General features: G+C 40.5%; 3 protein-coding genes and 3 pseudogenes across 3 annotated transcripts; all 6 read right to left on the minus strand.

Moving 5' to 3' along the window:
* Window positions 1-34: 34 nt before the first annotated feature.
* Window positions 35-1,002, minus strand: LOC148755248 (olfactory receptor 7A17-like; annotated as a pseudogene).
* A 9,880-nt stretch (window positions 1,003-10,882) lies between these two features.
* On the minus strand, window positions 10,883-11,830 carry LOC109439073 (olfactory receptor 7A17-like). The gene has a single exon (XM_019719264.3). The coding sequence runs from the start codon at window positions 11,828-11,830 to the stop codon at window positions 10,883-10,885; it is 948 nt and encodes a 315-aa protein (XP_019574823.3).
* A 12,287-nt stretch (window positions 11,831-24,117) lies between these two features.
* LOC148755249 (olfactory receptor 7A17-like) lies at window positions 24,118-25,047 on the minus strand. Its single transcript, XM_088791718.1, has one exon. It carries the CDS (start codon window positions 25,045-25,047, stop codon window positions 24,118-24,120), a length of 930 nt encoding a protein of 309 aa, XP_088647844.1.
* A 15,010-nt stretch (window positions 25,048-40,057) lies between these two features.
* LOC148755250 (olfactory receptor 7A17-like) lies at window positions 40,058-40,988 on the minus strand. The gene is given in 2 exon segments (XM_088791719.1): window positions 40,058-40,078; window positions 40,080-40,988. Coding segments are annotated over 2 exon segments (930 nt in total).
* Window positions 40,989-51,957: 10,969 nt separating this feature from the next.
* LOC148755251 (olfactory receptor 7A17-like) lies at window positions 51,958-52,925 on the minus strand (annotated as a pseudogene).
* Window positions 52,926-67,248: 14,323 nt separating this feature from the next.
* On the minus strand, window positions 67,249-68,216 carry LOC109439785 (olfactory receptor 7A17-like; annotated as a pseudogene).
* Window positions 68,217-72,089: the final 3,873 nt, after the last annotated feature.

Consider the following 72,089-nt stretch of genomic DNA (forward strand, 5'->3'; position numbering starts at 1 on the left):
CACAATGTCTGGTTTTAGACTTGGAGCCATGAAATCAAGGGCACTTTTTCAGTGTCAGGACAATTGTCCCTTTTGTACTGTCATCACAAAGGATCTTTGCAGAGCCCCCTTTATATCTTTATTCCTGAGACTGTAGATGAAGGGGTTCAGCATGGGTGTGACCACTGTGTACAGGACCGAGGCTGTAGCACTAGAGTGCGCATTGTGAGCAGCAGGAGAGCTGAGGTACACTCCTAGGCTTGTTAAATAAAATAAGGAGACAACCGAGAGGTGAGACGCACAGGTAGAAAATGCTTTATACTTCCCCTGAGCAGAGGGCATTGCACGTATGCAGGAAATGATCTTGGAGTAAGAGTAAAGGATTCCAGCCAGAGGACCACCACCCAGCAGCACAGCTACAAAATACATCACCATGTTGTTAATAAAGGTGTCAGAACAGGCAAGTTGGACCATCTGGTTGAGTTCACAGAAAAAGTGGGGGATTTGCAAGTCTGCACAGAAGGACAGCCTCAGCACCATTAGGCTATATAACAAGGAAATCAGGACACTCATGATCCAGGACACCAGAACCAACCATCCACAGAGACGGGGGTGCATGATGACTGTGTAGTGCAGGGGGTGACAGATGGCCACAAAGCGGTCATAGGCCATCACGGTCAGGAGGTTGACATCCAACATGCCAAAGACTAGGAAAAAGTACATCTGCGTGATGCAGCCTCCATAGGTTATGACTTTGCTCTGCGTCAGGATGTTCACCAGCATCTTAGGGACGGTGGTGGAGGTGAAACAGATGTCCACAAAGGACAGGTTGGAGAGGAAGAAGTACATGGGCGTGTGCAGATGGGAGTCTGAGCTGACGGCCAGGACGATGAGCAGGTTTCCTAACACAGTGATCAGGTACATGGAGAGGAAAAGCCCAAAGAGGAGGGGCTGCAGGTCTGGCTCCTCTGAAAGTCCCAGGAGAACAAATTCTGAAACTCTTGTAAGATTCTCCGGTTCCATGAGGAAGACGTGACTTCCAAGACAGGAGAATCACATGAGTAATTTTCATACAAACAGACTTTACTCAGATATTTCTAATGCTACAATTTATATTTTGCAGCCAAGTGATTAATTTCAATACTTTTGTATGGATCTTGTTCCTTCTAGGGGTTTCCTGTGCCATCTCAGATTAGGAATCTTTGTCCCAATCTGCTTCTTTCCAAAGGTGTCATGTATTGTACAGTTTTCATGAGAAATTCTTCATGTATTTCACGAATATAAATTGAGTGCTCACCATGTTCTAGGTACTGTCTAGTCTGTGAGTACTAGAGTGCTGTAAACAGAAGCACACACAAATCAGTGAAGGGAAAAAATAGGCAAGCTAATAATAAAAATATGTAACATTTCATATGGTGACAGATCAAATGAAGAAAGGAAAGCAAGTGTAAAACAAGATACTCACTAGTGTGTTTGTTTTTTTCCCAGGATATTTAGTCAAGTCCTGCAAACAAGGTGACATTTGAACAGAGACTTTATTGAAGAAAGTGAGGGAGAGGCAAGGTAATGTGGGCGTGTGTTCTTGGAAGAAGCAAAGGCACTGGGTTGGAGCAGAAGGGCTTTAGTGATCTGTCAAAGTGAATTTTGGAGTATCTGATGAACCTTGATTATAATATTTTCAGGTTGCTTCCCAGCAGTGTTTCTCACCCAGAAGTGATTTTGTGCCTGGGGTACCTGGCATTGCCTGAAGGAATCCTGATAACACCTACAATCCCCAGGAAAGCACCCACACCCAACCATCATTCAGCCCCCAAGTCAACAGAGAGAAGGTGAGCAAACCCAGTCAAGACCAGCACTTCAACCTGTGTGTGCCTACGATCAACAGCATCCTACCAGACATGGAATCTGAGTCAGCAGGGCCTGGGGGCTCAGAGAGTCTGCATTTCTAACTGGCTCCCGGGGCTGTTGATGCTGCAGCTCCTGGTGTGTGGCCCCCGCTCTGAGGAGCAGGTGAGGTCCTGTGTCAGAGTCAGGGGCAGGCAGTTTCAGGTTTTCTGAATCAATTATTTCTTTGCATGTATTATTAAAGCAATTAGTGTGCTCACACATTCCCGAAACAGTAATAAATTCTGGGCTCATTTCTCTTACATAAGGGCCCTTGAGTGACACATATTAATACACATTATTCTATTTTTAGCAACGAGGGTGCAGCGGAGATCGAACTGGACATCTTAGTATTATTAGCACAATATTCTAACTAACTGAGACATCCGGCCACCCCAATAATACACCTTTAAGAGACTTTGTAGTGAGCAGAATAAGGGCCTCCATAATATGTCCACACGCTATCCCTGTGCCTTTGCATTTGATATTTTTCTAGCAAGGAAGGATTAGGGTGGAAGATGGGACAGGCTTGCTAACCAGCTGACATTAAGAATATGACCCAGTGTCATCCAGGTGGGAGGAACGTACCCACAATGGTCCTCTAGGTAGAAGCGAGAGACAAGATGAAGAAGCTAAACTGCTGGCTTTGAAGGCGGAGGAATGGCCATGAGCCAGGAAAGGCTGTGGCCAGAATACAGACTGAAATAGGAAGGGAAACAGCATTTAACCTGAGTCTCTAGGAAGACCACAGCTCTGCAGACATCTTGATATTAGCCCATGACACTCATTTCGGGCTTCTGACATTTAGAACTTAACTGCAAATATTTGTTTCTGTTAATCAACTAATGCGGGATTATTTTACAGCATCTAAAGACTCTGATACAGACATTTATTCAATAAAATTTGTTGAAGGAACTAACTTGAAGCCTCTCCATTCATTTCTTAGCTTGCCTTGGGTGAGGGCATTTTACTTTCAAAACCCACATGAAGTGGAAAAGAACTTTAAATCAAATTGGAGATTTTCCACCCCATTAGCAGGTGCACTGAAGTCCTCATTGCATAAATGTAATCGTGGTGTGAGATGCCTTTGTGGCATTAGATTTAAGGTACAACGGGTGCCCTTCATTTCTCGTTCACCGAAGTGTCTTGTTCTCAGAACTGTGTCCTCTTTGCCTAAAATTTGGTCAATCCTTAATTTATACTCCCAACTGTATGACAGAATTTCTCATTAGAAATATAGAAGACAATGACCACCAGGGGGAAAAAGCTCAGTGTGGGATAGAAATTCTGACTAACTGTTCCAAAATCAAAGTAAACAAGTAACAAACCAAAATATATGCAGCCTCACGAGGAATGAAATAATTCAAAGTAAAACAACTTGGTATTCCTGTTTGTATTAAATAACTTCTTCATGTGAATACCCAGCATGAGAGAAGATACTGCAATGTATGTCTCATGAACAGCTGTTGCAAGGTAGTTCCTACCTCCACTGGCCTGGATCTTTCCAGTGAACACAAAACATGCTCGAGTGCACCCCATTTTAGAAATTTCACTTCAGTGCACTGGCTTCCACACCTAACAGTATTTTCCTATTCCCTGAACAGCAAAAATCCTCATGTATTTTTTCATTCTGTGCAACCATTTTCTGCATCTCACTCATTCTACAGTGTCACCTAAGGGTACATCAACGCATATCACTTAATTGTTGTTATGGTCCTTGTACGGAAGATGCAAGGATCCATATTAATGTATTAAATGATTAGTTATAAACCTATGTCATGCAGGATGTCATGCGGGGTCTCTACTCTCGCTCCCTGCACAAGAACACAGGACATGGTGAGGCCAAAAAGAAACACCCATGGAGCCACAGATAGGGGAGCCGTACCACTATATTCTCGCTGGCAGCTGGGATGGAGAGACAGGGAGTAGGAGCCACATGATCTGCAACCTGCCGTCTGCTCTGCCAACCACCCAACCCCACTTGCTGGCTGCAATCCACCGTACTAACCGCAATCCGCACTTGCTAGCTCAGCCGCTATCTGCTGCTAGTGTAGCCACAGCAGTTATATTAGTGGCCAATGCCTCACTGGTTACAGGTGACTGCCAACTAGCCACAGCTGATGGCCATCCAATCACAGTTATGGCCATTTACTACGGGAGCCAGCACCTTTCCAAGCGAGGACGAGAGCCTGGAAACTGCACTCCTGTCTCTGTCCCCACAATCAATTAATAAGCCAAGAACAGACACGGTAATCTCTAGTCTCCTGACTAGGCTGTTAGGGTCGCAGTGACTCAGGTAAGTGTTCTCAGCTTCTGACCTCTCTGACCCTTTCCTTCAGTACCTGCTGGGCTCTCAGACTCACCTGGATGGGGTCTCTGAGAGGGAGGACTCTGTGTGGAAGTCAGAATTACTCCCTGGATGGTTCATGATGAGACTGAAGCTCTGTCCCCACACGAGACAGCAGGAAGGAGTGAAGCATCAGTTCACAGCCAGCTCAGGAGTCAAACGCAACACCCAGGTCCTGTCCACCAACGTGGTACAAGCTGAGGGACCACACAGAGGAGCGTTACAGCGCTCTGTGTATCTGCTCATCAGGCACAGTTCCCTCTTCTTATTCCCACTGCTGAGCATCCGATTTCCCCCGGGGCCTCTGGACTAAACAGAAAGGAAATTTTTCCTAATGAATCTCTGATCCCAGGAGACCTGGTTAGAAGACAAGTGAATTTGGGTTTTATTTCTTCATGTGCTTGATCTCCCTGTTTTAAAAGGACATTAGTCCGAGTATCCTGAGTCTCGACCACATTTATTAGAATTACACAATATGAATATTAGAAGCCTTAAAATGTGGTTGATCTTCGTTTTGATTTTCTTAAATTCAACATACAAAGAACTAGCCTCATGAAAAGAAAAATTAATTAGGAAAGTGATTCTCCGCAGAAGGTGAAGATTTCATCTGTTCACCATTTCCTTAAAACAGCTTTCATAATTTTGTCCATGAGCATTGGTAGAGAAGAGGCACATCTTTAAAACAGAATTTGTATTAGAAAAATATACTCAGGGATGGACAGAAGGTGAACCGCATTGGGCCTTATGGTCCCCATTTGTACTGACGGTCTGGTGAACACTGTGAGTCTTGCTGAAATCCTCTTGGATTTCAATGGCCTGAGGGACATTTGTGTTGGGAACTAAGAGCTGTGCTATATAACACAGTAGCCACAAGATATGTGTGACTACTTATAAATTGTAATTAAAATTAAATAACATTTAAAATTCAGTTCCCAGTCATACCAGCCTCAAGTGTTCAATACAGCAGCTACCATATTAGACAGTGCAGACATAGAATATGTCCTTCGCAGAAAGTTCTGTTGGACAGCCTTGCCTTAATGTTCTTTCTAAAATCCCAGATGTTGCTGGGCTGTTTCTCCACCACCCTACCCTACGTCACTGAGCCCTCTCCTCCAATTTTATTACTGTTTCAGGAACATTCTTGCTCTCCCCGCAGCTCCACATTGACCTTTGTGAAAATGGAGGCTGTGTTTAAATCACCATTTACTAAGTGCCATGCAAAGGAACGTGAGGCACATATCACTCAAGTCTGACTGTGACTCCATGTTTGCTGGCGCCACCCATTCTGCCTATTGAGTCCCAAAGGCCGTCTCGCTGATGATGCAGGAAGACACGGAGAGCCGCACGCAGACCCGCTGCTAATGAAGCTCTACGTTGGGCTTGCCCTCCATGGAGGCCAGTTTCTCATCTCGGGGTCGCACACGGGTGTTTTTGCCCCATCAGTGCTCCTTCCAGCAACTTGAGGGCAGGAACCCCGTGTATTTCTTCAGTACTTTTCACTAGACAAGTATCTGTTAAGATCCTTAGTGATAATTGCTTTCATATAATATGAAATAATACCAACGCGGGGACAGAACTTTGTCTCAAAACTTTCCCCAGGGAAAATTTGAATGTGAATTAAATATTAAATATCAGGAAGTGCTTGCTGATGTTCCCAAGTCCAACAGTGCTGACAGAGGAAAGTTGACATGAAACTGACACGTGGGTAGTATTTCAATAAAGTGTCCTACCCTGTGCTTTGAAATGCTTCCTCGCAGAAATGTGATGCAGATAAAGCAAATATTACAAATGTTATATGTTAAATGTAGGTCATGAGAACATCAGTGATCAATATATTAGTCTTTTTCTTTTTCTCTATGTTTAAAATTGTCATAATAAAATGTTGAAAAAATATGTCATGCCACTGGCAAATCCTGTGGGCTTTGGTAGGTTTTTTTTTTGGTTTGTTTTCAGTAGTTCATTTTTTAAAATTATTTTTTATTGCTAAGTCATATTCGACTGCATGTATATGTCACATTTTATTTATCAACTCACCACTTTGTGGACATACAGAGGGTGCCAAAAACAAAAAGGTATACCCATTTTAAGAAAGGAGAATACTGTATTAAAGTAATAATACAATGAATTATGCTGGCATTCATTTGATTAATGCCATCTTTTGAGCAAATGCCATACTACATGTTGCTACTGTAATTAAATTCAATTTTGAAATGTGATACATAGATAACATCTCATAAAATATGTACATTTTTTCACACCCCCTCAGTATGTATCTTTGGAGCTACATGAATAATGCTGCCTCGATTAATCACATAATAGTCTAGACGGCTTTAATGGTTTTATAAATCAGCTTAAAACATTAATTATGTGTGTGTTTTTAAGACTTGTGCTCTAACTGTATGCTGTAATGTTATTGTTCAGCTACATGTTTAACAAATTTCAATAAAACCAAGAACACTACCATTTTCAGAAAAAGTTCTTCTGGTTAATTTAGCTTTCTGGGAAGTGAGGTTTTGATGACATGGTATTTTTTTGTTTTGTGTCAATGTGTCCCCAAATTCTGCTTTTGCAAGAATAGTACAATAAGCCTAACAATGTTTCACACAAAATTGAAGGTTTTGCAGGGTCTCCTGATGGGGAAACAGGGAGCTCAGTCCAGGACTGCAGAGAACAATGACCAGCAGAATGCGATCTCTGGGCTTTGAATCTAGAACACAGCATGAGGTTGCTTTCCAAGTAATTCCTTATATGAGGTATTTTTGTAAAATCTGCTCGTAATGATCTCAGAACCATTTCTTTGTGCCTGACTACATGCGAGGCACTTTCCATATGTTCATACTCTCCTAGGCTCACAGACTCCTGGCGGACAGGTGTCACACCAGTGAAGATGGTGGCCCTGCACTGCTCTGGCCACACAGCACACGCTCCTGCATTGTAATCAGGTCTGTCTTCCATGTCTGTTCCTTCTATTCTACTGCTTGGTGCCAACCTGCACATGTAATGGCCTCTCTGAACAGATAATTCTGCAGACTCAGGAGTAAGTGATTTGGTTTGTTTTCACAGTCTCCTTCCAGGGCCAGTTGACATGCTACAAATTCCTGCACTAATTTCTGGGAAGCAAGCTGATTGCCACCTATGTACACTTGTTCACCTCCTGAGCAGAATAATAATTGCAGCATTTATTGGGACATAATGTATGACAGACACGAATAGGCTATTTTTAATGCTTTTCTCATTCAATATTCTCAAATATCTATGGAAAAGGTACTTTTATTATCCACATTTCACAACTGAGAAAACTGAAGAGTCTCAAAGATGTGAAGTTGTCCACAGATGAAAAGGTTATTTCTTTCATGTATTTTTAAATTGAGGAATAATTGTCATTGCCTTTAAATATCGATCAAGAACACTGGTGACTTAGAATTTGTTCTTTTAGCTGCTCTAATGAATTCTCCATTGCATAAAATAAGTGTGGTTCTGACTTTGAGGACTTTTGCATTAATATACGAAATGAATTCATTACTAAAATTAAGGTACCATTCTTTTTAACTCCATATGTCTAAAGTTCTAAGTCTTCTAGTTTCACGTTAATTTAACCATTCATTCTTTTAAATTCTATTCTCTCCAAATTTCTTTCCTGTTTCCTTTCACATGAAAGTGACATTATTAATGAGTCTGTGTGATGGTGTGTGTGTGTGTGTGTGTGTGTGTGTGTGTGTGTGTGTGTGTTTCCTGAAATAGAGTCAGGTACACCTGAAATGTACATATACGTATGTGTACATACACTCCTTACCTCAGTAAGAGTTCTCAGACTTTCCAAATATTTCCAAACAGTTTATTTATTCTAACAGCGTCCACCTGATTTAGCTTCACCATCCCATATCACCATCAGAAATGCGTAAATAAGATCAGGGTGATTATATTTTTTTACAATCACATAACAAAGCAATTAATTATATGGTGATTACATATATATTAATTATAAATATTTGTATAATTTATATATGTAATTATCTATTAATATATTTATACATAAATATATATATTCATGCAAAATGTATTCTTAATTTTTGTATGGCTCCTTTAATTCAGCCATGGATGCATTTGAAAGGAGATCAAATATGGAAATGTATACTCCATTATTGGAAGAATTAATATTGTTAAAGTGTCCATACTACAGTTAAAAAGAAAATCACAGACATAAAATGGCATCACTGCTGCTAAAAAGCCATGAGGCCAAACTTTGATTTCATATGGGACCTCTCGGCAGTTTCAACCTCTATTAGAAATGTAATCTTAATCAACCAGTCCTGAATTTTCTGTGAAAGCACTTGTCACATGGACCCTCTCCATTCCCCATGGAAGGAATAGGGAATCTATAGGATAAAACCATTGCTGTTCCCTTTCTCCCCCCAACCCAGGTGTAAAATTCATGTTGTCTTTTTTTTTTTCTTAATAACTCTTCTCCCCACCCTTCTTCAATTAAAACCTTCCATTTTATACAACCACTGGCTGTTCCCTTCTGGTTGCTGGAAGGGACGCTGCCTTATTCATGAATCACTGAATAAAGCCAATTACATCTCCAAATGTACTTGGTTGATTTTTGGTGTTTTGATAGGGATTGCATTAAGTCAATAGATTGCTTTGGGTAGTGAGGACATTTTAACGATGTTAATTTCTCCTGTCCGATACCACAATATAAGCTTCCATTTATTGTACATTCTACAATTTCTTTCTTCAGCGTCATGTACTTTTCTGAGTATAGATCTATTCCCTTCTTAGTCCAATTTATTCTTAGGGATTTTTTTGATGCAATTATAAATGAGATTGTTTTCTTTATTTCTCTTTCTGATAGTTCAGTATTACTCTATAAATATTCAACTGATTTCTAAATATTAACTATGCATTTTTCACAAGACTAGAACAAATGATCTTAAAATTGATAAATTAAAAACAAAAGACCATGAATAACCACTTGAACTCTTGAGAAACAGCAAAGTTGGACATATCATGTTACCTGATGTGAAGCTACACTACAAGGTTACAGTGATGAAAACAGCACAGTACGGGCATGAAAACAGACGCTTAGTTCGATGGAATAGAAAAAAGAGACCGGAAATAACCCACACTTACATGGTCCTTTGTCTATGACAACGAGACAAGAATATACAGTGAGGTAAAGAGAGTCTCTTCAATAAATGGTGTTGGGAAAACTTACATATATGGGAAAATATGAAATTGCAACACTGTCTTACACCATATACAAGAATAAACTCAAAATGGATGAAAGACTTAAATGTAAGTCTTGGAACCATAAAACTCTAAGAAGAAAACACAGGCAGTAATTTCTCTGACATTCCTTTTAGTAAAATTTATTTGCTGACATATCTCTTTGGGCTGAGAAACAAAACAAAAAATAAACAAATGGAACTACATCCAACTAAGAGTTTTTGCACAGGAATAAAAACTATCAACAAAAAGAAAAGACAACCTACTGATTGGGAGAAGACATTCGCCAATAATACATCGGATAAGGGTTAGACACCAAATTTGTAAAGAATACATACAACACTCAACCTCAAAACAACAAAAAATCCCATTTAAAAAAGGGCAGAGGACCTGAGTAGACGTTTCTCCAAAGAGGACATACCGATGGCCAATAAGTATATAACAAGATGGTCAAGGTCACTAATCATCAAATTAAAACCAAAATGAGATATTAAGTCATCCGTGTCACAATGGCTGTTGTAAATCAACAAGCAACAAGTGCTGGTGAGGATGTGAAGAAAAAAAGAACTCTCATGTACTGCTGGTGGGATTATTATTGGTGCTGCCAATGTGGAACACAGCCTGGAGTGTCCTCAAAAAACTAAAAATAGGACTACTGTATGAGCCAGCAATTCCCCTTCTGAGTAGTTATCCAAAGAAATCCAAAACACTAATTAGGAACAATATATACACCCCTGTGTTCACTGCAACAGTATGTACAAGAGCCAAATATATAAGCAACCTAAGTGTTCATCAATTGATGACTGTATAAAGAAGATGTGGTACATATATACAATTGATTATTGTATAAAATGAATGAAATATTACCATTTGTGACAACATAGGTAGATCTGGAGGGTATTATGGTAAGTAAAACAAGTCAGACAGAGAAAGACAAATACCATATGATTTCACTTATACGTGGAATGTAAAGACAAAAATAAACAAAACAGAAACAGACTCATATTACAGAGAACGAATTCATGGTTGCCAGAGAGGTGAGGGTTGTGGGGCTGGGTAAAAAAAGTGAAAAGATTAAGAAATACAAGTTGGTAGTTACAAAATAGTCACAGGGATGTAAAGTACAGCATACAGAATATAGTAAATAACATTGCAACAACTACGCATAGTGCCAGGAAGTACAGACTAATGGAGGATCACTACATAAATTATATAAATGTCTAACTAGTATAGTGTACACCTGAAACAAATAATAAATAATATTGAATGTCAACTGAATGGAAAAGTAAACAATTTTTAAAAATTATGTAGAAAGTTGAACACAAACAAATGGAAATTCCAGAATATAAATAAAAGAAGGAAATTCTACAAAAACAATCTGATTAAAGAATCACAATGTCTGGTGTTAGAATTGGAGCCATGAAACCAAGGGCACTTTTTCAGTCAGGACGATCCTCCCTTTAGCACTGTCATCTCAAATAATCTTTTCAGGGCCCCCTTTATATCGTTATTCCTGAGACTGTAGATGAAGGGGTTCAGCATGGGTGTGACCACTGTGTACAGGACCGAGGCTGTAGCACTAGAGTGTGCATTGTGGGTAGCAGGAGAGCTGAGGTACACTCCTAGGCTTGTTAAATAAAATAAGGAGACAACCGAGAGGTGAGACGCACAGGTAGAAAATGCTTTATACTTCCCCTGAGTAGATGAAATCGCACGTATGCAGCAAATGATCCTATAGTAAGAGCAAAGGATCCCAGTCAGGGAACCAAAACCCACCAGCACAGCTACAAAATATAACACCACGTTGTTTAGAAAGGTGTCAGAGCAGGCAAGTTGGACCATCTGGTTGAGTTCACAGAAAAAGTGGGGGATTTGCAAGTCTGCACAGAAGGACAGTCTCAGCACCATTAGGCTATATAACAAGGAAATCAGGACACTCATGATCCAGGACACCAGAACCAACTGTCCACAGAGCCGGGGGTGCATGATGACTGTGTAGTGCAGAGGGTGACAGATGGCCACAAAGCGGTCATAGGCCATCACGGTTACAAGAAAGACATCCAACCCTGTAAAGAGTAGGAAAAAGTACATCTGCGCGATGCAGCCTCCATAGGTTATGACTTTGCTCTGCGTCTGGATGTTCACCAGCATCTTAGGGACGGTGGTGGAGGTGAAACAGATGTCCACAAAGGACAGGTTGGAGAGGAAGAAGTACATGGGCGTGTGCAGGTGGGAGTCTGAGCTGACGGCCAGGACGATGAGTAGGTTTCCTAACACAGTGATCAGGTACATGGAGAGGAAAAGCCCAAAGAGGAGGGGCTGCAGGTCTGGCTCCTCTGAAAGTCCCAGGAGAACAAATTCTGAAACTCTTGTAAGATTGTCTGGTTCCATGAGGAAGACGTGACTTCCAAGACAGGAAAATCACATGAGTAATTTTCATACAAAGAGACTTTACTCAGATAGTTCTAATGCTACAATTTATGTTTGTAGCCACGTGATTAATTTCAGTATTTTTGTATGGATCTTGTTCCTTCTACGGTTTCCTGTGTCATCTCAGATTAGGAATTTTTATCCCCTTCTGCTTCTTTCCAAAGGTGTCATATATTCCACAGTTTTCATGAGAAATTTTTGTGTATTTCAGGAATAATAATTGAGTCCTCACCATGTTTTAGGTACTGTCTAGTCTGTGAGTATTGGAGTGCTGTAAAACAACAGTACATACAGGTAAGTGAAAGAAAAAATATGCAAGCTAATAATAAAAATATATAACATTTCATATGGTGACACGTCATATAAAGAAGGAAAACAAGTGTAAAACAAGATGGCAACTAGTGTTTTTATTTTTTTTCCCAGCGGCATTTAGTTAAATCCAGCAAACAAGGTGACATATAAACAGAGACCTCAGTGAAGAAAGTGCGGAAGACACAAGGTAATGTGGACACGTGTGTATCTAGAAGAAAGAATAGCCAGTAAAGGTCCTGGGGTGGAGCAGAAGGAGTTTAGAGATCTGTCCAAAATGAATATCACAATATCTGATGGGCCTTGATTGTAATTCTTTGCAGGTGGCTTCCCATCAGTGTTTCTCACCCAGAAATGATTTTGCGCCTGGGGTACCTGGCATTGCCTGAAGGAATCCTGATAACACCTACAATCCCCAGGAAAGCACTCACACCCAACCATTATTCAGCCCCCAAGTCAAGAGAGAGAGGTGAGCAAACCTATCAAGACCAGCATTCAACCTGTATGTACCTACGGTCAACAGCATCCTACCAGACGCGGAATCTGAGTCAGCAGGGCCTGGGGGCTCAGAGAGTCTGCATTTCTAACCGGCTCCCGGGGCTGTTGATGCTGCAGCTCCTGGTGTGTGGCCCCTGCTCTGAGAAGCAGGTGAGGTCCTGTGTCAGAGTCAGGGGCAGGCAGTTTCAGGTTTTCTGAATCAAATATCTCCTTCCATGTATTAATATTTAAAGCAAGTGTGTAGTCACTCATTCCAGAAACTATGATAAATTCTGCATTCATTTCTCTTATATAAGGGCCCCTGAGTGTATAATAATATAATTTTAAGAGACTTTGTAGTGAGCAGAATAAGGGCCTTCAAAATATATCCACACTCTATAGCTGGGGCCTTTGCATTTGATATTTTATAGCAAGGGGGGATTAGGGTAGGAGATGGGACAGGCTTGCTAACCGGCTGACATTAAGAAGATGACCCAGTGTCATCCAGGTGGGAGGAACGTAACCACAATGGTCCTCTAGGTAGAAGCAAGAGACAAGATGAAGAAGCTAAACTGCTGGCTTTGAAGGCAGAGCAATGTCTTTGAGCCAGGAAAGGCATGTGGCCAGAATACAAACTGAAATAGGAAGGAAAACAGAATTTCACCTGAGCCTCTAGAAGGAACCCAGCTCTGCAGACATCTTGATATTAGCCCATGAGACTCATTTCGGGCTCCTCACATCCAGAACAGTGAGAGCATATATTTGTTTGTTTTAATCAACTAATGTGGGACTATTTTACAGCAGCGATAGAATCTAATACAGACATTCATTCAATAAAATTAGCCTAGGAAACTGAGTTGAAGCCTCACCATTCATTCATTAGCTTCCCCTGGGTGAGGGCATTTTACTTTAAAAACACACATGAAGTGAAAAAGAACTTTAAATCAAACTGGAGACATCCCACCCCATTAGCAGGTGCACTGAAGTCCTCATGGCACAAATGTAAACGTGGTGTGAGATGCCTTTGTGGCATTAGATTTAAGGTACAACGGTTCCCTTCATTTCTCCTTCACCGAAGTGTTTTGTTCTCAGCACTGTGTCCTCTTTGCCTAAAATTTGGTCAATCTTCAATTTACATTCCAAAGCGTATGACAGAATTTCATTTAAAATGTAGACGACAATGACCATCAGGGGAAAAGAGCTCAGTGTGGGATAGAAATTCTGACTAACTGTTCCAAAATCAAAGTAAACAAGTTACAAACAGAAATATATGCAGCCTCACCAGGAATGAAATAATTCAAACTATTTGGTATTCCTCTATTTATTAAATAACTTCTTCATGTGAATACCCAGCATGAAAGAAGATACTGCAATGCATTTCTCACAAATGTGTGTTGCAAGGTATTTCCTACCTCCACCGGCCTGGATCTTGTCAGTGAACACAAAACATGCTCAAATATACCCCATCTTAGAAATTTCACTTCATTGCACCAGCCTCCACACCTAACACTATTTTCCTATTCCCCGAACAGCAAAAATCTTCAGATATGGTTTAGTCGTACTGCAACCATTTTATGCATCTCACTCATTTTACAGGGTCACATAAGGGCACATCCACGCATATCACTCAATTTTAAATATGGTCCCTGTACGGAAGATTCAAGGATCCATATTAATGTATTAAAGGATTAGTTATAAATCTATGTCATGCAGGATGTCATGCGGGGTCTCTACTCTCACTCCCTGCACAAGAACGAAGGACATGGTGAGGCCAATAAAGAACACCCATGGAGCCACAGATAGGGAAGCCGTACCACTATATTCTCGCTGGCGGCTGGGATGGAGAGACAGGGAGTAGGAGCCACGTGATCTGCAACCTGCCCTCTGCTTCTCTGCGAAACAAACAACCCCATTTGCTAGCTGCAATCCACCATACTAAACACATCTCACGCTTCCTAGCTCAGCCACCATCCGCTGCAAGCATAGCCACAGCAGTTATATTAGTGGCCAATGGCTCACTGGTTACAGGTGACGACCAACTAGCCACAGCTGATGGCCATCCAATCACAGTTAATGGCCATTTACGACAGGAGCCAGTACCTTTCCAAGTGAGGCCGAGGACCTGGAAACTGCACTCCTGGCTCTGTCCCCACAATCAATTAATAACCCAAGAACACTGACCCGCTGATCTCTAGTCTCCTGGCTGGGCTGTTAGGGTTGCAGTGACTCAGGTAAGTGTTCTCAGCTTCTGACCTCTCTGACCCTTTCCTTCAGTACCTGCTGGGCTCTCAGACTCACCTGGATGGGGTCTCTGAGAGCGAGGACTCTGTGTGGAAGTCAGAATTACTCCTTGGAAGGTTCATGATGGAGACTGAAGCTCTGTCCCCACACGAGACAGCAGGAAGGAGTGAAGCATCAGTTCACAGCCAGCTCAGGAGTCAAACGCAACACCCAGGTCCTGTCCACCAACGTGGTACAAGCTGAGGGACCGCACAGAGGAGCGTTACAGCGCTCTGTGTATCTGCTCATCAGGCACAGTTCCCTCTTCTTATTCCCTCTGCTGAGCATCCGATTTCCCCCGGGGCCTCTGGAATAAACAGAAAGGAAAATTTTTCCTAATGAATCTCTGTTCCCCGGGGACTGGGTTTGAAGTCAAATGAATTTGGGTTTTATTTCTTCATGTCTTGATCTCCCTGTTTTAAAAGTACATTAGTCTGAGTATCCTGTGCCTTAACCACATTTATTAGAATTACACGATATGAATACTGGAAGCCTTCAAAGGTGATAGGTCTTGGTTCTGTTTTTTTTAAATTCAACATACAAGGCTCCAGCCTCCTGAAAAAGCAAAATCAATTAGGAAAGTGGTTCTCCCCAAAAGATGACATTTTCATCTGTTCAGATTTTCTTAAAACAGCTCTCATAATTTTGTCTACAAGTGTTAGTAGAGAGGAGGCACATCTTTAAAAACAGAACTTGTATTAGAAAAATGGGCTCAGGGATGGACAGAAGGTGAACCACATTGGGCCTTATGGTCCCTGTTATTACTGCTGGTCTGGTGAACACTGTGAGTCTTGCTGAAATCCTCTTGGATTTCAATGGCCTAAGGGACATTAGTCTTGGGAGTTAAGAGCTGTGCTGTACAACACAGTAGCCACTAGGTACGTGAGACTATTTCAAAGTTTTAATTAAAATTAAATTTAAAATTCAGTTCCCCAGTCATACCAGCCTCAAACAGCAGCTACCACATTAGACAGGACAGACATAGAATATGTCCCTCGCGGAAAGTTCTTGTCATGCGGGGCGGCCTGCGGGGTCTCTGCTCCCACTTCCCACACAAGAACGCAGGATATGGTGAGGCCAAAAAGGAACACCCACGGAGCCATAGGTAGGGGAGTCATACCACTATAATCTCTCTGGCGGCACTATACTCTCACTGGAGGCTGGATTCACACTGTCCGCAAACCGCCATCCACACTTGCCAGCCCAGCCACCATCTTCTTGCTAGCCCCCATTCTTTCTCTCTTCTCTGCTAGCGTAGCCACAGCACTTATATTAGTGGCCAATGGCTCACTGGTTACAGCTGACAGCCAACTAGCCACAGCTGATGGCCATCCCATCACAGTTGATGGCCATTTACTACCTGAGCCAGCACCTGTCTATGTGAGGCCGAGAGCCTGGAAACTACTTTCTGGGGCTCTGCCCCCACATTCTATTGGACGCTTTGCTTTAAGTGTTTTTCAAAATCCCCAGATGTTGCTGGGCTGTTTCTCCACCACCCTAACCCTACGTCACTGAGCCCTCTCCTCCAATGTTGTTACTATTTCAGGAACATACTTGCTCTCCCCGCAGCTCCACATTGACCTTTGTGAAAACGGGGGCTGTGTTTTAAATCACCATTTACTAAGTGCCATGCACAGGAACGTGAGGCACATATCACTCAAGTCTGACTGTGACTCCATGTTTGCTGGCACCACCCGTTCTGCCTATTGAGCCTCAAAGGCCCTCTCGCTGATGATGCAGGAAGACACGGAGCCGCACGCAGACCCGCTGCTAATGAAGCTCTACGTTGGGCTTGCCCTCCATGGAGGCCCGTTTCTCATCTCGGGGTCGCACACGGGTGTTTTTGCCCCATCAGTGCTCCTTCCAGCAACTTGAGGGCAGGAACCCATGTATTTCTTCAGTACTTTTCACGAGTAAAGTGGTGGTTTAGATCCTTTTTGATAACTGCTTTTATATAATAAGAAAGTATACCAACACAGGGAAAGGGCTGTGGCTCAAAACTTTAAGCAGGAGAAATTTGAATGTGAATTAAATATTAAATATCAGGTAGTTTTGCCAATGTTCCCAAGTCCAATAGTGCTGACAGAGGAAAGTTGATATGAAACAAGGCATGCGTAGTTTTTCAATGAAGAGTCCTACTGTGTGCTTTCAAATGCTTCCCAGCTGAAATAGAATGCACATAAAGCAATAATGCAAATGTTATGTGTTAAACGAAGGTGATGAACTGTATTAGTCTTTCAGTTTTCCTCTGTTTTAAATATTTTTTAATTAATTTTTTAAATTTATTGGGGTGACAATTGTTAGTAAAATTACATAGATTTCAGGTGTACAATTCTGTATTATATCATCTATAAATCCCATGTTTTAAATTTATCATTATAAAAAGTTGAAAAATGTGTCACGACACTGGCATAATCTGTGGACTTCATTGTTTGTTTTTCTTTTATTTTTTTTTAGTAGTTTGTTCCTTTTTATTCTTCATTGCTAAAGAGTATTCAACTGCATGGATATATCACATTGTTTATCTACTCACCAGTTTGTGGACATATAGAGGGTGCCGTAAAGGTATATACATTTTAAGAAAGGAGAAAACAGTATTAAAATAGTAACACGATGAATGAAGCTAGCATTCATTTGATTAATACCATCCTTTGAGCAAACATCATACTACACGTTCCGACTGTAATTCAATTCAACTTCGAAAAGTGATACATAAATAACATCTCTTCAAATATTTACTCTTTTTGGGCACCCCCCTCGGTATGTATTCTTTGGGGTTAATTGAATAATGCTGCCTTAATTATTCACATACCAGTTTATGCGACTTCAATGGTTTCATAAATAAGCTTAAAACATTAATAATGTTTTAAAAAATGATGTGTGTTCCAGCTGCGTGCAGTAATGTTATTGTTCAGCCTCGTGTTTAATAAATTTCAATAAATCAGAATCACTAGAATTTTCAGAAATAATTCTTCTGGGTAATTTAGCTTTCAGGTAAACGGAGGGGTTGATGACACGGTATTTTTTTGTTTGTTTCAATGTGTCCCCAAAATCTGCTTTTGCACGCATAGTACAATAAGCCTAACAATGTTTCAAACAAAATCAAAGTTTTGCAGGATCTCCTGATGACCAAACAGGGAGCTCAGTCCAGGACTGCAGAGAACAATGTCCAGCAAAATGCGATCTCTGGGCTTTGAATCTAGAACACAGCATGAGGTTGCTTTTCAAGTAATTCCTTATGTGAGTTATTTTTGTAAAACCTGCTCCTAATGTTCTCAGAACCATTTTTTTGTGCCTAACTACATGCGAGGCACTTTACAAACATTCCTACTCCGTAGGCTCACAGACTCCTGGCGGACAGGTGTCACACCAGTGAAGATGGTGGCCCTGCACTGCTCTGGCCACACAGCACACGCACCTGCATTGTAATCAGGTCTGTCTTCCAGGTCTGTTCCTTCTATTCTGCTGCTTGGTGCCAACTTGCACATGTAACGGCCTCTCTGAGCAGATAATTCTGCAGACTCAGGGAGTAAGTGATTTGATTTGTTTTCATAGTCTCCTTCCAGGGCCAGTTGATATGCTACCAAATTCCTGCACTAATTTCTGGGAAGCAAGCTGATTACCACCTATGTATTCTTGCTCATCTCCTGGGCAGAATAATTATTGCAGCATTTATTGGGTCATTATATATGTCAAATACCATTAGGCTATTTTTAATGATTTTCTCATTCAATCTTCTCCAATATCTATGGAAAAGATACTTGAATTATCCACATTTCACAACTGAGAAAACTGAAGAGTCTCAAAGAAGTGAAGTTGTCCATAGATGCAAAGGTTATTTCTTTCATCTATATTTTAATTGAAGAATAATTGTCATTTCCTTTAAATATTGATCAAGAACACTGGTGGCTAAGAAACCAGGTCATTCCAGATATTGAAAGAATTTACAATAGTAACATAATTTTTAAACATTTTTTTAATATTTCATTTTTACCTTAGCCAGCAGCTGACATGAAACTATCTTGCCCTTGAAAGCCAGTGTTGTCCTTTCCTCAGTCTCTTCCTTGGCTCATGAATTCATTTGGAGCCAAGTCTTCCAAGAAAAATCCCCAAATTGTGAAGAAAACAAATACACTTCTGTTGAGAAAAATCAAAGCTAGAATGTTTAGCCATTAAAGTGTTTCCCCCAAGTCGCCTCAGCTCAAGTGACGTCACTGCAGTGACTCAGGAAGGGGCAGGCTCCCTTCTTCCGTATCACCCATCGCAGGACACCTGTTGCCAAACAGCCAGCCAGGGGCTTGGACGGGACACCACATAGAGGGAGACTTCACTGTGTTCTGAGTTCACGTCTGCCTAATGAAGTAAAAAATATCTTAATTCACGAGTGACAAAGTAAACACTTTGGGATCACATCCTCCAAATCTATACTCTGCCGCAGTCCAAGAAAACACACAAAGTCCCCTTCTACCTGAAGGCTGTGGGCCCCCCCAATACTTGTCACTGTTATCCTCGGGTGTAAGTGCTTCTCATGGTTAACTTCTTCCCTGTCTCTGCATGAAGCACAGTGATGCCGTCTCTCTCACAGTCACAAATTCATACTATCATCCTTTCTTTAAGAATTTCATCCATCATATGGGTCTGCATTAATTCTTATTTTTGCAAAGAGAACTGGCATTTTAAGGAAACTGATCAGGCTGCGAGGTCTAAATGTGGAGATAAGTTCGTGGAAGTTATGAGCCCACCTGGTAAAAATCTATGGTCCTAACTTTCTTTTCGAAAAAACTCTGTGGTTCCTGTCTCCCTTATACATATATATAATCTACCATTTTAGAGCACGTGCCTCACTGGGTCTCCATGTGCAGGTCAGGGTGGCAGCCATCTTTTTCCTGGTTCTTTCCTTTTCCCAAATAAAACCTTTTTGACGATGAACTACCGACTCAATATTATTTGTCAGCCAACAGCATTGAGATAAGTCAATTTGGGGAATTTGTTCCCTTAAATGCCCTAATAAATTTTCCATTGCATAAAATAAATGTGGTTCTGACTCAGGCCTTTGGACATAAAGAAAGGAAATGTATTCATTACTAAAATTAAGGTCAAACATTCTACATTAAATCCATATGCCTAAAGTTCTAATTCTTCTAATTTCATGTTAATTTAACCATTCATTCTTTAAATGCTATTCTCTCCAAATTTCCAGTTTCTTTTCACATGAAAGGTGACATTAATGAGTCTGTGTGATGGGGTGTGTGTGTGAGTGTGTGTGTGTGTGTTACCTGAAATAGAGTCAGGTAAAAATGTACATATATGTATGTGTACATACACTCCTTACCTGTGAAAGAGTTCTTAGACTCACCACCTATTTCCAAACATTTTATTTTTTCTAACAGCATCCACCTGAATTAGCTTCACCATCTCATACCAGCATCAGAAACGCGTAAATAAGATCAGGGTGATTACATTATTTACAATCACATAACAAAGTAATTAATTATGTATTGATTACATGTATAAATTATAAATAGTTATATAATTTATAACATAATTATCTATAAATATTTATATATATATTCATGCAATATGTATTCATAATTTTTGGATGGCTCAGCAATGGATGCATTTTAAAGGAGACTCAAATATGGAAAGATATTCTCTGCTCAATTTTTGGAAGAATTCATATTGTTAAAGTGTCCCTACTACAGTTAAAGAGAAAATCACAGGCACAAAATGGCATCACTGGTGGTAAAAACCCATGAGGCCAAACTTAGATTTAATATGGGACGGAATGGTAGTTTCAACCTCTGTTAGAAATGTAATCTTAATCAACAAGTCTGGAATTTCTGTGAAAGCACTGGTCACAGGGTCCCTCTCCATCCCCCATGGAAGGAAGAAGAAATTTGTAGATAAAACACATTGCAATTCCCTTCCTCCTCCCAAAAAAACCCAGGTCTAAACTGAATCTTTTCTTTTCTTTTGTTAATAGCTCCTCGTGCAGCCCTTCTTCACTGAAAACCTTCCATTTGGTACAACCACTGGCTGTTCCCTTCTGGTTGCTGGAAGGGATACTGCTTCATTCACAAATCACTTAATAAAGCTAATTACGTCTCCAAATGTACTTGGATGATTTTTGGTGTTTTGATAGGGATTGCATTAAGTCAATAGATTGTTTTGGGTAGCATGGACTTTTAACGATGTTAATTTCTCGTCTCCGATACCACAGTATAGCCTTCCATTTATTGTATATTCTTCAATTTCTTTTCAGTGTCATGCACTTTTCTGTGTATAGATCTATTCTCTCCTTGGTCAAATTTATTCTGAGGTATTTTTTTAATGATATTATAAATGAGATTGTTTTCTTTATTTCTCGTTCTGATGGTTCAGTATTAGTGTATAAAAATTCAACTGATTTCTAAATATTAACTTTGCATTTTTCAAGGACTAGAACAATCTTAAAATTGATATGGGACCACAAAAGACCATGAAGCACCACAGCACTCTTGACAAAGAACCTAGTTGAAGATATCGTGTCACCTGATATCAAGCTACACTGCAAGGCTACAGTGATGAAAGCAGCACAGTACGGGCATGAAAAAGGACACACAATTCTTTTCTTTAATTAATGTTTATTGGGGTGACAATTGTTAGTTAAGTTACATAGATTTCAGGTGTACAATTCTGTATTACATCATCTGTAAATCCCATTGTGTGTTCACCACCCAGAGTCAGTTCTCCTTCCATCACCATATATTTGATCCCCTTTACCCTCATCTCCCACCCCCCACCCCTCTTAACCTCTGGTAACCACTAAACTATTGTCTGTGTCTATGAGTTTTTGTTTCTCATTTGTTTGTCTTGTTCTTTTGTTGTTTTTGGTTTATATACCACATATCAGTGAAATCACATGGTTCTCTGCTTTTTCTGTCTGACTTATTTCGCTCAGCATTACACTCTCAAGATCCATCCATTTGTCACAAATGTTCCTATATCATCTTTTCTTACCGCCGAATAGTATTCCATTGTGTATATATACCACAACTTCTTTATCCATTCATCTATCGAAGGACATTTTGGTTGTTTCCATGTCTTGGCCACCGTAAACAAAGCTGCAATGAACATTGGAGCACAAGTGTCTTTATGTATAAATGTTTTCAGATTTTCTGGGTAGATACCCAGGAGAGGGATTGCTGGTTCATATGACAATTCTATTCGTAATTTTTTGAGGAACCTCCACACTGCCTTCCATAACGTCTGCACCAGTCTGCATTCCCACCAACAGTGTATGAGGGTTCTTTTTTCTCCACAGCCTCTCCAACACTTGTTACTATTTGTCTTGTTGATGATAGCCATTCTGACTGGGGTGAGGTGATATCTCATTGTGGTTTTTATTTGCATTTCTCTGATGATTAGTGATGTTGAGCATTTTTACATATGTCTATTTGTCATTTGTATGTCCTCTTTGGAGAAATGTCTCTTCTGGTCCTCTGTCAATTTTTCAATTGGGTTGTTAGTTTTTTTGTTGTTGAGTTGCATGAGTTCCTTGTATATTTTGGATATTAGTCCCTTATCAGAGGCACTGTTTGCAAAAATATTCTCCCATTCAAAGGATACATAATTCAATGGAATAGAACAAAGAGGTCAGAAATAAACCCACACTTACGTGGTCGTTTGTCTATGAAAGTGAGGCAACAATATTCAGTGAGGTAAAGACAATCTCTGTAATAAATGGTATTGGAAAACTTACATATATGGGAAAATGTGAAACTGGAACACGTTCTTACACCATACACTAGATAAACTCAAAATGGATGACAGACTTAAATGTAAGACGTACAACCATAAGACTCCTAGAAGAAAACATAGGCAGTAAATTCTCTGAGATTGCTCTGAGTAATATTTGTTTTCTTATATATCTCCTTAGGCAGGGGAAACAAAACAAAAAAATAAACAAGTGGAACTACATCCAACTAAAAGCTTTTTGAACCGCAATGAAAACCATCAACAACAAAAAAAGACAACCTACTGATTGCGACTATACGTTGGCCAAATATACATCACATAAGGGTTATATCCCAAATTTATAAGCAACTCATACAACTCAAACTGAAAACAACAAACCATCTCACTTAAAAAGGGCAGAGGACCTGAATAGACATTTCTCCAAAGAGGACACACCGATGGCCAATAGGTATAAAAAGATGGTCAAGGTCACTAATCATCACATTAAAACCACAATGAGATAGCAACTCACACATGTCACAATGGCTGTTATACATCAATAAGCAACAAGTGCTGCTGAGGACGTGGAGAAAAAAAGAACCCTCATGTACTGTCGGTGAGACTGCAAATTGGTGCAGCCAATATGGACCACAGCAATTCCACTGCTAGTATTGATTCAAAGAAATCCAAAACACTAATTAGGAAAGTTATATGAACCCCTATGTTCACTGTAACACTATTTACAAGAGCCAATATGTAAGCAACCTAAGAGCTAATCTGTTGCGACTGGATATAGAAGATGTGGTACATATGTACAATGGATTATTACGTGGTCATAAAAAAAAAAAAATCTTACCATGTGTGACAACGTGGATGGACCTAGAGGGTATTATGCTAAGTAAAACAGTCAGACAGAGAATCACAAATACCATATGATCTCATTTATGCGTGGAGTGTAAAGAGAAAAATAAACAAAACAAAAACAGACTCAATTTACAGAAAACAAAGTGATGGTTGCCAGAAAGGTGAGGGTTGTGGGGCTGTGTAAAGAAAGTGAAGGGATTAAGAAACACAAATTGATATTTACAAAATAGTCACAGAGATGCAAAGCACAGCATACAGATTATTGTATATATTCACAGAATAAAAATAATATTGCAGCAACTATATATAGTGCCAGGTGGGTACTAGATTAATGGGGGGATCACTACATAAATTATACAAATGTCTAACCACTATGGTGTAAACCTGAAACTAATGTAAAATAATATTGAATGTCAACTATAATGTAAAAAAATAAATAATATGTAAAAGTCATACACAGAAATTGAACTCAAAGAAAAGGAAATTCCAGATTATAAACAAAAGAAGAACAAACACAATCTGATTAAAGAATCACGATGTCTGGTTTTAGACTTGGAGCCATGAAATCAAGGGCACTTTTACAGACAGAACGATCGACCCTTTTATACTGTCATCCCAAAGGATCTTTTCAGAGCCCCCTTTATATCGTTATTCCTGAGACTGTAGATGAAGGGGTTCAGCATGGGTGTGACCACTGTGTACAGGACCGAGGCTGTAGCACTAGAGTGTGCATTGTGGGCAGCAGGAAAGCTGAGGTACACTCCCAGGCCTGTTAAATAAAATAAGGAGACAACGGAGAGGTGAGATGCACAGGTAGAAAATGCTTTATACTTCCCCTGAGCAGAGGGCATTGCACGTATGCAGGAAATAATCTTGGAGTAAGAGTAAAGGATCCCAGCCACGGGACCACCACTCAGTAGCACGGCTACAAAATATATTACTAGGTTATTAACAAAGTTATCAGAACAGGCAAGTTGGATCATCTGGATTAGTTCACAGAAAAAGTGGGGGATTTGCAAGTCTGCACAGAAGGACAGCCTCAGCACCATTAGGCTATTTAACAAAGAAATCAGGACACTCATGATCCAGGACAACAGAACAAACTGTCCACAGAGCTGGGGGTGCATGATGACCGTGTAGTGCAGGGGGTGACAGATGGCCACAAAGCGGTCATAGGCCATCACGGTCAGGAGGAAGTTATCCAACTCTGCAAAGAGTATAAAAAAGTACATCTGTGTGATGCAGCCTCCATAGGTTATGAGTTTGCTCTGCGTCTGGATGTTCACCAGCATCTTAGGGACGGTGGTGGAGGTGAAACAGATGTCCACAAAGGACAGGTTGGAGAGGAAGAAGTACATGGGCGTGTGCAGGTGGGAGTCTGAGCTGACGGCCAGGACGATGAGCAGGTTTCCTAACACAGTGATCAGGTACATGGAGAGGAAAAGCCCAAAGAGGAGGGGCTGCAGGTCTGGCTCCTCTGAAAGTCCCAGGAGAACAAATTCTGAAACTCTTGTAAGATTCTCTGGTTCCATGAGGAAGACGTGACTTCCAAGACAGGAAAAGCACGTGAGCAGTTTTCATACAAACTGACATTACTCAGATGCTCCAATGCTACAATCTATATTTTGCAGCCAAGTGATTAATTTCAATACTTGTATATGGATCTTATTCCTTCTAGAGCTTTCCTGTGCCATCTCAGATTAGGAATTTTTGTCCGTTCTCCTTCTTTCCAAAGGTGTTATGTTTTCTACTGTTTTCATGAGAAATTCTTCATGCATTTCATGAATATAAATTGAGTGTTCACCATGTTTTAGGTACTGTCTAGTCTGTGAGTATTGGAGTGCTGCAAATCAGAAGGTCATACAAGTCAATGAAGGAAAAAACATATGCAAGCTAATAATAAAAATATATAACATTTCATATGGTGACAGATCATATGAAGAAAAGGAAAGCATGTTTAAAACAAGGTAGCGACTAGTTGTTTGATTTTTTTTCAAGGGTATTTAGTCAGGTCCTGCAAACAAGGTGACATTAGAACAGAGACCTCAGTGAAGAAAGTGAGGAAGACGCAAGGAAACGTGGGCGTGTGTACTTGGAAAAAGGAATGGCCAGTGCAAAGGCCATGGGCTGGAACAGAAGGGCTTTAGTGATCTGTCCGAAGCGAATATCGGAGTATCTGATGGGTCTTGATTATAATAACTTCAGGTTATTTCCCGGCAGTGTTTCTCACCCAGAAATGATTTAGTGCCTGGGGTACCTGGCATTCCCTGAATGAATACTGATAACAGCTACAATCTATAGGAAAGCACCCACACCCAACCATTATTCAGCCCCCAAGTCAACAGAGAGAAGGTGAGCAAACCCAGTCAAGACCAGCACTTCAACCTGTAAGTGCCTACAATCAACAGCCTCCTACCAGACGCGAAATCTGAGTCAGCAGGGCCTGGGGGCTCAGAGAGTCTGCATTTCTAACCGGCTCCCGGGGGTGTTGATGCTGCAGCTCCTGGTGTGTGGCCCCCGCTCTGAGGAGCAGGTGAAGTCCTGTGTCAGAGTCAGGGGCAGGCAGTTTCAGGTTTTCTGAATCAATTATTTCTTTGCATGTATTATTAAAGCAATTAGTGTGCTCACATATTCCAGAAACTGTAATAAATTCTGGGCTCATTTCTCTTATGTGTGGGCCCCTGAGTGACACATAATACTACCCTGTTTTTTGTCTTTGTAAGGAGGGTGCACCGGGGATCGAACCGGATATCTTGGTATTATTGCTCTAACTTGGCACAATGCTCTAACTAACTGAGCTAACCGGCCACCCCAATAATACACTATTAACAGAATTTGTATTGAGCAGAATAAGGGCCTCTAAAATACGTCCACACCCCATCTGAAGTGCCTTTGCATTTCATATTTTTATATCAAGGGAGGATTAGGGTAGGAGATGGGACAGGCTTGCTAACCGGCTGACATTAAGAAGATGACCCAGTGTCATCCAGGTGACACTAACATAACCACAATGGTCCTCTAGGTAGAAGCGAGAGACAAGATGAAGAAGCTAAACTGCTGGCTTTGAAGGCGGAGGAATGGCCATGAGCCAGGAAAGGCAGGGGCCAGAATACAAACTGAAATAGGAAGGGAAACAGCATTTCACCTGAGCCTCTAGAAGGAACCCAGCTTTGCAGACACCTTGATATCAGCCCATGAGACTCATTTCGGGTTCTCACATCCAGAACTGTGAGAGCATATATCTGTTTATTTTAATCAACTAGTACAGGAATATTTTACAGCAGCAACAGAATCTAATACAGACATTTATTCAAAAAAATTTGCAGAGGCGACTGAGTTGAAGCCTCTCCACTCATTCATTATCTTCCCCTGGGTGAGGGCATTTTACTTTGAAAATCCACATGAAGTGGAAAAGAACTTTAAACCACAATGGAGACATCCCACCCCATTAGCAGGTGCACTGAAGTCCTCATGGCATAAATGTAAACGTGGTCTGACTACAATGCTTTCGTGGCATCAAGATTTAAGGTACAACGGGTGACGTTTATTTCTCCACCACCAAAGTGTTTTGTTTCAACACTGTGTCCTCTTTGCCTAAAATTTGGTCAATTCTCTATTTATACTCCAATGCATATGACAGAATTTCATTAAAAATGTAGAAGACAATGATCACCAGGGGGGAAAAGTTCAGTGTGGGATAGAAATTCCTACTAACTGTTCCAAAATAAAAGTAAACAAGTAACAAACCAAAATATATGCAGCCTCACCAAGAATGAAATAATGCAATGAAAACAATTTAGTATTCCTCTTCAGACTTTTTAAATAATTTTTTCATGTGACTACCCAGGATGAGAGAAAATACTGCAATGCATGTCTCAAGAACAGCTGTTGCAAGGTAGTTCCTGCCTCCACTGGCCTGGATCTTTCCAGTGAATGCAAAACATGCTCAAATAAACTCCATCTTAGAAATTTCAATTCAGTGCACTGGCCTCCGCAGCTAACACTCTATCTCTCACTCCTCGAACAGCAAAAATCCTCAGATATGTTTTCACTGTACTGCAACTACTTTATGCATCTCACTCATTCCAAAATGTCACCTAACGGTACATCCATGCCCACCACTTAATTGTTAACTATGGTCCTTTTATGGAAGATTCAACCATCCTTATTAATGTATTAAATGAATTAGTTATAAATCCATTACTAACCGAAAAACACAGACACGGAGATCTCTAGTCTCCTGGCTGGGCTGTTAGGGTCGCAGTGACTCAGGTAAGTGTGCTCAGCTTCTGACCTCTCTGACCCTTTCCTTCAGTACCTGCTGGGCTCTCAGACTCACCTGGATGGGGTCTCTGAGAGGGAGGACTCTGTGTGGAAGTCAGAATTACTCCCTGGATGGTTCATGATGAGACTGAAGCTCTGTCCCCACACGAGACAGCAGGAAGGAGTGAAGCATCAGTTCACAGCCAGCTCAGGAGTCAAACGCAACACCCAGATCCTGTCCACCAACGTGGTACAAGCTGAGGGACCGCACAGAGGAGCATTACAGCGCTCTGTGTATCTGCTCATCAGGCACAGTTCCCTCTTCTTATTCCCACTGCTGAGCATCCGATTTCCCCCGGGGCCTCTGGACTAAACAGAAAGGAAATTTTTCCTAATGAATCTCTGATCCCAGGAGACCTGGTTAGAATTCTGTTTTTAATTTAGTTTATTTCTCCATGTTTATGATCTCCCTGAATTTAAAAGGACATCAGTCCATGAATCTGCAAGTATCCTGTGCCTGAACCACATTTATTAGAATTACCCAATATGAATATTGAAAGCGTTAAAATATGATAAGTCTTCAAGTTGTTTTTTTTAATTCAACACACAAGGTACCAGGCTCCTGAAAAGAAAAAGTCATTTAGGAAAGAAATTCTCCCCCCAAAATAATTTTTCATCTTTTAACTTTTTCCTTAAGACAGCTGTCATATTTTTGTCTTACGAGCATTAGTAGAGAAGAAGCACATCTTTAAAAACAGAACTTGTATTAGAAAAATGGACTCAGGGATGGATAGAAGGTGAACCGCATTGGGCCTTATGGTCCCCGTTTTTACTGCTGGTCTGGTGAACACTGTGAGTCGTGCTGAAATCCTCTTGGATTTCAATGGCCTGAGGGACATTTGTCTTAGGAGCTAAGACCTGTGCTGTCCACCAAAGTAGCCACTAGGTATGTGTGACTATTAAAAATTGTAATTAAAATTACATAACATTTAAAATTCAGTTCCCCAGTCATACGAGCCTCAATACAGCAGCTACCACATTAGACAGGACAGACAAAGAATATGTCCCTTACAGAAAGTTCTGTTGGACAGCTTTGGTTTAAATGTCTTTCAAAATCCCCAGATGTTGCTGGGCTGTTTCTCCACCACCCTAACCCTACCTCACTGAGCCCTCTCCTCCAATTTTATTACTATTTCAGGAACATTCTTGGTCTCCCTGTAGCTCCACATTGACCTTTGTGAAAACGGGGGCTATGTTTAAATCACCATTTACTAAGTGCCACGCAAAGGAATGTGAGGCACATATCACTTAAGTCTGACTGTGACTCCATGTTTGCTGGCGCCACCCATTCTGCCTGTTGAGTCCCAAAGGCCCTCTCGCTCATGATGCAGGAAGACACGGAGCCGCACGCAGACCCGCTGCTAATGAAGCTCTACGTTGGGCTTGCCCTCCATGGAGGCCCGTTTCTCATCTCGGGGTCGCACACAGGTGTTTTTGCCCCATCAGAGCTCCTTCCAGCAACTTGAGGGCAGTAACCCCGTGTATTTCTTCAGTACTTTTCACACATCAAGTGTCAGTTTAGATACTTTTTGATAATTGCTTTCATATAATATGAAATTTTACCAATACATGTACAGATCTTTGGATCAAAACTTTCCCAAGGGGAAATTTGAATGAGAATTAAATATTAAGTATCGGGAAGCTCTTGCCGATGTTCCCAAGTCTGGGAACATAGTGCTGATGGAGGAAAGTTGATAGGAAACAACGCATGCGTAGCATTTCAATGAAGTGTCCTATTGTGTGATTTCAAATGTTTCCTAGTAGAAATGTGATGCAGGTAAAACAAATAATACAAATGTTATGTGTTAAATGTACATGATGAACATAGAGGTGACCACTGTACGAGTCTTTCACTTTTTCTCTATGTTCAAAATTGTCATAGTAAAACCGTTGAATAAATATGTCATGCCACTGGCATATTGTCAGTTTTGGTGGGTTTTTTGTCTTTGTTTCTTTTAGTAGTTCATTTTTTTTAATTGTTTATTGCTAAAAAGTATTCGATTGTATGGATATATCACATTTGGTTTATCTACTCACCAGTTTGTGGACATACAGAGGGGGCCAAAAAAATGTACACTCGTTAAGAGAAGAAAAAACTGTATTCAAATAGGAGTACAATGAATGATGCTAGTATTCGTTTACTTAACGCCATCTTTTGTGCGAACATCATACTACACATTGCTACTGTAATTCAATTCAACTTAGAAAAGTAATACATGGATAAAATCTCTTTAAAAATGAACATTTTTAAATACAGAATTGTACACCTGAAATCTATGTGATTTTACTACCAATTGTCACCCCAATAAATTTAAAAAATAATTTAAAAAAGAAAAAAATGCATTTTTTGACAACCCCCTTGATATGTATTCTTTGGGGCAACAGGATTAATGTTGCCTTAATTATTCACATGCCAGTTTATGCAGCTTTAATGGTTTATAAATAAGCATAAAACATTACTAATTTTTTTTTTTTAGTAACTTGTGCTCGGACCACATGCAGTATTTTTATTGTTCAACCTCATGTTTATTGAATTTTAATAAAACCAGAAACCCTAGCATTATCAGAAAAGGTTCTTCTGGGTAATTTAGCTTTCTGGTGAAGTGAGGGTTTGATGACATGGTATCTTTTTGTTTTGTTTCACTATGTCCCCAAATTCTGCCTTTGCAAGCATAGTACAATAAGCCTAACAATGTTTCACAGAAAATTAAAGGTTTGCAGGGTCTCCCGATGACCAAACAGGGAGCTGAAGTCCAAGATTGTAGAGAACAATGTCCAGCAAAATGCGTGCTCTGGGCTTTGAATCTAGAACACAGCATGCGGTTGCTTTTCAAGTAATTCCTTATATGGGCTGTTTTTGTAAAATCTGCTCGTAATGATCTCAGAACCATTTCTTTGTGCCTGACTACATGCGAGGCACTTTCCATACGTTCATACTCTCCTAGGCTCACAGACTCCTGGAGGACAGGTGTCACACCAGTGAAGATGGTGGCCCTGCACTGCTCTGGCCACACAGCACACGCACCTGCATTGTAATCAGGTCTGTCTTCAAGGTCTGTTCTTTCTATTCTACTGCTTGGTGCCAACCTGCACATGTAATGGCCTCTCTGAACAGATAATTCTGCAGACTCAAGGAGTAAGTGATTTGATTTGATTTCATAGTCTCATTCCAGGGCCAGTTGATATGCTACCAAATTCCTGCATAACTTCTGGGAAGCACGCTGATTACCACCTATGTATTCTTGTTCATCTCCTGAGCAGAATAATAATTGCAGCATTTATTGGGACATAATGTATGACATACACCAATAGACTATTTTTAATGCTTTTCTCATCAATCATTTCAAAACATTTGTGGATTAGGTACTATATTCACTCACATTTCACAACTGAGAAAACTGAAGAGTCTCAAAGAAGTGAAGTTGTCCAGGGATGAAAAGATTATTTCTTTCATGTATTTTTTAATTGAGAAATAATTGTCATTTCCTTTACATATTGATCAAGAACACTGGTGGCTTAGAAACCAGGTCATTCCAGAAATTGAAAGAATTTAAAACAATAATACCATTTAAGAACATTTTTAAAAATGTTTTTATTTGCCTTAGCAGCTGACAAGAAGCTATGTTGACCTTGAAAGCCAGTGTTGTCCTTTCCTCAATCTCTTGCTTGGATCATGAATTCATTTCGAGCCAAGTCTTCCAAGAAAAATCCCCAAATTGTGAAGAAAACAAATATACTTCTGTTGAGGAAAATCAAAGCTAGAATGTTTAGCTATTAAAGTGTTTCCCCCAAGACGCCTCAGCTCAAGTGACGTCACTGCAGTGACTCAGGAAGGGGCAGGCTCCCTTCTTCCGTGTCACCCATCACAGGACACCTGTTGCCAAACAGCCAGCCAGGGGCTTGGACGGGACGTCACATACAGGGAGACTTCACTGTGTTCTGAGTTCACATCTGGTTTATGAAGGAATAAAATACCTTAATCCAGGAGTGACAAAGGAAACCCTTTCGGATCAGTTGCTCCAAATCTACATTCTGCCGCAGCCCAAGAAAACACACAAAGTCCCCTTCTACCTGAAGGCTGTGGGCCCCCCAATACTTGGCACTGTTATCCCCGGATGTAAGTGCTTCTCATGGTTAACTTCTTCCCTGTCTCTGCGTGAAGCACAGTGATGCCACGTCTCTCTCACAGTCACAAATTCATGATATCATCCTTTCTTTAATAATTTCAACCAATCATTCAGGTCTGCATTAATCCTTCCTTTTGCAAAGAGAACTGGGACTTTAAGGAAACTGATCAGGCTGGGAGGTCAAAGGGGGAGGTGAGTACATGGGAATTTATGAGCCCAGCTAGTAGAGCTCTATAGTCCTCAATTGCTTTTCAAAAAATCTCTGTGTTTCCTGTCTCCCTTATGTATGTAGCTACGATTTTAGTACACGTGGCTCGTGGGTCTCCATATGCATGTGCAGGGGGGCAGCCATCTTTTTCCTTGTTCTTTCCTTTTCCCAAATAAACTTTTCTGAGGATGAACTACTGAGTCAATATTATTTGTCAGCCAACAGCATTGAGATAAGACTGTTGTTTCCCATACCAGTTTTATATGTTCTTGTATATTGTCAAAAACTATAAACACATTGAAATTAGAACATGAATTACTGGCAATCAAAAATAACACAGGGTAACAAAATCAGAAACAAAAGAGGGGAAGTTATCACGGACACCACAGAAATACAAAGGATCATCCAAGAATACTATGAAGGACTATATGCCACCAAGTTCAATAACCTAGAAGAAATGGACAAGTTCTTAGAAACATATAGCCTTCCAAAGCTGAACCATGAAGAACTGGAAAATCTAAGCAGACCGATCACCAGTAACGAAATTGAATCAGTCATCCAAAACCTTCCCAAAAGCAAAAGTCCGGGACCAGATGGCTTCACTAGTGAATTCTACCAAACCTTCAAAGAGGATCTAATACCAATCCTGCTCAAACTCTTCCAAAAAATTGAAGAAGAGATAGTACTCCCTAACTCATTTTATGAGGCCAACATTACCCTGATACCAAAACCTGGTAAGGACAGCACAAAAAAGAAAACTACAGAGCAATATCTCTGATGAATACAGATGCAAAAATCCTAAGTAAAATTCTAGCAAATCAAATACAACAATGCATTAAAAAGATTATTCATCACGACCAAGTGGGGTTTATCCCCGGGGCACAAGGATGGTTCAACATACGCAAATCCATCAATGTGATACATCACATAAACAAAATAAAGGACAAAAATCATATGATTATATCAATTGATGCAGAAAAAGCATTTGACAAGATACAACATCCATTTATGATTAAAACAGTTAATAAAATAGGTATAGAAGGAAAATACCTTAACATAATAAAGGCCATATATGACAAGCCCTCTGCTAATGTCATAATTAATGGTGAAAAACTGAAGCCCTTTGCTCTATGTTCAGGAACACGACAGGGCTGTCCCCTATCACCTCTGCTTTTCAACATAGTGTTAGAAGTCCTCGCCAGAGCAATCAGGCAAGAGAAAGGAATAAAAGGCATCCAAATTGGTAATGAAGAAGTTAAATTATCACTCTTTGCAGATGACATGACACTATATATAGAAAACCCTAGAGTGACGTCATAGGAATGGTGGCAGCGGGGCGCACTTTTTGAGTTCTCCATGGGATCTTATCAGAAACGGGAAGCTTATAACCCATCAAAGGACTCTCTGCTCATCACGCAGAACAGCGAAGAGACTCGTGCAGGGATTACTTGTAGGGCCCAGCTTAAGAGGCACAAGATTCAACATACCCAGAGGCCAACTCCAGACCAAAACAGAGTACTACCGGGTTTGACCTACAAGTGACACACCCAGAGGGGATTCTTTACAGGCATAAGAGCCCATAGAGGCCAAACCACATTTAAGCGGTCAACCCTCACGCAGCAGAAAATCCTGCTGTGAGCAGAGCCAAGTCTCACAACTAGTCAGCCTAGGAGTTAACCCCACCTACTCACAAGCGAAAAGCAATTAAAGATCTTCTTTAAAAGGACAATATACACAACACAAGAGTCACCTTTGGAGCACACGCAGGGGAGAAGAAGGAAGTAGTGCAAGTCAAATATAAGGACACATACTGCATAAGATACCCCAGCAAGAACTAAGAACTCTAGGGGATCTACCTAATACATCGAAGCAAACAAAGAGAGTCAGCCAGAATGGGGAAACAAAGAAACATATCCCAAATAAAAGAACAGAAGAAACCTCCAGAAATGGAACCAAATGAAGCAGAGGTAACCAAACTATCAGAGACAGAGTTCAGAACACTGATGATAAGAATGTTTAAGGAGCTTAGAGAGGACATCAAGAAGGATGTAGAAATCATAACGAACAACCAGTTAGAATTAAAGAACACAATTACTGAAATAAAGAACTCACGTGAAGGAATTAACAGCAGGTTAGATGAAGCAGAGGATCGAATCAGCGACTTAGAAGACAAGTTAGCAGAGGTCACCCAAACAGAACAACAGAAAGAAAAAAGAATAAAAAACAATGAAGATGGTTTAAGAGACCTCTGGGATAACATCAAGCACAACAACATGCGCAACATAGGAATACCAGAAGGTGAAGAGAAGAAACAGGGGTTTGAGAACATATTTGAAGTAATAATGTCTGAAAATTTCCCTAACCTGATGAAGGAAACCAACATACAAGCCCAGGAAGTGCAGAGAGTTCCAATCAAGATAAACTCAAACAGGTCCACCCCAAGACACATTACAGTTAAAATGGCAAAGGTTAAAGACAAAGAGAGAATCCTAAAAGCAGCAAGAGAAAGACAGAGGGTTACATACAAGGGAACTCCCATAAGACTATCAAATGACTTTTCTGCAGAAACATTGAAGGCCAGGAGGGAGTGGCAGGAGATACTCAAAGTGATGGAAAACAAAGGCCTACAACCTAGGTTGCTTTATCCAGCAAGGCTATCATTTAAAATTGACGGGGAGATAAAGAGCTTCCCAGAAAAGAATAAGCTAAAGGAATTCATTACCACCAGGCCAGCATTGCAAGAAATACTAAAAGGACTTCTGTAAATAGAAGAAAGATGAAAACAATCTAACCACAAATTTAAAAATGGCAATAACTATGTACTTATCAATAATCACTTTAAATGTAAATGGTTTAAATGCTCCAATCAAGAGACATAGGGTGGCTGAATGGATAAGAAAGCAAGACCCTTGTTTATGCTGTATACAAGAGACTCACCTCAGATCAAAAGACACACACAGGCTAAAAGTGAAGGGTTGGAGTAAGATATTCCATGCAAATGGAAATGAGAAAAAAGCTGGAGTTGCAATACTTATCTCTGACAAAATAGACTTTAAAATGAAGAAAATATTAAAAGACAACGATGGACACTATATAATAATAAAGGGATCAATTCAACAAGAAGATATAACCCTAGTAAACATCTATGCACCCAACATAGGAGCACCTAAATATATAAAACAGATATTGACTGACATAAAGACGGAGATCAACAGTAACACTATCATAGTAGGGGACTTCAACACACCTCTGACAACAAGGGACAGGTCTTCCAGACAGAAAATCAATACGGAAACAACAGCCTTAAATGACACATTGGACCACTTGGATTTAACCGATATTTTCAGAGCATTCCACCCCAATGCAGCAGAATACACATTCTTCTCAAGCGCACATGGAACATTCTCCAAGATAGACCATATGTTAGGCCACAAAGCAAGTCTTGATAAATTTAAGAAAATTGAAATCATACCAATTGTCTTCTCTGACCACAGTGCTATGAAATTAGAAATGAACTACAGGAAAAAAAACTGGAAGACACACAAATTCATGGAGGCTGAATAATATGTTACTAAATAATGAATGGGTCAAGCAGGAGATCAAGGAAGAAATCAAAAGATATCTCGAGACAAACGAAAATGAAAATACAATGACCCAAAATCTATGGGATGCCGTGAAAGCAGTCCTAAGAGGGAAGTTCATAGCACTGCAGGCCTACCTAAAGAAACAAGAAACATCACTAATCAATAGTTTATTTTCACACTTAAGGGATCTGGGAAAAGAACAACAAAATAACCCCAAAGGGAGTACAAGGAAGGAGATAATAAAGATCAGAGCGGAAATAAATGAAATAGAAACCAGAAAAACAATACAAAAGATCAATGAATCCAAGAGTTGGTTCTTAGAGAAGATAAACAAAATTGACAAACCTTTAGCCAGACTCATTAAAAAAGAGAGAGAGAGGACCCAAATTAATAAAATCAGTAATGAAAGAGGAGAAGTGACAACAGACACCGCAGAGATACAAAAAATTTTAAGAAATTACTATGAGCAACTGTATGCCAACAAATTTGACAACCTGGAAGAAATGGACAATTTCCTAGAGGCGTACAACCTTCCAAGGCTAACTCAAGAAGAAACAGAAAACCTGAATAGACTGATTACCACCAAGGAAATTGAATCAGTAATCAACAATCTCCCAACAAACAAAAGCCCTGGACCAGATGGCTTTACAGGTGAATTTTACAAAACGTTCAAAAAAGAATTATTACCTATTCTCCTCAAACTCTTCCAAAAAATCCAGAGGGAGGGAAGACTCCCAAACACTTTTTACGAAGCCACTATCACCCTGATCCCAAAATCAGACAAAGACACCACAAAAAAAAGAAAACTACAGGCCGATATCACTAATGAACATAGATGCAAAAATCCTCAACAAAATATTAGCGAACAGAATTCAACAATACATTAAAAAGATCATACACCATGATCAAGTGGGATTCATCCCTGGTATGCAAGGGTGGTTCAACATCCGCAAATCAATTAATGTGATACACCACATTAACAAAATGAAAAATAAAAATCACATGATCTTATCAATAGATGCAGAAAAAGCATTGGATAAAATCCAGCAGCCATTCATGATAAAAACCCTTAAGAAAGTGGGAATAGAGGGATCATATCCCAACCTAATAAAGGCCATATATGATAAACCCACAGCTAACATCATACTCAATGGGGAAAAGCTAAAACCATTCCCCTTAAGATCAGGAACAAGGCAAGGTTGCCCACTTTCTCCACTTCTATTCAACATAGTGCTGGAAGTTCTAGCCACAGCAATCAGACAAGAAAAAGAAATAAAAGGCATCCAAATCGGTAAGGAGGAAGTAAAACTGTCATTATATGCAGATGATATGATACTATATTTAGAGAACCCTAAAGACACCACCAAGAAGCTATTAGAGCTGATAGATGAATTTAGTAAAGTAGCAGGATACAAAATTAATATTCAGAAATCAGTTGCATTTGTATATACCAATAATAAAACATCAGAAGGAGAAATTTAAAAAGCAATTCCATTTACAATTGCTCCAAAGACTATAAAATACCTGGGAATAAATTTAACCAAAGAAGTAAAAGATCTGTACTCAGAAAATTATAAGGCACTGAAGAAAGAAATGAAAGAAGATACAAATAGATGGAAACACATACCATGTTCATGGATAGGAAGAATTAATATAGTTAAAATGTCCATACTGCCCAAGGCAATATATATATTCAACGCAATTCCTATCAAACAACCAATGACATTTTTCACAGAAATAGAACATATGATCCTAAAATTTATATGGGATAACAAAAGACCCCGGATATCTTCAACAATCTTGAGAAATAAGAACAAAGTGGGAGGTATAACAATACCTGACTTCAAATTATACTACAAGGCTACAGTAATCAAAACAGCATGGTACTGGCATAAAAACAGACCCATAGATCAATGGAACAGAATAGAGAGTCCAGAAATAAATCCATGCCTATATGGCCATTTAATCTATGACAATGGAAGCAAGAATGTACACTGGGGTAAAGACAGTCTATTCAATAAATGGTGCTGGGAAACTTGGACAGACACATGCAAAAAGATGAAGCTGGATCACCTCCTTACAGCACATACAAAAATAAATTCAAAATGGCTTAAAGATTTAAATGTAAGATCTGATACCATAAAATTCCTAGAAGAAAATATAGGAAGAAACTTCACAGACATTACCCGGAGTAAGATTTTTACTGATATATCCCCTCGCACAAGGGAAGTAAGAGAAAAAATAAACATGTGGGATTACATCAAACTAAAAAGCTTTTTCACAGCAAAGGAAACCATCAATAAAACAAAAAGGGATCCTACTGATTGGGAAAAGATATTTGCCAATGATATATCTGATAAGGGGTTAATATCACAAATTTATAAAAAACTCACTCAACTCAACTCCAAAAAAACAAACAACCCAATTAAAAAATGGGCAGAGGACATGAAGAGACATTTTTCTAAAAAGGACACACAGATGGCAAACAGACATATGAAGAAATGTTCAACCTCACTAACCATCAGAGAAATGCAAATAAAAACCACAATGAGATACCACCTCACCCCAGTCAGGATGGCTATCATCAATAAATCAACAAACAACAAGTGCTGGCGTGGATGTGGAGAAAAGGGAACGCTGGTGCACTGTTGGTGGGAATGCAGATTGGTGCAGCCACTATGGAAAACAGTTTGGAGGTATCTCAAAAATCTGAAAATGGAACTACCTTATGATCCAGCAATCCCACTCCTAGTTATCTATCCGGAGAAATCCAAAACTCCAATTCAAAAATCTTTATTCACTCCTATGTTTATTGCAGCACTATACACAATAGCCAAGACCTGGAAACAACCGAAATGCCCATCGGTAGATGACTGGATTAAGAAACTGTGGTACATTTATACAATGGAGTATTACGCAGCCATAAAGAAGAAAGAAATCTTACCATTTGCAACAACATGGATGGACCTAGAGAACATTATGTTAAGTGAAATAAGTCAGATAGATAAAGACAAATACCATATGATCTCACTTATATGCGGAATCTAAAGAAAAGAATAAGTGAATAAACTAATCAGAGACAGTTTTGGAAACATGTAGGAAAAACTGAGGGGTGCTAGATGGGGCGGGGAGTTGGGGATAAGGGGAAGGTGAGAGGTTTAGAAAATAATCGGTAACCACAAGATGACCACGGGGTTTTGAAAATTAATTTGGGGAACGTACAGAGGGATAGTGGATGGGGGGAGGGGAGTTCACACAGTGTGAGGGATATAAATGACAAACGTCTAAGTTTTGCTTTGTCTTGTGCACCTAAAACTAATAATAAAAAAATATGTATTAATATTTATTTATTGAGCAGTTATTTGTCATTGTCTATTAAAATTCAAACCATTGAATATATTTAAGAATACATCATTTTAAAGCATAATGGATGGAATGTGAAAACTTCAATTCTGGCTCCTTGTGTAAAGGACTTGAAAGAAGACATTTATCCTACGTCAATTGCAAGATAAATAACTTTCTGTCTGAGAAAAAAAATACTTTTAAAAACTGACTTTTGAACAAGACAAACAAAAACTCAGACACTGACAACAGTTAGTGGTTACCCAAGGCTGAGAGGGGAGGTAGAAGAGGGTAATGGGAACAAATATATAGTGATGGAAGGAGAACTGACTCGGGGTGATGAATATACAATGTGATATACAGATGATGTATTATAGAAAGTTTCACTTGAAACCTGTATAATTTTTACTAATCACTGTCATCCCAATAAAACAAATAAAAAGTAAATAAAAGTGACTTTCTTTGAAGAAAAAAAAAAAAAAAGAACAGACATATTTACAGAAAACAAATTGATGGTTGCCATAAAGGTGAGGGTTGTGGGGCTGGGTAAAAAAGTAAAGGGATTAAGAAATATAAATTGATATTTACAAAATAGTCACATGGATGTAAAGCACAGCATACAGAATATAGTAAATAATATTGCAGCAACTGTATATTGTGCCAGGAGGTACAGACTAATGGGGGGGGTCACTACATAATTTATATAAATGTCTAACCACTATAGTGTACACCTGAAACTAATCTAAAATAATATTGAAGGTCAACTATAAATTAAAAAATAAATAATTAAAAAATATTATATACAGAAGTTGAACTCAAACAAAAGGAAATTCCAGAATATAAAAAAAAGAATGAAATTCCATAAACACAGTAAGATTAAAGAATCAAAATGTCTAGTTTTAGATTTGGAAGACATGAAATCAATGGCACTGTTTCAGTCTCACGACAATTGACCTTTTTATACTATCATCCCAAAGGAATCTTTTCAGAGCCCCCTTTATATCTTTATTCCTGAGACTGTAGATGAAGGGGTTCAGCATGGGCGTGACCACTGTGTACAGGACCGAGGCTGTAGCACTAGAGTGTGCATTGTGGGTAGCAGGAGAGCTGAGGTACACTCCTAGGCTTGTTAAATAAAATAAGGAGACAACCGAGAGGTGAGACGCACAGGTAGAAAATGCTTTATACTTCCCCTGAGCAGATGACATTGCACGTATGCAGGAAACGATCCTATAGTAAGAGCAAAGGATCCCAGTCAGGGATCCACCACCAACCAGCACAGCTACAAAATACATCACCATGTTGTTAAGAAAGGTGTCAGAACAGGCAAGTTGGACCATCTGGTTGAGTTCACAGAAAAAGTGGGGGATTTGCAAGTCTGCACAGAAGGACAGCCTCAGCACCATTAAGCTTTGTAGTAAGGAATTCAGGACACTGATGGTCCAGGACCCCAGAACCAATAGTCCACAGAGCCGGGGGTGCATGATGACTGTGTAGTGCAGGGGGTGACAGATGGCCACGAAGCGGTCATAGGCCATCACGGTCAGGAGGAAGTTATCCAACATGCCAAAGAGTAGGAAAAAGTACATCTGCGTGATGCAGCCTCCATAGGTTATGACTTTGCTCTGCGTCTGGATGTTCACCAGCATCTTGGGGACGGTGGTGGAGGTGAAACAGATGTCCACAAGGGACAGGTTGGAGAGGAAGAAGTACATGGGCGTGTGCAGGTGGGAGTCTGAGCTGACGGCCAGGACGATGAGCAGGTTTCCTAACACAGTGATCAGGTACATGGAGAGGAAAAGCCCAAAGAGGAGGGGCTGCAGGTCTGGCTCCTCTGAAAGTCCCAGGAGAACAAATTCTGAAACTCTTGTAAGATTCTCTGGTTCCATGAGGAAGACGTGACTTCCAAGACAGGAAAATCACATGAGTAATTTTCATACAAACAGACTTTACTCAGATGCTCTAATGCTACAATTTATATTTTGTAGTCAAGTAATTCAATATTTTTGTACGGATCTTGTTCCTTCTAGGGGTTTCCAGTGCCATTGCAGATTAGGAATTTTTGTCCCAAGGTGCTTCTTTCCAAAGTATCATATATTCTATACTTTTCATGAGAAATTCTTCACGTATTTCAGGAATATAAATTGAGTGTTCACCATTATTAGGTACTGTCTAGCCTGTGAGTACTAGAATGCTGAAAAACAGAAGTTTATACAAGTCAATGAAGGAGAAACAATATGAAAGCTAATAATAAAAATATATAACATTTCATATGGTGACAGAACATGTGAAGAAAAGGAAAGCAAGAGTAAAACAAGATGGTGACTAGTTTGGTTTTTTTTTTTTTCAAGATCATTTAGTCAAGTCCTGTAAACAAGGTGACATTTCAACAGAGTCCTCAGTGAAGAAAGTGAGGGAGATGCAAGGAAATGTGGGCGAGTGTACTTGGAAGGAAGAAATGGCCAGTACAGAGGCCCTGGGGTGGAGCAGAAGGGCTTTAGTGATCTGTCCATAGTGAATATCAGAGTATCTGATGGACCTTGATTGTAATTATTTTGGCTGTTTCCCGGCAGTGTTTCTCACCCAGAAATGATTTTGTGCGTGAGGTACCTGGCATTGCCTGAAGGAATACTGATAACACCTACAGTCCACAGGAAAGCACCCACACCCAACCATTATTCAGCCCCCAAGTCAACAGAGAGAAGGTGAGCAAACCTAGTCAAGACCAGCACTTCAACCTGTGTGTACCTACGATCAACAGCCTCCTACCAGACGCGGAATCTGAGTCAGCAGGGCCTGGGGGCTCAGAGAGTCTGCATTTCTAACCAGCTCCCGGGAGTGTTGATGCTGCAGCTCCTGGTGTGTGGCCCCCGCTCTGAGGAGCAGGTGAGGTCCTGTGTCAGAGTCAGGGGCAGGCAGTTTCAGGTTTCTGAATCAAATATTTCCTTGCATGAATTATTAAAGCAATTAGTGTGCTCACTCATTCCAGAAACTGTAATAAATTCCCTGTGTTTTTTTTCTTACGTAAAGACTCCTTAGTGACACATAATAATATACCGTTTTTGGTGGTTTTTTTGGTTTTTTTTTTGTAAGGATTGTGCAGCGGGAATCGAATCAGACATCTTGGTGTTATTAGCACAATGCTCTAACTAACTGAGCTAACCGGCCACCCCAATAATACACTATTAAGAGACCTTGTAGTGAGCAGATAAGGGCCTCCATAATATGTCCACACACAATCCCTGTGCCTTTACATTTGCTATTTTTCTAGCAAGGGAGGATTAGGGTAGAAGATAGGACAGGCTTGCTAACCGGCTGACATTAAGAAGATGACCCAGTGTCATCCAGGTGGGAGTAACGTATCCACAATGGTCCTCTACGTAGAAGCGAGAGACAAGATGAAGAAGCTAAACTGCTGGCTTTGAAGGCAGAGGAATGGCCATGAGCCAGGAAAGGCTGTGGCCAGAATACAAACTGAAATAGGAAGGGAAACAGCATTTCGCCTGAGTCTCTAGAAGAACCCAGCTCTGCAGACATCTTGATATTAGCCCCTGAGACTCATTTCGGGCTTCTCACATTCAGAACTGTAAGAGCATATGTCTGTTTGTTTTAATTAACTAGTACAGGAATATTTTACAGCAGCAGTAGAATCTAATATAGATGTTTATTCAATAAAATCTGCAGAGGGGACTAAGTGGAAGCCTCTCCACTCATTCATTAGCTTCCCCTGGGTGAAGGCATTTTACTTTGAAAACCCACATGAAGTCGAAAAGAACTTTCATATCAAATTGGAGACATCCCACCCCATTAGCAGGTGCACTGAAGTCCTCATTACATAAATGTAATTGTGGTTGAGATGCCTTTGTGGCATTAGATGTAAGGTACAATGGGTGCCCTTCATTTCTCCTTCACTGAAGTATTTTGTTCTCAGCACTGTGTCCCCTTTGTCTAAAATTTGGTAAGTCCTCAATTTACACTCCCAAGTGTATGACAGAATTTCATTAAAAATATAGACGACAATGACCACCAGGGGAAAAGAGCTCAGTGTGGGATAGAAATTCGACTAACTGTTCCAAAATCAAAGTAAACAAGTTACAAACAGAAATATATGCAGCCTCACCAGGAATGAAATAATTCAAACTATTTGGTATTCCTCTATTTATTAAATAACTTCTTCATGTGAATACCCAGCATGAAAGAAGATACTGCAATGCATTTCTCAAAATTGTGTGTTGCAAAGTATTTCCTACCTCCACCGGCCTGGATTTTGTCAGTGAACACAAAACATGCTCAAATACACCCCATCTTAGACATTTCACTTCAGTGCACCGGCCTCCACACCTAACACTATTTTCCTATTCCCCGAACAGCAAAAATCCTCAGATATGGTTTAGTCGTACTGCAACCATTTTATGCATCTCACTCATTTTACAGGGTCATGTAAGGGCACATCCACGCATATCACTCAATTTTAAATATGGTCCCTGTACGGAAGATTCAAGGATCAATATTAATGTATTAAATGAATTAGTTATAAATCTATGTCATGCAGGATGTCATGCGGGGTCTCTACTCTGGCTCCCTGCACAAGAACGAACGACATGGTGAGGCCAAAAAGGAACACCCATGGAGCCACAGATAGGGGAGTCATACCACTATATTCTCGCTGGCGGCTGGGATGGAGAGACAGGGAGTAGGAGCCACGCGATCTTCAACCTGCCGTCTGTTTCTCTGCCAACCACCCAACCCCACTTGCTAGCTTCAATTTACCGTACTAACCGCATCTCGCACTTGCTAGCTCAGCCACCATCTGCTGCAAGCATAGCCATGGTGGTTATATTAGGGGCCAATGGCTCACTGGTTATAGCTGACGGCCAACTAGCCACAGCTGATGGCCATCCAATCAAGTTGCTGGCCATTTACTACAGGAGCCAGCACCTTTCCAAGTGAGGCCGAGGACCTGGAAACTGCACTTCTGGTCTGTCCCCACAATCAATTAATAACCCAAGAACACTGACACGGAGATATCTAGTCTCCTGGCTGGGCTGATTAGGGCCACAGTGACTAAGGTAAATGTTCTCAGCTTCTGACCTCTCTGACCCTTTCCTTCAGTACCTGCTGGGCTCTCAGACTCACCTGGATGGGGTCTCTGAGAGCGAGGACTCTGTGTGGAAGTCAGAATTACTCCCTGGAAGGTTCATGATGGAGACTGAAGCTCTGTCCCCACACGAGACAGCAGGAAGGAGTGAAGCATCAGTTCACAGCCAGCTCAGGAGTCAAACGCAACACTCAGGTCCTGTCCACCAACGTGGTACAAGCTGAGGGACCGCACAGAGGAGCGTTACAGCGCTCTGTGTATCTGCTCATCAGGCACAGTTCCCTCTTCTTATTCCCGCTGCTGAGCATCCGATTTCCCCTGGGGCCTCTGGAATAAGCAGAAAGGAAATTTTTCCTAATGATTCTCTGATCCCCGGGGATCGGGTTTGAAGTCAAATGAATTTGGGTTTTATTTCTTCATGTCTTGATCTCCCTGTGTTAAAAGTACATTAGTCTGAGTATTCTGTGCCTTAACCACACTTATTAGAATTACATGATATGAATATTGGAAGCCTTCAAAGGTGATAGGTCTTGGTTCTGTTTTTTTTAAATTCAACATACAATGCTCCAGCCTCCTGAAAAAGCAAAATCAATTAGGAAAGTGGTTCTCCCCAAAAGATGATGTTTTCATCTGTTCAGATTTTCTTAAAACAGCTCTCATAATTTTGTCTACAAGTGTTAGTAGAGAAGAGGCACATCTTTAAAAACAGAACTTGTATTAGAAGAATGGGCTCAGGGATGGACAGAAGGTGAACCACATTGGGCCTTATGGTCCCCGTTTGTACTGCTGGTCTGGTGAACACTGTGAGTCTTGCTGAAATCCTCTTGGATTTCAATGGCCTGAGGGACATTAGTCTTGGGAGCTAAGAACTGTGCTATACAACACAGTAGCCACTAGGTACGTGAGACTATTTAAAAGTTTTAATTAAAATTAAATTTAAAATTCAGTTCCCCAGTCATACCAGCCTCAAACAGCAGCTACCACATTAGACAGGACAGACATAGAATATGTCCCTCGCAGAAAGTTCTATTGGACGCTTTGCTTTAAGTGTCTTTCAAACTCCCTAGGTGATGCTGGGCTGTTTTTCCACCACCCTAACCCTACCTCACTGAGCCCTCTCCTCCAATTTTATTACTATTTCAGGAACGTACTTGCTCTCCCCGCAGCTCCACATTGACCCCTCTGAAAACGGGGGCTGTGTTTTAAATCACCATTTACTAAGTGCCATGCAAAGGAACGTGAGGCACATATCACTCAAGTCTGACTGTGACTCCATGTTTGCTGGCACCACCCGTTCTGCCTATTGAGTCCCAAAGGCCCTCTCGCTGATGATGCAGGAAGACACGGAGAGCCGCACGCAGACCCGCTGCTAATGAAGCTCTACGTTGGGCTTGCCCTCCATCGAGGCCCGTTTCTCATCTCAGGGTCGCACACGGGTGTTTTTGCCCCATCAGAGCTCCTTCCAGCAACTTGAGAGCAGTAACCCATGTATTTCTCCAGTACTTTTCACGAGTAAAGTGGTGGTTTAGATCCTTTTTGATCATTGCTTTTATATAATAAGAAATTATACCAACACGGGGAAAGGACTGTGGCTCAAAACTTTGAGCAGGAGAAATTTGAATGTGAATTAAATATTAAATGTCAGGAAGTTTTGCCAATGTTCCCAAGTCCAATAGTGCTGACAGAGGAAAGTCGATATGAAACAAGGCATGCGTAGTTTTTCAATGAAGAGTCCTACTGTGTGCTTTCAAATGCTTCCCAGCTGAAATATAATGCACATAAAGCAATAATGCAAATGTTATCTGTTAAACGAAGGTGATGAACATAGAGGTGATGAACTGTATTACTCTTTCAGTTTTCCTCTGTTTTAAATTTTCTTTAAATTTATTTTTTAAATTTATTGGGGTGACAATTGTTAGTAAAATTACATAGATTTCAGGTGTACAATTCTGTATTACATCATCTATAAATCCCATGTTTTAAATTTATCATTATAAAAAGTTGAAAAATGTGTCACGACACTAGCATAATCTGTGGACTTCATTGTTTGTTTGTTTTTCTTTTATTTTTTTTAGTAGTTTGTTCCTTTTTATTCTTCATTGCTAAAGAGTATTCAACTGCATGGATATATCACATTGTTTATCTACTCACCAGTTTGTGGACATATAGAGGGTGCCAAAAAGGTATATACATTTTAAGAAAGGAGAAAACTGTATTAAAATAGTAACACGATGAATGAAGCTAGCATTCATTTGATTAACACCATCCTTTGAGCAAACATCATACTACACGTTCCGACTGTAATTCAATTCAACTTCGAAAAGTGATACATAAATAACATCTCTTCAAATATTTACTCTTTTTGGGCACCCCCCTCGGTATGTATTCTTTGGGGTTAATTGAATAATGCTGCCTTAATTATTCACATACCAGTTTATGTGACTTCAATGGTTTCATAAATAAGCTTAAAATATTAATAATGTTTTAAAAAATGATGTGTGTTCCAGCTGCGTGCAGTAATGTTATTGTGCAGCCTCGTGTTTAATAAATTTCAATAAATCAGAATCACTAGACTTTTCAGAAATCATTCTTCTGGGTAATTTAGCTATCAGGTAAACGGAGGGGTTGATGACACGGTATCTTTTTGTTTTGTTTCAATGTGTCCCCAAAATCTGCTTTTGCAAGCATAGTGCAATAAGCCTAGCAATGTTTCACAGAAAATTAAAGGTTTGCAGGGTCTCCTGATGACGAAACAGGGAGCTCAGTCCAGGACTGCAGAGAACAATATCCAGCAGAATGCGTTCTCTGGGCTTTGAATCTAGATCATAGCAGGGGGTTGCTTTTCAGGTAATTCCTTATGTGAGTTATTTTTGTAAAACCTGCTCCTAATGTTCTCAGAACCATTTTTCTGTGCCTAACTACATGCGAGGCACTTTACAAATATTCCTACTCCATATTCTCACAGACTCCTGGCGGACAGGTGTCACACCAGTGAAGATGGTGGCCCTGCACTGCTCTGGCCACACAGCACACGCACCTGCATTGTAATCAGGTCTGTCTTCCAGGTCTGTTCCTTCTATTCTACTGCTTGGTGCCAACTTGCACATGTAATGGCCTCTCTGAACAGATAATTCTGCAGACTCATGGAGTAAGTGATTTGGTTTGTTTTCATAGTTTCCTACCAGGGCCAGTTGATATTCTACAAAATTCCTGCACTAATCTGGGAAGAAAGATGATTACCACCTATGTATTCTTGCTCATCTCCTGAGCAGAATAATAATTGCAGCATTTATTGGGACATTATATATGTCAGATACCATTATGCTATTTTTAATGATTTTCTCATTCAATCTTCTCAAACATCTATGGAAAAGATACTTGAATTATCCACATTTCACAACTGAGAAAACTGAAGAGTCTCAAAGAAGTGAAGTTGTCCATAGATGCAAAGGTTATTTCTTTCACATATTTTTTAATTGAAGAATAATTGTCATTTCCTTTAAATATTGATCAAGAACACTGGTGGCTAAGAAACCAGGTCATTCCGATATTGAAAGAATTTACAATAGTAACATAATTTTAAAACATTTTTTTAATATTTCATTTTTACCTTAGCCAGCAGCTGACATGAAGCTATCTTGCCCTTGAAAGCCAGTGTTGTCCTTTCCTCAGTCTCTTCCTTGGCTCATGAATTCATTTGGAGCCAAGTCTTCCAAGAAAAATCCCCAAATTGTGAAGAAAACAAATACACTTCTGTTGAGAAAAATCAAAGCTAGAATGTTTAGCCATTAAAGTGTTTCCCCCAAGTCGCCTCAGCTCAAGTGACGTCACTGCAGTGACTCAGGAAGGGCAGGCTCCCTTCTTCCGTATCACCCATCACAGGACACCTGTTGCCAAACAGCCAGCCAGGGGCTTGGACAGGACGCCACATACAGGGAGACTTCGCTGTGTTCTGACGTTCACGTCTAGATTATGAAGGAAAAAATATCTTCATTCTGGAGTGACAACGTAAACACTTTAGGATCACTTCCTCGAAATCTACATTCTGCCACAGCCCAAGGAAACACACAAAGTCCCCTTCTACCTGAAGGCTGTGGGCCCCCCCAATACTTGTCACTGTTATCCTCGGGTGTAAGTGTTTCTCATGGTTAACTTCTTCCCTGTCTCTGCGTGAAGCACAGTGATGCCAAGTCTCCCTCACAGTCACAAATTCATACTATCATCTTTTCTTTAAGAATTTCATCCATCATATGGGTCTGCATTAATTCTTCCTTTTGCAAAGGAAACTGGCATTTTAAGGAAACTGATCAGGCTTCAAGGTCTAAATGAGGAGATAAGTTTGTGGAAGTTTATGAGCCCACCTAGTAAAAATCTACGGTTCTAACTTCCTTTTCGAAAAAACTCTGTGGTTCCTGTCTCCCTTATACATATATATAATCTACCATTTTAGAGCACGTGCCTCACTGGGTCTCCATGTGCAGGTCAGGGTGGCAGCCATCTTTTTCCTGGTTCTTTCCTTTCCCAAATAAAACCTTTTTGACGATGAACTACCGACTCAATATTATTTGTCAGCCAACAGCATTGAGATAAGTCCATTTGGGGAATTTGTTCCCTTAAACACTCTAATGAATTCTCCATTGCATAAAATAAATGTGGTTCTGACTCAGGCCTTTGTGCATGAAGAAAGGAAATGTATTCATTACTAAAATTAAAGTCAAACATTCTACATTAAATCCATATGCCTAAAGTTATAATTCTTCTAGTTTCATGTTAATTTAACTATTCATTCTTTTAAAGTCTATTCTCTCCAAATTTCCAGTTTCCTTTCACATGAAAGGTGACATTAATGAGTCTGTGTGATGGTGTGTGTGTGTGTGTGTGTGTGTGTGTGTGTGTGTGTGCGTGTGTGTGTGTTTACCTGAAATAGAGTCAGGTAAAAATGTACATGTACATACACTCCTTACCTTTGAAAGAGTTCTTAGACTCACCACCTATTTCCAAACATTTTATTTTTTCTAACAGCATCCACCTGAATTAGCTTCACCATCTCATATCAGCATCAGAAACGCGTAAATAAGATCAGGGTGATCACATTATTTACAATCACATAACAAAGTAATTAATTATGTATTGATTACATATATAAATTATAAATAGTTATATAATTTATATCGATAATTATCTATAAATATATATATATATATATATATTCATGCAATATGTATTCATAATTTTTGGACGGCTCAGCAATGGATGCATTTTAAAGGAGACTCAAATATGGAAAGATATTCTCTGCTCAATTTTTGGAAGAATTGATATTGTTAAAGTGTCCATACTACAGTTAAAGAGAAAATCACAGGCACAAAATGGCATCACTGGTGGTAAAAACCCATGAGGCCAAACTTAGATTTAATATGGGACCCAATGACAGGTTCAACCTCTATTAGAAATGTAATCTTAATCAACCAGTCTGGAATTTTCTGTGAAAGCACTGGTCACAGGGTCCCTCTCCATCCCCTAATGGAAGGAAGAGGGAATCTGTAGGATGAAAAACATTGCTGTTCCCTTCCTCCTCCCAAAAAAACCCAGGTCTAAAATTAAACTTTTCTCTTCTTTTGTTAATAGCTCCTCACCCCACCCTTCTTCCTGTGAAAACCTTCCATTTTGTACAACCACTGGCTGTTCCCTTCTGGTTGCTGGAAGGGACACTGCCTCATTCATTAATCCCTTAATAAAGCTAATTACGTCTCCAAATGTACTCAGTTGATTTTTGGTGTTTTGATAGGGATTACATTAAATCACTAGATTGCTTGGGTAGTGAGGACATTTTAACGATGTTAATTTCTGCTGTCCGATACCACAATATAAGCTTCCATTTATTGTATCTTCTTCAATTTCTTTCTTCAGTGTCATGTACTTTTCTGTGTATAGATCTACTCTCTCCTTGGTCAAATTTATTCCAAGGTATTTTTTTGACACAATTATAAATTAGATTGTTTTCCTTATTTCTCTTTCTGATAGTTCAGTATTAGTGTATAAAAATTCAACTGATTTCTAAATATTAACTTTGCATTTTTCACAGAACTAGAACAAGTCATCTTAAAATGGACATTGAACCATGAAGCACCACAGCAATCTTGAGAAAGAACCAAGTTGGACCTATCATGTTCCCTGATATCAAGCTGTACTACAAAGCTATAGTAATGAAAACAGCATGCTATGGGCATGAAAACAGACACATAATTCAATGGAATACAAAAAAAGCTCAGAAATAAACCCACACTTACTTGTCCTTGTCTATGACAACGAGACAAGAATATACAGGGAGGCAAAGACAGTCTCTTCAATAAATGGTATTGGGAAAATTGGATATATACAAGCAAAAATATGAAACTGGAACACCTTACACCATATACAAGAATAAACTCAAAATGGATGAAAGACTTAAATGTAAGACTTGGAAACTTAAACTCCTAGAAGAAATAACAGGCAGTAAATTCTCTGACATTGCTCTTAGTAACATTTGTTTTCTGATATATTTCCTTGGGCAAAGGAAACAAACAAGAAAAATAAACAAGTGGAACTACAGCCAACTAAAAGTTCTTGCACAGCAATGAAAACCATCAACAAAAAGAAAAGACAACGTACTGATTGGGAGAAGACATTCACCAGTGATACATCGGATATGGGTTATATCCCAAATTTATAAAGAATACATACAACTCAACCTCAAAACAACAAACAATCCCATTAAAAAAGGGCAGAGGACTGAATAGATATTTCTCCATAGAGGACATATCGATGGCCAATAGGTATATAAAAAGATGGTCAAGGTCACTAATCATCAAATTAAAACCACAATGAGATATCAACTCACACATGTCAGAATAGCTGTTGTAAATCAATAATCAACAACTGCAGGTGAGGACGTAGAGAAAAAAGGAACTCTCGTACACTGTCGGTGGAATTGCAAATTGGTTCAGCCAATATGCACCACAGCAATTCCACTGCTGAGTAATTATTCAAAGAAATCCAAAACACTAATTAGGAAAGATATGTGAACCCCTATGTTCACTGCAACACTATTAATAACAGCCAAACATGTAAGCAACCTAAGTGCTCATCAGTTGATGACTAGATAAAGAAGAGGTGGTACATATGTACAATGGATTATTACGTGCTCATGAAAAAGAATGAAATCTTACCATTTGTGACAACATGGGTGGACCTGAGGGTATTATGCTAAGTAAAAATGTCAGGCAGAGAAAGACAAATACCACATGATCTCGTACATGGAATGTAAATAGAAAATAAAGCAAAATAAAAACAGACTCATATTACAGAGAACAAGTTGATGGTTGCCAGAAAGGTGAGGGTTGTGGGGCTGGGTAAAAAAGTGAAGTGGTAAAGAAATACAAATTGATATTTACAAAATAGTCCCAGGGATGTAAAGCACAGCATACAGAATATAGTAAATAATATTGCAACAACTGTATATAGTGTCAGGAGGTACAGACTAATGGGGGGAACACTACATAAATTATATGAATGCCTAAAAACTATAGTGCACTCCCGATATTAATATAAAATAATACTGAATGTCAACTGTAATGTTAAAAAATAAATAATTTTTAAAATTATATACAGAAGTTGAAATCAAACCAAAGGAAATTCCAGAATATAAATAAAAGAAGGAAATTCCATAAACACAGTCAGATTAAAGAATCACAATGTCTGGTTTTAGACTTGGAGCCATGAAATCAAGGCCACTTTTGCAGTCTCACGACGATTGTCCCTTTTATGCTGTCATCCCAAGGAATCTTTTCAGAGCCCCCTTTATATCTTTATTCCTGAGACTGTAGATGAAGGGGTTCAGCATGGGTGTGACCACTGTGTACAGGACCGAGGCCGTAGCACTAGAGTGTGTATTGTAGGCAGCAGGAGAGCTGAGGTACACGCCCAGGATTGTTAAATAAAATAAGGAGACAACTGAGAGGTGAGACGCACAGGTAGAAAATGCTTTATACTTCCCCTGAGGGGATGACATTCCATGTATGGAGGACACTATCCTGTAGTAAGAGCAAAGGATCCCAGTCAGGGACCCACCACCAACCAGCACAGCTATAAAATACATCACCAGGGTGTTAAGAAAGATGTCAGAACAGGCAAGTTGGACCATCTGGTTGAGTTCACAGAAAAAGTGGGAGATTTGCAAGTCTGCACAGAAGGACAGCCTCAGCACCATTAAGCTTTGGAATAAGGAATTCAGGACACTGATGGTCCAGGACACCAGAAGCAGCAGTCCACAGAGCCGGGGGTGCATGATGACTGTGTAGTGCAGGGGGTGACAGATGGCCACAAAGCGGTCATAGGCCATCACGGTCAGGAGACAGATATCCAACCCTGCAAAGAGTAGGAAAAAGTACATCTGCGTGATGCAGCCTCCATAGGTTATGACTTTGCTCTGCGTCTGGATGTTCACCAGCATCTTAGGGACGGTGGTGGAGGTGAAACAGATGTCCACAAAGGACAGATTGGAGAGGAAGAAGTACATGGGCGTGTGCAGGTGGGAGTCTGAGCTGACGGCCAGGACGATGAGCAGGTTTCCTAACACAGCGATCAGGTACATAGAGAGGAAAAGCCCAAAGAGGAGGGGCTGCAGGCCTGGCTCCTCTGAAAGTCCCAGGAGAACAAATTCTGAAACTCTTGTAAGATTCTCCAGTTCCATGAGGAAAACGTGACTTCAAGACAGAAATATCACAAATAATTTTCATACAAAGTGACATTACTCACATGCTCTAATGCTACAATTTATATTTTGTAGCCAAGTAATTAGTTCAATATTTTTTATGGATCTTGTTCCTTCTAGGGGTTTCCTGTGCCATCACAGATTAGGAATTTTTTCCCCAATTTGCTTCTTTCTAAAATGTCATGTATTCTACAGTTTTCATGAGAAATTATTCATCTATTTCAGGAATATAAATTGAGCTCTCACCATGTTTTAGGTACTGTCTAGCCTGTGAGCACTAGAGTGCTGAAAAACAGAAGTATACAAGTCAATGAAGGAGAAACAATATGAAAGCTAATAGTAAAAATATATAACATTTCATGTGGTGGCAGAACATGTGAAGAAACGGAAAGGATGTGTAAAACAAGACAGTGGCTAGTGTTTCATTTTTCAAGATCATTTAGTCAAGTCCAGTAAACAAGGTGACATTTCAACAGAGACCTCAGTGAAGAAAGTGAGGGAGATGGAAGGAAATGTGGGCGAGTGTACTTGGAAGGAAGAAATGACCAGTACAGAGGCCCTGGGGTGGAGCAGAAGGGCTTTAGTGATCTGTCCAAAGTGAATATCAGAGTATCTGATGGGCCTTGATTATAATTATTTCAGGTTATTTCCCAGCAGTGTTTCTCACCCAGAAATGATTTTGTGCCTGGGGTACCTGGCATTGCCTGAAGGAGTACTGCTGACACCTACAATCCACAGGAAAGCACCCACACCCAACCATTATTCAGCCCCCAAGTCAACAGTGAGAAGGTGAGCAAACCCAGTCAAGACCAGCTTTCAACCCGTATGTACCTACGATCAACAGCTTCCTACCAGACGTGGAATCTGAGTCAGCAGGGCCTGGGGGCTCAGAGAGTCTGCATTTCTAACCGGCTCCCGGGGGCGTTGATGCTGCAGCTCCTGGTGTGTGGCCCCCGCTCTGAGGAACAGGCGAGGTCCTGTGTCAGAGTCAGGGGCAGGCAGTTTCAGGTTTTCTGAGTCAATTATTTCTCTGCATACATTAATATTTAAAGCAATTGTATAGTCACTCATTCCAGACACTATCATAAAACCTGTGTTCATTTCTCTTATATAAGGGCCCCTGAGTGTATAAATATACACTTTTAAGAGACTTTGTAGTGAGCAGAATAAGGGCCTCTATAATGTGTCCACACGCTATCCCCAGTGCCTTTGCATTTGATATTTTTATAGCAAGGGGGCATTAGGGTAGAAGATGGGACAGGCTTGCTAACCGGCTGGCGTTAAGAAGATGAGCCAGTATCATCCAGGTGGAGGAACGTACCCACAATGGTCCTCTAAGTAGAAGCGACAGACAAGATGTAGAAGCTAAACTGCTGGCTTTGAAGGCGGAGGAATGGCCATGAGCCAGGAAAGGCTGTGGCCAGAATACAGACTGAAATAGGAAGGGAAACAGCATTTCACCTGAGCCTCTAGAGGAACCCAGCTCGGCAGACATCTTGGTATTAGTCCTTGCGACTCCTTTTGGGCTTCTGACATGCAGAACTGTAAGAGCATATATTTGTTCCTTTTAATCGTCTAGGACAGGAATATTTTACAGCAGCGAAAGACTCTGATAGAGACATTTATTCAATAAAATTAGCCTAGGCAACTGAGTTGAAGCCTCACCATTCATTCATTAGCTTCCCCTGGGTGAGGGCATTTTACTTTGAAAACCCACATGAAGTGGAAAAGAACTTTAAATCAAACTGTAGACATCCCACCCCATTAGCTGGTGCACTGAAGTCCTCATGGCATAAATGTAAACGTGGTGTGAGATGCCTTTGTGGCATTAGATTTAAGGTACAAACGGGTGCCCTTCATTTCTCCTTCACCGAAGTGTTTTGTTCTCAGCACTGTGTCCTCTTTGCCTAAAATTTGGTCAATCCTCAATTTATACTCGCAAGTGTATAACAGAATTTCATTAAAAATACAGAAGATAATGACAACATGGAGGAAAAGCTGAGTGTGGGGTGGAAATCCCTACTAATTGTTCCAAGATAAAAGTAAACAAGTAACAAACCAAAATATATGTAGCCTTCCCAGGAATGCAATAATGCAACGAAAAAAACTTAGTATTCCTCTTTAGACATATTAAATACTTTTTTCATGTAAATACCCAGCATGAGAGAAGATACTTAATGTATATCTCACAACCATGTGTTGCAAGGTATTTCCTACCTCCAATGACCTGGAACTTTCCATTGAAAACAAAACATGCTCAAATACATCCCATCTTAGAAACTTCACTTCAGTGCACTGGCCTCCACACTTAACACTGTTTTCCTACTCCCTGAACAGGAAAATCCTCAGATATGGTTTCATTGCACTGCAACCATTTTATGCATCTCACTCATTCTACAGTGTCACCTAACAGTACATCCATGCCCATCACTTAATTGTTAACTATGGTCATTTTATGGAAGAGTCAAGCATCCTTATTAATGTATCAAATTAATTAGTTATAAATCAATTAATAACCCAAGAACACAGACACGGAGATCTCTAGTCTCCTGGCTGGGCTGTTAGGGTCGCAGTGACTCAGGTAAGTGTGCTCAGCTTCTGACCTCTCTGACCCTTTCCTTCAGTACCTGCTGGGCTCTCAGACTCACCTGGATGGGGTCTCTGAGAGCGAGGACTGTGTGTGGAAGTCAGAATTACTCCCTGGGAGGATCATGATAGAGACTGAAGCTCTGTCCCCACACGAGACAGCAGGAGGGAGTGAAGCATCAGTTCACAGCCAGCTCAGGAGTCAAACGCAACACCCAGGTCCTGTCCACCAACGTGGTACAAGCTGAGGGACCGCACAGAGGAGCGTTACAGCGCTCTGTGTATCTGCTCATCAGGCACAGTTCCCTCTTCTTATTCCCGCTGCTGAGCATCCGATTTCCCCCGGGGCCTCTGGAATAAGCAGAAAGGAAATTTTTCCTAATGAATCTCTGATCCCAGGAGACCAGGTTAGAATTCTGTTTTTAATTTAGTTTTCATTTCTCTATGTTCATGATCTCCCTGAATTTAAAGGGACATCAGTCCCTGAATCTGCAAGTATCCTGTGCCTGGACCATATTTATTAGAATAACACAATACAAATATTGGATGCCTTAACATATGATAAATCTAGAATTATTATTTTTTAAATCAACATACAAGGTACCAGCCTACTGAAAAGACATAGTCATTTAGGAAAGAAATTCTCCCCAAAAGATAAATTTTTCATCTTTACACTATTTCCTTAAAACAGCTTTCATAATTTTGTCTACGAGCATTTGTAAAGAAGAGGGACATCTTAAAAACACAACTTGTATTAGAAAAATGGGCTCAGGGATGGATAGAAGGTGACCCACATTGGGCCTTATGGTCCCCGTTTGTACTGCTGGTCTGGTGAACACTGGGAGTCTTGCTGGAATCCTCTTGGATTTCAATGGCCTGAGGGACATTTGTCTACGGAGCTAAGAGCTGTGATATACAACACAGTAGCCACTAGGTACGTGAGACTATTTAAAAATTGCAATTAAAATTAAATTTAAAATTCAGTTCCCCTGTCATACCAGCCTCAATACAGCAGCTACCACATTAGACAGGGCAGACATAGAATATGTCCCTCACTGAAAGTTCTGTGGGACAGCTTTGCCTTAAATGTCTTTCAAAATCCCCAGATGTTGCTGGGCTGTGTCTCCACCACCCTAACCCTACGTCACTGAGCCCTCTCCTCCAATTTTATTACTATTTCAGGAACATTCTTGCTCTCCCCGCAGCTCCACATTGACCTTTGTGAAAACAGGGGCTGTGTTTTAAATCACCATTTACTAAGTGCCATGCAAAGGAACGTGAGGCACATATCACTCAAGTCTGACTGTGACTCCATGTTTGCTGGCACCACCCATTCTGCCTATTGAGTCCCAAAGGCCCTCTCGCTGATGATGCAGGAAGACGCGGAGAGCCGCACGCAGACCCGCTGCTAATGAAGCTCTATGTTGGGCTTGCCCTCCATCGAGGCCCATTTCTCATCTCGGGGTCGCACACGGGTGTTTTTGCCCCATCAGAGCTCCTTACAGCAACTTGAGGGCAGGAACCCCATGTATTTCTTCAGTACTTTTCACAAGTCAAGCGTCGGTTTAGATCCTTTGTGATAATTGCTTTTATATAATAAGAAATTTTACCAACACGGGACAGAACTTTGTCTCAAAACTTTCCCCAGGAGAAATTTGAATGTGAATTAAATATTAAATATACGGAAGTTCTTGCCGATGTCCCCAAGTCCAATAGTGTTGACAGAGGAAAGTCGATATGAAACAACGCATGCACAGCATTTCAGTGAAGTGTCCTACCGTGTGCTTTGAAATACTTCCTCGCAGAAACGTAATGCAGAGAAAGCAAATAATACAAATGCTATGTGTTTGATGTAGGTGATGAACATATAGGTGATCACTGTACGAGTCTTTCAGTTTTTCTCTATGTTTAAAATTTGTCATTATAAAAAGTTGAAAAATATGTTATGCCACTGGCATAGCCTCTGGGCTTCAGGGTTGGTGTTTTTCCTCTTTTTTTTTTTTTTTAGTAGTTTGTTCCTTTTTATTGTTTATTGCTAAATAATATTCGACTTGTGGATATATCACATTTCGTTTATCTACTCACCAGTTTGTGGACATACAGAGGATGCCAAAAAAACGTACACACGTTAAGAAAGGAAAAAACTGTATTAAAATAGTAATACAATGAATGACGCTAGTATTCATTTGATTAACTCCATCTTTTGAGCGAATGTTGTACTACATGTTGCTATTGTAATTCAATTCAACTTCAAAAAGTAATACATAGATAACATCTTTTAAAATACGCACATTTTTTTGATACATCCCTCGGTATGCATTGTTTGGGCCAAATGAATAAATCTGTCTTGATTATTCACATACCAGTTTATACGGCTTCAATGTTTTTATTAAAAAGTAGCTTAAAACATTAATAATGTTTTTTAAAAATGGCTTGTGCTCCGGCTGCATGCAGTAATGTTATTGTTCAAGCCTCAAGTTTAATAAATTTCAATAAAACCAGAAACACTAGAATTTTCAGAAAAGGTTCTTCTGGGTAATTAGCTTTCAGGTAAACGGAGGGGTTGATGACATGGTATCTTTTTGTTTTGTTTCAATGTGTCCCCAAATTCTGCTTTTGCAAGCATAGTACAATAAGCCTAACAATGTTTCACAGAAATTTAAAGGTTTGCAAGGTGTCCTGATGACCAAACAGGGAGCTCAGTCCAGGACTGCAGAGAACAATGTCCAGCAGAATGCGTTCTCTGGGCTTTGAATCTAGAACACAGCACGAGGTTGCTTTTCAGGCAATTCCTTATATGGGTTATTTTTGTAAAATCTGCTCATAATGATCTCAGAACCATTTCTTTGTGCCTGACTACATGCGAGGCACTTTACATAAACGTTCATACTCTCCTAGGATCACAAACTCCTGGCGGACAGATGTCACACCAGTGAAGATGGTGGCCCTGCACTGCTCTGGCCACACAGCACACGCACCTGCATTGTAATCAGGTCTGTCTTCCAGGTCTGTTCCTTCTATTCTACTGCTTGGTGCCAACCTGCACATGTAACGGCCTCTCTGAAAAGAAAATTCTACGGACTCAGGAGTAAGCGATTTGGTTTGTTTTCACAGTCTCCTACCAGGGCCAGTTGATATGCTACCAAATTCCTATATAACTTCTGGGAAGCACGCTGATTACCACCTATGTACACTTGTTCACCTCCTGAGCTGAATAATAATTGCCAGCACTTATTGGAACATAATGTATGTCAGATACCATTAGGCTATTTTTAATGATTTTCTCATTCAATCTTCTCCAATATCTATGGAAAAGGTACTATTAGTATACACATTTCACAACTGAGAAAACTGAAGCCTCAAGGAAGTGAAGTTGCCCATGGATGAAAAGATTAATCCCTTCATTTACTTTTTATTAGTTTCAGGTGTACCAAAGAATGTAACAGTTAGTCTTTTACACCCCTCCAAAGTGATAACCCCCTTCCCCAATCTACTCCCCCTCTGGCTTCATATATAACTGTTACAATTCCATTGACTCTATTCCCTATGCTGTACTCTACATCGCATGACTATATATATATATATTAAATTATAGTTGACATTAAATATTATTCAGCTTCAGGTGTAAAAATAAAATATTTTTGAATTATTTAAATAAAATTTTTAATGAAATATTTAAAAAATAAAACTATTTTTATAAATTCTTTCAGCTTTAATTACTCGTACATATATTAGAATTCTTAACCTTTAAAAACCTTAATTTCTAGTGAAAAATAAGAAACAAGCAATTGTGAATAGTCTGTTACATGAGACTTTATACATTTATGAACACATATTATAATTTCTAGAAATATATGTTTTCATAGCACATACCTCAAGGCTGTGGGCCCCCCCCCAGTGCTTAGCACAATTATCCCCAGAAACTACTGCTTCTCGTGGCGAGCTTCTTCCCTGTCTCCTGGGTGAAGCATTGGGATACAAGTCTCTCTCACGATCCTTAGGTAACGCTATCATCCTTTCTTTAAGAATTTCAAAAGTAGAGAACCATATGATTTCACTGATATGTGGTATATAAGACTGAAAACAAAAGAACAAGACAAGCAAATGAAAGAACAAAACCTCAAAGACATAAACAATAGTTTAGGGGTTACCAGAGTGGGGCTTCTAGAAGAGGGTAACCGGGGTCTAATATATGTGATGGAAAGAGAACTGACGCTGGGTGGTGAACACACAGTTTGAGATATAGATAATGTATTACAGAATTATACGCCTGAAATCTATGTAACTTTACTAACAATTATCACCCCAATACTTTCATTTATAAAAAAAAAAAAAAAAAAAAAAGACTTTCAACCAATCATACAGGTCTGGTTTAGTAAACTGTTGTTTCCCACACCTATTTTACATGAGGTTTGACAATTATGTTCGTGAACTCATCCTAGAAAAAGTGCTACACACCTCATTGTTGAAGGTCACTGCAGTCACTTTTGAAGTACTGCCCTGGGAGGCTATGTACTGATGCCAGCACCTAGTCCACGCTTCAAAGCAGTTTTGGAACTCTGTGTGGAATGGCCATCAGAGCGGTGTCATATTACCCTTGATGTCCTGAATGTCATCAAAATGTCTTCCTTTAAATATTTCCTTTATCTTTGGGTGAAGGAAGAAGTCGTTGGGGGCCAGATCAGGAGAGTAGGGAGGGTGTTCCAATACAGTGATTTGTTTATTGGCTAAAACTCCCTCACAGGCAGTGTCATGTGAGCTGGTGCATTGTCGTGATGCAAGAGCCATGAATTGTTGGCGAAAAGTTCCGGTCGTATAACTTTTTCATGCAGCCTTTTCAGCACTTCCAAACAGTAAACTTGGATAATTGTTTGTCAAGTTGGTACAAATGCATAATGAATAAACCCTCTGATATCAAAAAAGCTTAACAACATCACTTTGACTCTTGATTTGGACTGACGGAACTTTTTTGGTCGTGGAGAATTGTCTGACCTCTTTTGTGCACTTTGACGCTTTGTTTCAGGGTCATATTGGTACACCCATGTTTCATCACCAGTGATAACATCTTCTTGCCTCTCCTAAAGGTCTTAGCAAACTTTGACTCTCCTTTGCTTTTGTTCATCAGTGAGCTCCTTCGGGGCCATTTTTGCACACACCTTTCTCATGTGTGTGATTTTCAATTAAGATTTTCCTAACTGTTTCTCTATCAATGTTTACTTGGTCTGCTACGCTTCTCACAGTCGGCCGACCATTCTGATGCACATTTTGACACATTTTTGCAATGTTTTCTTGTCAGTTCTGTTCATTACTGGCCACCCTGACTTCTCTTCATCAGTGACGCGTTCTCTCCCTCAGAAAAACATTTACTCCATTTGTACACTGCCGTTTTCTTCATGGCTGTCATGCAGGGACTCTGGTCACACTCCCCGCACAAGAACGCAGGATATGGTGAGTCCCAAAAGGAACACCAACGGAGCCAAGGATGGGGGGGGGGGTCACACCACTATGTTCTTGCTGGCGGCTGTGTTGGAGACACAGGAAGCAGGATCTACACGATCTGCAATCCGCAGTCTTCTTCTCTGCCAACCAACCAACCCCCTAGTGTAGCCACAGCAGTTATATTAGTGGCTAATGGTTAACCAGTTACAGCTGATGGCCAACTAGTTACAGCTGATAGTCATCTAATAACCGAGCCAGCACCTTTCCACGTGAGGCCGAGAGCCTGGAACTGCTCTCTGGGACTCTGTCCCTACAATGGCATTATCTCCATAAACTTGGACTAATATGTCCCTGATTTCACTTCTACTCTTGCCAAATATAACAACAAATTTAATGTTTGTTCATTGCTCTCATTCAAGCTCAGACATTCTTGTGATAGCACATAAAAACACACAACGGTAATAATGAATGCCACTCAGTAAGACACTGCCACACGTCGACAGGAACACAGCTGTGAGACACTGATATACCACGGCTATGAAACCTCCCCGAGCTGTTTGTACAGTGCTGCCAATGCAAGTGCGTGGTGGCTGTCATGCAGGGTGTCATGCGGGGTCTCTGCTGCCGCTCCCCACATAAGAACGCAGGACATGGTGAGGCCGAAAAGGAACACCCACGGAGCCATAGGTAGGGGAGTCACACCACTGTAGTCTCGCTGGCAGCTGGGTTGGAGACACAGGAAGCAGGAGCCACACGACCCGCAACCTGCCGTCCGCGTCTCTGCCAACCAACCTCACTTGCTAGCTGCAATCCGCGCTTGCTAGCTCAGCCCCCATCTTCTTGCTAGTGTAGCCACAGCAGTGGCCAATGGCTCACTGGTTACAGCTGATGGCCAACTAACCACAGCTCATGGCCATCCAATCACAGATGATGGCCATTTACTACCTGAGTCAGCACCTTTCCACATAAGGCCGAGAACCGGGACACTGCACTCCTGGCTCTGTCCCCACAGTGGCAAAAGTAATTATAGTCTCAAAAACTATAAACACATTGAATTTAGAACATGAATTACTGGGAATAGAAAATAACACAGGGGCAAAGCCCTTGGAATGTGGTCGTCAACGCCGTGGCTTACATGCACATCACCCCACCGCAGCCTCTCCAGACGAAAGCTCAGGAAGCCACAGGAGCCACTGCGAATCCTCTCCAAGATCACATGGTCCTCATAGTCCCACAGTCAAGTCTGAAACAACAACCTCGGCCAAGACCAACCTGGGTTGTTGGATTCAAAAGTGTGACATTTCTGCACATTTCTTTAATGTCTGGCTTAATAAAAGACAGCTAGATCTCAACAAAAAAATGGAAAACTGGGTTTTCATTCTGGGATCTACCCCATCTTAGCATTTTGAACCTGGAGAGACAGGCGGACCATTCCAAATGCTAATATCGTCACCCAAGCAGTGCAGACAGTGGTGTCCATCAGGGTGGTGACAGATCTGAGCAGTGTGTGTAAGAGACTCAGCCCAGTCCCTCCTGTTGGAAACTGAATGGCCATCTCTGATGATGAGGTGAGGCTGATTTCTTTCTTCTACCTCTCAAATGTCTCCATTGCTTCCTTACCTCTTGGTCCCCAATTCCACAGCCTCATTTCAGTTCCTAGTCATCTCCCATCTGGCACAGACTGGGACCCCTCTAGCCAGATATTCGCATTGACCCATGGACTTCTCAGTACATTACGAAGCTGATCATCGAACTCCCTGATTTTTATCCCCGCTACTGACTCTCCAATGGAGATAGAAGCCAAAATTCTGTAGCTTCAAACAGGACGCTCAAGTCTCTGTGACCTTTGTGCCAGCTTCACCATCACAGGGCCCTGCCCTCGCTCACACTGATCTCCTTGACATTGAACTTGACTCCCAGCTTCACCTGACACCACAACATAAGGCTCAGAGCCTTTACACACCCAACTTTCCTCTGCTTGCAGTCTCCCCATTGGTCTTTCTGGAATTTTTCACCCCCTCTCCATCCTCCAAACTCCATCTGCTTTCTCAAAATGACTGGATCCTCTCCTTCATGAACCGTTTTTTGTGTTTTTTTTCTTAACATTATCACTGTTTTCCTGTGATAATGCACATTCTCGTGCACTTAATTTAGGTGTTAGGGTGCCCATGATATAATATTTATTTAATTCTATGTCTTTTTTTGCCCTGCTAGACAGTGAGTGCCTCCCCGCACCCGACTTGCTTTAGTTGGGAACAGCAGCTGAATAAATATCTATTCTATGATGGAGAGAACATATTCTCACAACAATTGCCAATGATGAGAGGGAAAAGAGAAGGAGGAAATACTAACCTAAGTATGGAGGACACGCTGGAGGAATGTTTTCCGTAATCTGAGGTCTGGACACATTAAGGTGTCAGACGATGGCCTGTAAGAATGAAATAGAGTATAATCAATAAGGCACAAAAGGACATATTTGTACATACATAGTGAGGGTACATAAATAATCATTTCATGGTTCTCTTTGTTCAGGCGTGTGTGTGTTTGTGTGTGTGTGTGTGTGTGTGTGTGTGTGTGTGTGTGTGTGCGCGCGCGCATACCTGAAATAGAGTCAGGTAAAAATGTACATCTATGTATGTGTACATACACTCCTTACCTGTAAAAGTTCTTAAACTCACCAACTACTTCCAAACATTTTATTTATTCCTAGCAGCACCCACCTTAAATAGCTTCATCGTCCCATATCACCATCAGAAATAAGGAAATAGGTTCAGGGTGATTATATTTCTTACAGTCACATAGCAGAGCAATGTATATAATATATATATTGATTATATATATATATATATATTAATTACATATACTCATGCAATATGTATAGTAACTTTTGTATGGCTCCTTTAATTCAGCAATGGATGCATTTTAAAGGAGACTCATATTTGGAAAGATATTCTGTGCTCAATGATTAAAAGAATCAATATTGTTAAAATGTCCATACTACAGTTAAGGAGAAAATCACAGACCCATAATGCATCACTGGTGGTAAAAACCCATGAGGACAAATTTAGATTTAATGTGGGACCTAATGGCAGTTTCAACCTCTGTTAGAAATGTAATCTTAATCAACCAGTCTGGAATTTTCTGTGAAAGCACTGGTCACATGGGCCCTCTCCATCCCCCATGGAAGAAAGAGGGAATCTGTAGGATAAAAAACCTTGCTGTTCCCTTCCTCACCCCCAAAAAACATAGGTCTAAAATTAATCTTTTCTTTTCCTTTGTTAATAGCTCCTCGCCCCACCCTTCCTCCTATGAAAACCTTCCATTTTGTACAACCACTGGCTGTTCCCTTCTGGTTGCTGGAAGGGATACTGCCTCATTCACGAATCACTTAATAAGCCAATTACATCTCCAAATGTACTTGGTTGATTTTTGGTGTTTTGTTAGGAATTGCATTAGGTCAATAGATTGTGTTGGGTAGTATACGTTGTGTCATTGGAATTAACCCCTGGTTGTTTGCAAAAGGTGAAAAGAATTCACAGATTCAGCCCTAAATGAGGAGAGCAGGGAAGTAAGTTTATTCAAGACGAAGGAAGGTGGCCTAGATATTGCCAGGGCAGAGAACTGCACCTAACTTTAGGTTAGCTTTTTCTTATGTAGGGAAGTGTGGGTAAATTTCCTTATGGCAGGAGATGTTACGTATAGACTGAGGTCATTTGATTGACATATGTCGGTTATATAACTAGTTTCTTTCTGCACATGCTCTTACCCAGAATGCACACAGAAAACCACAGGGGGGGAGGGGCGACGGTAAGCCTTAATGTTCGTTCCATTCTAATTACATTATAATTAGGCTAGAGTTCAACTAATGGGCAGGTTTTGGCCGTCCACGCATGTGTGAAGAACCAGTTAAAACCAGTTGAGTCTTATCTCCTCTTTTTATGAGGGTTTAGACATCTTAGATTTACTTCTAGGGGATGAGTCTGGGCAGTTCCGGGGAGGGGATGCAGACCTGGGCAGTCCCCCTTAAGGTTCACTTTTATTAACCCTTTTCTGCCTCATCAATATGGACATTTTAACGATGTTAATTTTTCCTGTCTGATACCACAATATAGGCTTCCATTTATTGTATCTTCTTCAATTTCTTTCTTCAGGGTCATGTACTTTTCTGAGTATAGGTCTATTCCCACCTTGGAATAAATTGGAGTCCTAGGTATTATTTTGATGCAATTATAAATGAGATCATTTTATTTCTCTTTCTGATAGTTCATTATCAGAGTATATAAAAATTAAACTGACATCTAAATATTAATTTTGTATTTTTCACAGGACTAGAACAAATAATCTTAACACAGCACTCTAGAGAAAGAACAAAGTTGGAGATATCAAGTTACCCGATATCAAACTATATACAAGGCTATAGTAATGAAAACAGCATGGCACAGGCATAAAAACAGACATGTAATTCAATGGAATAGAATGAAGAACACACAAATAAACCCACACTTATATGGTCATTTAATCGATGACACCGAGGCAACAATATAGAATGACGTAAAGATAGTCTCTTCAATAAATGGTGCTGGGGCCGGCCCGGTGGCTCAGGCGGTTAGAGCTCCATGCTGCTAACTCCGAAGGCTGCCGGTTCGATTCCCTCATGGCCAGTGGGCTCTCAACCACAAAGTTGACAGTTCGATTCCTCGACTCCCGCAATGGATGGTGGGCTCCGCCCCCTGCAACTAAGATTGAACACGGCACCTTGAGCTGAGCTGCCGCTGAGCTCCCAGGTGGCTCAGTTGGTTGGAGTGCATCCTCTGAACCACAAGGTTGCCGGTTCGACTACCACAAGGGATGGTGGGCTGCGCCCCCTGCAACTAGCAATGGCAACTGGACCTGGAGCTGAGCTGTGCCCTCCACAGCTAAGACTGAAACGGACAACAACTTGAAGCTGAACAGCACCCTCCACAACTAAGATTGAAAGGACAACAACTTGACTTGGCAAAAAAAAAAAGTCCTGGAAGTACACACTGTATCCCAATAAAGTCCTGTTCCCCTTCTCCAATAAAATCTTTCAAAAAATATTTTTAAAAATAATAATAAATAATAATAATAAATAAATAAATAAATAAATGGTGCTGGGAAAACCAGACATATACATACAAAAATATGAAACTGGAACACCTTCTTACACCATATACAAGAATAAACTCAAAATGGATGAAAGACTTTGTAAGATTTGGAACCATAAAACTCCTAGAAAACAAAGTAAATTCTCTGACATTGCTCTTAGTAACATTTGTTTTCTGATATATCTCCTTGGGCAAGGGAAAGAAAACATAAAATAAACAAATGGAACTACATGCAACTAAAAAATTTTTGCCCAGCAATGAAAACCATCAACAAAACGAAAAGACAACCTAATGAACAGGAGAAGACATTCGCCAGTGATGCTTCAGATAAGGGTTAGTATACCAAATTTATAAAGGACTCATATAACTCAACCTCAAAAAAACCCAAACAATCCCATTTAGAAAAGGACACAGGGCCTGAATAGACATTTCTCCAAAGAGGACACACCAATGGCCAATAGGTATATAAAAAGATGGTCAAAATAGTTCAGTGGTTACCAGAGGGAAAGGGGGGTGGGGGGTGGGAGATGAGGGTAAGGGGGATCAACTATATGGTGATGGAAGGAGAACTGACTCTGGGTGATGAACACACAATGGGATTTATAGATGATGTAATACAGAATTGTACACCTGAAATCTATGTAATTTTACTAACAATTGTCACCTCAATAAATTTAATAAAAAATAAAAATTAAAAAAAATAAAATAAAAAAGAAACAGACTCTTGTTTACAGAGAACAATTGATGGTTGCCAGAGAGGTGCGGGTTGAGGGGCTGGGTAAAACAGTGAAGTGATAAACAAATACAAATTAGTAGTTACAAAATAGTCACAGGGATGTAAAGCACAGCATATAGAATATACTAAACAATATTGCAGCAACTGTCTATAGTGCCAGGAGGTACAGACTACTGGCGGGGGGTCACTACATAAATTATATAAATCTCTAACCACTACAGTGTACACCTGAAACTAATATAAATAATACTGAATGTCAAACATAACAGAAAAAGCAAATTTTTAAAAAAAATTATGGACAGAAGTTGAACTCAAACAAATGGAAATTCCAGAATATAATTACAAAGAGGAAACTCCACAAACACAATCTGATTAAAGAATCACAATGTCTGGTTTTAGACTTGGAGCCATGAAATCAAGGGCACTGTTGCAGTCTCACGACGATCATCCCTTTTATACTGTCATCCCAAAGGATCTTTTCAGAGCCCCCTTTATATCTTTATTCCTGAGACTGTAGATGAAGGGGTTCAGCATGGGTGTGACCACTGTGTACAGGACCGAGGCTGTAGCACTAGAGTGTGCATTGTGGGCAGCAGGAGAGCTGAGGTACACTCCTAGGCTTGTTAAATAAAATAAGGAAACAACTGAGAGGTGAGACGCACAGGTAGAAAATGCTTTATACTTCCCCTGAGCCGACGACATTGCACGTATGCAGGAAATGATCTTGGAGTAAGAGTAAAGGATTCCAGCCACGGGACCACCACCCAGTAGCACAGTTAAAAAATAGATCACCAGGTTGTTAACAAAGGTGTCAGAACAGGCAAGTTGGACCATCTGGTTGAGTTCACAGAAAAAGTGGGGGATTTGCAAGTCTGCACAGAAGGACAGCCTCAGCACCATTAAGCTTTGGAATAAGGAATTAAGGACACACGTGATCCAGGAAACCAGAACCAACAGTCCACACAGCCGGGGATGCATGATGACCATGTAGTGCAGGGGGTGACAGATGGCCACGAAGCGGTCATAGGCCATCACGGTCAGGAGGAAGTTATCCAACACTACAAAGAATAGGAAAAAGTACATCTGTGTGATACATTCTCCATAGGTTATGACTTTGCTCTGCGTCTGGATGTTCACCAGCATCTTGGGGACGGTGGTGGAGGTGAAACAGATGTCCACAAAGGACAGGTTGGAGAGGAAGAAGTACATGGGCGTGTGCAGGTGGGAGTCTGAGCTGACGGCCAGGACGATGAGCAGGTTTCCTAACACAGTGATCAGGTACATGGAGAGGAAAAGCCCAAAGAGGAGGGGCTGCAGGTCTGGCTCCTCTGAAAGTCCCAGGAGAACAAATTCTGAAACTCTTGTAAGATTCTCTGGTTCCATGAGGAAGACGTGACTTCCAAGACAGGAAAATGACATGAGTAATTTTCATACAAACAGACATTACTCAGATGCTCTAATGCTACAATTTATATTTTGCAGCCAAGTGATTAATTTCAGTATTTTTGTATGGATCTTGTTCCTTCTAGGGGTTTCCTGTGCCATCTCAGATTAGGAATTATTGTCCCAATCTGCTTCTTTCCAAAGGTATCATGTAATGTACAGTTTTCATGATAAATTCTTCATGTATTTCAGGAATGTAAATTGAGTGCTCACCAAGTTTTAGGTATTAACTTGATGCAAAAGTAATTGTGGTTTTTGCAATTATTTTAACATGTTAAACCACCATTACTTTTACACCAACCTAATACTACTATCTAGAGTGAGTATCAGAGTTCTGAAAACCAGTAGTTCATACAAGTCAATGAAGGAGAAAAAATACGCAGGCTAATAATAAAAATACATAGAGTTTCAGATGGTAACAGATCATATAAAGAAAGGAAAAGCAAGTTTTAAAAATATAGTGACTAGTGTGTTCTCTTTTTCATGGGCATTGCAGTCAAGTCCTGCAAACATGGTGACATATGAACAGAGACCTCAGCGAAGAAAGGTAGTGAAGGCAAGGAAATGTGGGCACGTGTGTATTTGGAAGAAAAACTAGCCAGTGCAAAGGGCCTGGCGTGGAGCAGAAGTGCCTTAGTGATCTGTCCAAAGTGAATATTGGAGTATCTGATGGACCTTTATTATATATTTTCAGGCTGCTTCCTGGCAGTGTTTCTCACCCAGAAATGATTTTGTGCCTAGGGTACCTGGCATTGCCTGAATGAATCCTGATAACACCTACAATCCACAGAAAAGCACCCACACCCAACCATTATTCAGCCCCCAAGTCAACAGAGAGAAGGTGAGCAAACCCAGTCAAGACCAGCACTTCAACCCGTATGTGCCTACGATCAACAGCCTCCTACCAGACACGGCATCTGAGTCAGCAGATGCCTGGGGGCTCAGAGAGTCTGCATTTCTAACCGGCTCCCGGGGGTGTTGATGCTGCAGCTCCTGGTGTGTGGCCCCCGCTCTGAGGAGCAGGTGAAGTCCTGTGTCAGAGTCAGGGGCAGGCAGTTTCAGGTTTTCTGAATCAATTATTTCTTTGCATGTATTATTAAAGCAATTAGTGTGCTCACACATTCCAGAAACTGTAATAAATTCTGGGCTCATTTCTCTTACATAAGGGCCCCTGAGTGACACATAATAATACACTTAGGTTTGGGGTTTTTTAGTAAAGAGGGTGCAGTGGGGATCGAACCTGTCATCTTGGTGTTATTAGCACCACGCTCTAGCTAACTGAGCTAAGCAGCCACCCCCATAATACACTTTTAAGAGACTTTGTAGTGAGCAGAATAAGGGCCTCCAAAATAAGTCCACACCCCATCTCCAGTGCCTTTGCATTTGATATTTTTATAGCAAGGGAGGATTAGGGTAGAAGATGGGACAGGCTTGCTAACCGGCTGACGTTAAGAATATGACCCAGTATCATCCAGGTGGGAGTAACGTAACCACAATGGTCCTCTAGGTAGAAGCGAGACACAAGATGAAGAAGCTAAACTGCTGGCTTTGAAGGCGGAGGAATGGCCGTGAGCCAGGAAAGGCTGTGGCCAGAATACAACAGAAAGAGGAAGGGAAACAGAATTTCACCTGAGCCTCTAGAAGGAACCCAGCTCTGCAGACTCCTTGATATTAGCCCATGAGACTCATTTCGGGCTTCTCACATCCAGATGTTTAAGAGCATATGTTTGTTTTAATCAACTAGTACGGGAATATTTTACAGCAGCAATAGAATCTAATACACACATTTATTCAATAAAATTTGCAGAGGGGACTGACTTAAAACCTCTGCATTCATTCATTAGCTTCCCCTGGGTAAGAGCATTGTATTTGAAAACCCACATGAAGTAGAAAAGAACTTTTAAATCAAGATGAAGGTATTCCTCCCCATTAGCTGATACACGGAAGTCCTCATTGCAAATGTAAACGTGGTCTGACTACAATGCTTTGTGGCACTAAGATTTAAGGTACAAGTGTGACCTTCATTTCTCCATCACTCAAGTGTTTGGTCTGAGCACTGTGTCCTCTTTGCCTAGAAGTTGATCAGTCCTCAATTTATACTCCCCAGTGCACGACAGAATTTCTCATTAAAAATACAGAAGACAATGGCCACCAGGGGGAACAGGCTGCATGTAGGCTCGGAATCCCTACTAACTGTTCCAACAGAGAAAGTGAACAAGCAACAAACCAAAATATAGGCAGCCTCTCCAGGAATGAAGTAATTCAAAGTACAACTATTTGGTATTCCTCTTTCTACTTAATAAATAATTTATTCATGTGAATATCAGCATGAGGAAAGATACTGCAATGTACGTTTCACAAACATGTGTTGCAAGGTAGTTCCTACCTCCCCTGGCCTGGATCTTTCCAGTGAATATAAAACATGGTCAAAAACACTCCATCTTAGAAATGTCACTTCACTGCACTGGCCTCCACACCTAACATTCCATTTTCCTATTCCCCGAACAGCGAAACTCCTCAGTTACATTGTCATTGCACTGCAATCATTTTATGCATCTCACTCATTCTACAGGGTGACCTAACAGTACATCCATGTACATAACCCTCAATTGTCAACTATGGCTCTTATATTGCAGATTTAAGCATCTTATTAAAATATTAAATAAGTTAATTAAAAATCAATTACTTTACCAAGAACACAGACACTGAGATCCCTAGTCTCCTGGCTGGGCTGTTAGGGTCGCAGTGACTCAGGTAAGTGTTCTCACCTTCTGACCTCTCTGACCCTTTCCTTCAGTACCTGCTGGGCTCTCAGACTCACCTGGATGGGGTCTCTGAGAGCGAGGACTCTGTGTGGAAGTCAGAATTACTCCCTGGGAGGATCATGATGGAGACTGAAGCTCTGTCCCCACACGAGACAGCAGGAGGGAGTGAAGCATCAGTTCACAGCCAGCTCAGGAGTCAAACGCAACACCCAGGTCCTGTCCACCAACGTGGTACAAGCTGAGGGACTGCACAGAGGAGCGTTACAGCGCTCTGTGTATCTGCTCATCAGGCACAGTTCCCTCTTCTTATTCCCACTGCTGAGCATCCGATTTCCCCCGGGGCCTCTGGAATAAGCAGAAAGGAAATTTTTCCTAATGAATCTCTGATCCCAGGAGACCACATTAGAAGACAGTGAATTTGGGTTTTATTTCTTCATGTGCTTGATCTCCCTGTTTTAAAAGGACATTAATCTGGGACTGGCCCAGTGGCTCAGGCGGTTGGAGCTCCATGCTCTAACTCCGAAGGCTGCCGGTTCGATTCCCACATGGGCCAGTGGGCTCTCAACCACAAGGTTGCCAGTTCAATTCCTTGAGTCCCGCAATGGATAGTGGGCAGCGCCCCCTGCAACTAGCAACGGCAACTGGACCTGGAGCTGACCTGTGCCTCCACAACTAAGACTGAAAGGACAACAACTTGAATCTGAACAGCACCCTCCACAACTAAGATTGAAAGGACAACAATTTGACTTGGAAAAATGTCCTGGAAGTACACACTGTTCCCCAATAAAGTCCTGTTCCCCTTCCCCAATTAAAAAAAAAGGTAAAAAAGAAAAATACCACTACTTAAAAAAACAAAAAGGACATTAATCCGAGTATCCTTTGTCTCAACCACATTTATTAGAATTAGACGATATGAATATTGGAAGCCTTCAAAGGTGACAGGACTTGGTTTTGTTTTTTAAAATTCAACATACAAGATACCAACTTCGTGAAAAGGAAAAATCAATTAGGAAAGTGGTTCTCCCCAAAACATGACGTTTTCATCTGT

This window comes from Rhinolophus sinicus, chromosome 15, assembly GCF_057876585.1.
Source record: "Rhinolophus sinicus isolate RSI-liver-muscle chromosome 15, RSI-T2T, whole genome shotgun sequence".
NCBI classification, from domain to species: Eukaryota; Metazoa; Chordata; class Mammalia; order Chiroptera; family Rhinolophidae; genus Rhinolophus; species Rhinolophus sinicus.

What these genes read in the sequence shown, in the direction of transcription:
- LOC109439073 (XM_019719264.3), bottom strand. Translation starts at nt 11,830, where the DNA reads ATGGAACCAGACAATCTTACAAGAGTTTCAGAATTTGTTCTCCTGGGA.
- LOC148755249 (XM_088791718.1), bottom strand. Translation starts at nt 25,047, where the DNA reads ATGGAACCAGAGAATCTTACAAGAGTTTCAGAATTTGTTCTCCTGGGA.